Source organism: Scyliorhinus torazame, chromosome 14, assembly GCF_047496885.1.
Source record: "Scyliorhinus torazame isolate Kashiwa2021f chromosome 14, sScyTor2.1, whole genome shotgun sequence".
Lineage (NCBI taxonomy): Eukaryota > Metazoa > Chordata > Chondrichthyes > Carcharhiniformes > Scyliorhinidae > Scyliorhinus > Scyliorhinus torazame.
The window spans coordinates 200,723,433-200,794,129 of record NC_092720.1 but is presented as its reverse complement, the minus strand read 5'-3'; the positions used below and the strand labels follow the sequence as shown (position 1 = coordinate 200,794,129).

Here is a 70,697-nt window from a genome sequence, read left to right as displayed (position 1 = left end):
AGCCCAGATATACAAGGTACTGGATCACTGCTACTGACACAGGTAGATGGGGAAGAGGGACAGGGTGTAAGTAATAGAGAGAGAGAGTGTTTGTAGAATGTGGGGAGGGGAAGAGAGGGCAGGAGAGACAGGGGTAGGGAAGGGGAGAGGAATGTCGAAAGAGAGAGGGAGCGAGGAAAGGATTGATTGAGGAGGGGTATTAACCTGGAGGAGGATAATTGTAACAAACAGAATTAACCCACAGCTTCTACTTTGTTTATTGAGTGTAATCAATCCTGAGAATATCTCCTTCTCTACCTCACTAGTCTCACTCTATTTAAAACAGCAAACTCCTCCAGAATGTGACAATGATTGTTTCCTTTGACAAACCCCTTTGTGTCCTTTCTGTCTCAGAACAAGTTAGAAACATCATTGGAAACTCTGCAGAAGCAAATGGACCTCAGTCTCCACAGTACAAGGGAACGCGAGGATGGGATTTTACACATGAAGGTAGGAGAGTGTCCTTTAGGCTTTGTGTAAACTTCCCTGTGTTTGTTATTGAGAGTGAGTGAGCTTCTCACACAGTCAGAGAGAGAGTTTTTCTGAATAAAATGCTGCTGCTCCAAAGTAAACTGCGGGCTGGTCCCTGAACGGTAAGAAAGGGAGTGTCTGCAAACTGCAGATTATTATGACAATGTGAAAATGTCTTATTTTCTCTCTCAAATCAGTCACAACAATTCATTAAATAAATCTTGGCTGTAACTCACTCCCGTGTATCCATTATTCTATATATAAACCATCTGAACCCCTCGATTAGCTTCCAGTCTGTAACTCACTCCCAAGTATCCATTATTCTATATGTGAACCATCTGACCCCCTCGATTAGATTCCAGTCTGTAACTCACTCCCGGGTATCCATTATTCTATATATAAACCATCTGAACCCCTCGATTAGATTCCAGTCTGTAACTCACCCCCAGGTATCCATTATTCTATATATAAAGCATCTATACCCCTCAATTAGATTCCAGTCTGTAACTCACTCCTGGATATCCATTATTCTATATATAAACCATCTGAACCTTTCGATTAGATTCCAGTCTGTAACTCACTCTCAGGTATCCATTATTCTATATATAAACCATCTGAACCCCTTGATTAGATTCCAGTCTGTAACTCACTCCCAGGTATCGATTGTTTTATATATGAACTATCTGAAGCTCTCGATTAGATTCCAGTCTGTAAATCACTCCCAGGTATCCATTATTCTATATATAAACCATCTGAACCTCTCGATTAGATTCCAGTCTGTAACTCACTCCCAGGTATCCATTATTCTATATATGAACCATCTGTACCCCTCGATTAAATTCCAGTCTGTAATTCACACCTTGATGGTTCTTATTTAGGATTAACCATTGGAACCACTTTATAATGTTTGTTTGTAACTCACTCCCACATACTCAATATTCCATCAAATTATTGAGCCAGCAGTGAGCTGTTATTATTTGTTAGTCCTACTGGATGCAAACATTTTTCCTATATCCCAGTGGACAGAGACCAGGGACACTGGTATTATAAACGTTGTTTATTCCGTTCTGTATTCAATCTGTTCCAGGCTGAAGTTGACAGACTGAGAAATGAAATCAACAGTGAATTTGAAAAGATGCACAAGTTCCTGGTTGAGAAGGAGGAGCTGCTGAAAGCAGAGTTGGAGAGAAAAAGCAATAAAATAATAGAGGAAATAGAGAAGAATTTAACCAAAACCATGGATGAATTGTCTTCTCTTGAAGGAGCAATAAGAGATCTAAAATCGAGGCTGGAGATACAAGAGGCCCCAGAGTTCCTCAAGGTACAAAATCTCTTTGTCTTGTCCAGTGAAACATTCCAGAGACTGAGGGCGGGCACTCTGACCTTTAACCTCTGGGATTGGGCAAGGCCTCAGTCTGATTGGTTGGGTGATTGTTTCTTTCTGCTGTCAGTAAGGGTCCAATGGGAAATGAGGTGAGAGAATCTCAGTGTGATTCCGATACTCAGTGTAACCACGGCACTGATTGATGATTGGACTCAGAGAGAGCTGGGCTGGGAACTGGAGACGTTTACACTGCTGCACATGGAGTTCTACTGAGGACGGGGTTAAGATGCGTTGTTAAAGTGGAGTCGGTGGATCTTTATTGAGTTGTGGGTTTTGCTGTTCCTGATCCTGCGAACGCTGGATTCAAATGAAGCCTCAGCCAGCAATAGTGTTGGGATTAATATCGGGGATGGACAAGAGACACAAATTAGAGGATGTCTCGGAGGGTTGTGGAGCTGGAGGAGATTACAGAGATAGGGAGGAGTGAGGCCATGGAGGAATTTGAAAACAAGGATGAGAATTTTCAACATCAATACGTTGTTGAACCGTGAGCCAATGTAGTTCACCAACCACAGGGGTGATGGGGGCTACGGTTAGAGAGATAAGAGTGGGAACTGGTGCGGGCAGAACACCCAGCTGGACAACAGTGGAGAGGCGGTGGAGGAGGATGGTGTGATCGACCGTGTCAAAGGTTGCAGACTGATGGAGAATAATGAGGAGGCGAGAAGGGTGAAGATGTAGATTTAAAGGAGAGACAATCCCGCTAACATGGGGACCAGCAGGGGAGTTTGGGAGATCAGTAGTTTTGGGGAAGAGGATGGAGGGGACAGGAGGTGGGTCTGATGACCAAGATGAGCTCAGAGAGGGAATGAAAGGAAAAAGTAAAAGTTATTTTCTATCTGATTCCTTGTCTCGATTCTGTCCCTCTTCATAATTTCTACTCGGGATTTACATCAACAAGAACTCTTTAACCTGACTCGATCATATCTATTCTGTTTCTTTCCCCTCAGGATATTCAGGACCTGTTGATGAGGTGAGCAGGTTTAAAGAAACAGTTTTGTGATGCGATCACTCCTGTCTCTCTAACACACACTGATTTCCAGACCTGTTTTTACAGGAGTCAGATGGAGTTTTACAAGCCTGGAACTGACTCCACTCAGTTACCTGCGGATATCGCTGGTGAACCAGTCAAATACATCAAAGTGTGGAGGGAAATGAGAGCAGCGATTTCTCCAGGTATCATTCTCTGTATATTACCGTCTCCCTGCTGTTATCCACGTGATTAATGAGGTTTGACACGCTGATGAAATGATCATAAGATCAGAAGGAATAAGGACAGGAGTGGTCCAGCCCAATGATCCTGCTCTGATTTTTGATAAGATCATGTCTGATCGAATTGTGGCCTTTAGTCCACTTTCCTGCCTGTCCCAGATGACCCTTAACCCCCTTGTTGATCAACAATCTATCGAACTCGGTCATGAATCAATGACCCAGCCTCTGCTGGTCTCTGTGGTAGAGAATTCCAAAGACTAATAACCCTCTCCGAGAAGGAATTCCTCCTCATCCCTGTCTTAAGTAGAGGCCCCTTCATTTGATGCTGTGTCACCAACACCTCGCTTACCCCAGAGATCAAACATCCTCCCAGCATCTACCCTGACGAAGGAATCCCCTCAGAATGTTATGTTTCAATAAGATAACCTCTTATTCTTCTAAACTCCAGTGAGTACAGACCAACCTGCTCACCTTTCCTCATAAAATGATCCCTTCACCAGGAATCAGCCCAGTGAACCTTCTCTGAACTGTGTCCAATGAGAGTCTCTCCCTCCTGATGTAAAGAGATCAGAACTGAACACAGTACTCAAGCTGCAGTCTCACCAATCCCCTGTACAGTTGTAGCACGTCTTCCCTACTCTACACTCCATCCCTTTTCCAATAAAGGCCAACATTCCATTTGTTTTCCTCATTCCTTGCTGTACCTGGACACTAACCTTTAGTGATTCATGGTCAAGGTCCCCCAGATCCCTCTGTACTGCAGCATTCTGCCGTCTCTATTGAAATAATTTGCTGCTTTTTCTATTCTTCCTGCCAAGGTGGACAACCTCACATTTTCCCACTTTATACTCCGTCTGCTGAATCTTTGTCCACTCACTCACCGGTCTATATCCCTCCGCAGAACCTTTGTATCCTCCTCACAACTTCAAGACCTAACTTTGTGGCATCAGAAAATTTAGCTCCAGTACATTCGGTTTCTTCATCCAATCAGGAATATTGATCATAAATAGTTGTATCCCATCATTGATCAGTAATCTCGGTAATTTGCAAAGATTACAACCAATGCATCCACTTTCTCTCCAGCCCCTCCTTTAAAATCCTGGGATGCAGGACATCAGGTCCAGGGGACAAGTTGCCTTAAATCCCATTAGTTTTCCAGATACTTTTTCTCTGGTGATCATGATTGTTTTATGGTTATCCCTCCCTTTTCCCTCCTGCTTTTCCCCAACACTGGGTGACCCCAAGTGTTATTCTCTGTATATTGTTGGGTATTTTTCTTTCCCCAGGTTAACAGAAAACATTTATTTAACGATATTCTGTCATTTCTAAGGGATATTGCCAGACCTGCGCACAGAGCGCCGATTGGTCCCCACATGCCCCGTTGTCAAGACGGATACACTTCCCCTCACTCCATGTACCAGTTACCATGACCACATTCTGTCCCCTTCTGTGACCAAGGACAGGAACTCCCAACTTAGGCAGACTTCACCTTCTGTCTCTTCCTCAGGATTTTGTCTTGTAGCAAATGGAATTTGGATCAGAGAAGTGTGAGGTTAATGTATTGGGAGGGGGAAGATCTGGCAAGGGAATAGACAGTAAGTGGTAAGGTAGTAAGAGGTGTGGAGGAACCGGGGGAGCTTTGAGTTTATGTCCACAGGTTCAGGACAGGTGGATAAAGTTGTGAAGATAACACAACGGATATTTTCCTGGACTGAGCACGGAATAGAAACTAGGGGAAGAGATATAATGTATGAACTTTATTAAACACTAGTTAGTCTACAACTAGAGTACTTTGTATCTTTCTGGTCAGTGTGCTGGAGAAGTTACCGAGGAGATTTATGAGGGTGTTGGATGGGTCCACGTACCGTTTCTCCCCACCCTCCATGCCATCTCCCGCTCGTCCATCCCCTCAAACAATCTCTCGTTCCCCCCTCCCCCCCCCCCCCCCCCCCCCCCCCCCCCCAGGGTTGCTGCTGCTGCTGACCGACCTTCTTCTAACCCTCCGCGAGATATTCTAGGAACGGTTGCCACCGCCTGTAAAACCCCTGCGCAGACCCTCTCAAAGCAAACTTAATTCTCTCCAATTTTATGAACCCCGCCATGTCGTTAATCCAGGCCTCCAGGCTAGGGGGCTTCGCCTCCTTCCACAATAGCAAGACCCTTCGCCGGGCTACTAGGGACGCAAAGGCCAGAATTCCGGCCTCTTTCGCCTCCTGCACTCCCGGCTCATCCACTACTCCAAATATTGCTCGTCCCCAGCTTGGCTTGACCCGGACTTTCACCACCTGGCATATTACTCCCGCCACTCCTCTCCAGTACCCCTCCAATGCCGGGCATGACCAAAACATATGGACATGGTTCGCCGGGCTCCCTGAACATCTTTCACATCTATCCTCTCGTAATATTTATAAAGTAATCAGATCAACACTCCAGGTGCCCTAACCGACAGGGTTACGGAGCAGGAACTGGAAACCGGGATTGGGCTGGAGAATTCATTTGCAGCCGAATCAGGTTGGTCTGGAATGGTCTCTTTCTGTGAATCCCAGAATGTTTACAAAACAGGAGGAAACCAATCGGCCCATTGTGTTCCTGCTAGCTCGTTGCAAGATCAACTCCCCAGGGCCGTTCCTTCACCTTTTCTCTGTAACTCTGCAGATTATATGGATACATAGATACATAGAAGATAGGAGCAGGAGGAGGCCTTTGACCCTTCGAGCCTCCTCCGCCATTCATCACGATCATGGCTGATCATCCAACTCAATAGCCTAAACCTGCTTTCTCCCCATCGCCTTTGATCCCATTCTCCCCAAGTGCTATATCCAGCCGCCTCTTGAATATATTCAATGTTTTAGCTTCAATTACTCCCTGTGGTAATGAATTCCACAGGCTCACCACTCTCTGGGTGAAGAATTGTCTCCTTAACTCTGTCCGAAATGGTTTATCCTGAATCCTCAGACTGTGACCCTGGTTCTGGACACACCCATCATTGGTAACATCTTCCCTGCATCGACCCTGTCTCGTCCCGTTAAAATTTTATATGTCTCTATGAGGTACCCCCCTCATACGTCTGAACTCCAGCGAGGACAATTCCAACCTCGTCAATCTCTCCTCATATGACAGTCCCGCCATCCCTGGAATCAGTCTGGTAAACCTTCACTGCACTCCCTCGAGAGCAAGAACATCCTTCCTCAGAGAAGGAGACCAAGACTGCACACAACACCCAGGTGTGGCCTCACCAAGGCCCTGTACAATTGCAGCAACACATCCCTGCTTCGATATTCAAAACCTCTCGCAATGAAGGCCAACGTACGTTAAGCCTTCTTTATCGCCTGCTGCACCTCCAGCATGCTTACCTTCAACGACAGATTCAGGACAGGTAGATAAGGTGGTGAAGGCACTGGACATTTTCCTGTACTGACCAAGGAATAGAAAATAAGAGCAGAGAGGTAATGTAGGAACTTTGTTAAAGACTAGTTAGTCCATTGCTAGAGTACTTTGTATCTTTCTGGTTGGTGTGCTGGAGAGGATAGCGAGGAGATTAATGAGGGTGTTGGATGGATCAGAACCTTGAGTTCTGAGTTATGATTGGATGGATTGGGGTTGTTTTCATTGGGTCAGAGAAGGCTGAGAGGAGATTTTATTGAGGTGTATAAAATTAGGAGTGTCCGGATAGAGCGGAAAGGAAGCCCCGAGTTCCATTGCCTCGGGGTCCTTGATCAGGAAGAGTAGATACAGAGAAAGAGAGAGGAGGGTGAAAGAGATTATTTTTACTCAGAGTGTGGTTTGGATCTGGGACTCTCTGCCTGAAAGGTTGACAGAGGCAGAAACCCTGATAACATTTGTAAAGTAATCAGATCTACACTGAAAGTGCCGTAACCGACAGGGTTACGGAGCAGGAACATTGTAGTCTATGAACAGCAGTCTCATGTAGGTGTCCTTTTTGTCGAGATGTTCGAGAGTTGATTGTCGGGCCAGGGAGATAGCATCTGCTGTGGCTCGCTTGCCGAGGTAGGTGAACTGCAATGGATCGAGGCCATCTGGGAGGCTGGCAGTGATCCGTCTCATGACAAGCCTTCATGATAACAGACGTCAGGGCCACCGGTCGGTAGTCGTTGAGGCAGGCTACCTTGTTCTTCTTTGGTACTGGTATTATGGTGGTCTTCTTGAAGGAGTTGGGGACCCCAGAGCGGAGAAGTGAGGTGTTGAAGATATCTGCGAATGCACTCGCCAGCTGGTCTGCGCAGGCTCTGAGTGCCGCCCAGGGACTCCGTCGGGCCCGTCGCTTTCAGCAGGTTCACTTTCAAAAAGGCAGCTCTTACCTCCCAGGCTGTAATAGTGGGTAGGGGTGTCTCCAGGGCTGTTTGGGCGGGTGGCACTGATGTATTGGCTGACTGTTCAAAGCGGGCATAGAACTTGTTCAGTTCATTGGGGAGGGATGCTCCAGCCCCAGAGATTCAGCCTGGCCTTGCTTTGTAGCCTGTGGTCTCGTGTCAGCCCTGCCATAGACGCCGTGGGTTTGTGTCGTTGGCCTGGGACTCTAGTTTGATGCGATATTGTCTTTTTGCATCCCTGGCGGCTTTCCGTACGTCGTACCGGGATTTCTTATATAGGTCAGGGCCGTCAGACTCAAACGCCGGAGTGAGACAGTTAATGCTTCAATCCCATTCACACATTGAAAAACGTGTCAACACTGTCCACAAAATGTCACAACAGGCTGGACTCAAGGACGGTGACCGAGTTCTTACAACTTGTCTTAACCGAGGTCTTGTATTGGAGAGAGATCTTTATTCTCAGTGAATTGATGCTGATCTGTGCTGAGTGAATGGAGCTGAGGGAAGGGGGAGAAATTTCTTCACACACTCTGTCCCTGAGCTTCCACAGTTCCTGGGCTGAGGAAAGTGGTGATGTCCCATCACCGTCTGTACACGTCTCGTCATTCACTCCTGTTTTTCTCACAGTAACAGCTTCCCAATCATGTTCTCTTCCAGTTCCAGCAAGTCTCACCCTAGACCCGGAGACGGCTAACAACCAGCTCATCATTTCCCAGGATCTGACTAGTGTGAGGCACGGAAATGAGCAGCAAGCTCGACCTGATCATCCGAACAGATTTACTGACAACTTGTATGTGTTGAGCTCACAGAGTTTCACATCAGGGAGACACTACTGGGAGGTGGGTCTTGGAAACAAGCCTTACTGGATTGTGGGTGTCTGCAGAGAGTCTGTCAACAGGAAAGCAAACATCACACGTTCACCTGAGAATGGATTCTGGGTCATCGCCCGGTATCCTAACTGCAAATCATTGAAAATCCCAGATGTCATCTCCCAGCGGAAAGTGAAACCCCGGAAATTAGGAATTTACCTGGATTATGAGGGAGGACAGGTGTCATTTTACGATGCTGAGGACATGTCTCACCTGTACACCTTCACTGACACATTCACCGGGAAACTCTACCCCATTGTTAATCCTTGTAATCACCCTGACCCACTCACACTGCTCACTGGGTAACACAGTGGGACACGTTTTGGGACATCGGAGTTTTAGTGAGAAGCCTGATTCACTGTCTGAGCAACTCATGTTGTCCTGATTCTCTGCTGTGTGCTGTCAGGGGGTGAGTGTGTTTCCTGTATTGTTTATTCTGTAAATTTAACTCAGATTCTCCACCCATCCCACTGTCCCTCTCTCAATCTAATGGGACCCAGAAACACTGGGCTGGTATAGAATGAAGCATAAGAATGTTTCCTCACTTGAATAAATGTTTTATTTGAAGACGGGACTGACACCTGGTGTGATGATTACTGATTCAGTGAATGAGCAGAAAGAATGTTTTAAATTAATTTACCAGAATGTGGGTGTTGCTGCTGGGCCGGCATTTATTCCCCATCCCCAATTCCCCTTAAGATGGTTCACCAGTCTGGGAGAGCTGTGGGAAAGGGTAGCGCTCCCGAGGGGAGTGATTTTAGGTATCTACAAGTGAGTGACTTTGCACGGATGGTGTGTAAAGCGTTCCCCAGGCTGCCGAAGTATGTCCCATTGGAACGGCTGCTGCTTCCGGACATGGAGGAGGAGGGTAGGATTGGGGACATATACGGGTGGCTGGGGAAGCAGGGGGAATGCACATGGTGAGGACTCAAGGGAAATGGGAGGAGGAGTTGGGGGGCGAGATGAGGTGGAGAGTGAGGCGCTGGGCGGGGTGAATTTGACCTCTTGTGCGAGACTGAGTTTGATACAGTTAACGATGGGATCCAGTGAGTTACAGACTGGAATCTAATCGAGGGGTTCAGATGGTTTATATATACAATAATGGATACCTGGGAGGGAGTTACAGACTGGAATCTAATCGAGGGATTCAGATGGTTTATATATAGAATAATGGATACCTGGGAGTGAGTTACAGACTGGAATCTAATCGAGGGGTTCAGATGGTTTATATATAGAATAATGGATACCTGGGAGTGAGTTACAGACTGGAATCTAATCGAGGGGTTCAGATGGTTTATATATAGAATAATGGATACCTGGGAGTGAGTTACAGACTGGAATCTAATCGAGGGGTTCAGATGGTTTATATATAGAATAATGGATACCTGGGAGTGAGTTACAGACTGGAATCTAATCGAGGGGTTCAGATGGTTTATATATAGAATAATGGATACCCGGGAGTGAGTTACAGAGTGGAATCTAATCGAGGGGTTCAGATGGTTTATATATAGAATAATGGATACCCGGGAGTGAGTCACAGACTGGAATCTAATCGAGGGATTCAGATGGTTTATATATAGAATAATGGATACCCGGGAGTGAGTCACAGACTGGAATCTAATCGAGGGGTTCAGATGGTTTATATATAGAATAGTGGGCAGCACTGTAGCACAGTGGTTAGCACTGTTGCTACACAGCTCCAGGGTCCCAGGTGCGATTCCCTGCTTGGGGCACCGTCTGTGTGGAGTCCACACGTTCTCCCTGTGTCGGCGTGGGTTTCCTCCGGGTGCTCCGGTTTCCTCCTACAAGTCCCGAAAGATGTGCTGTTAGGTAATTTGGACATTCTGAATTCTCCCTCTGTGTACCTGAACAGGCGCCGGAATGTGGCGATAAGGGGCTTTTCACAGTAACTTCATTGCAGTGTTAATGTAAGCCGGCTTGTGACAATAATAAAGATTATTATTCTTATATTTATTATGGCCTCACTCAATGATCTCCAACTGAAAGGCAGCTGACTGTGCAAGTGGTCATTCACAGTACTGCCAGCAGATGGCGGCGCTGCTCCATGTCAAGCCCTTCCAGCCAACAGGGGGAAAGTGTGGGTCAGGATGAGAGAGATCAAGGGGGGATTTCAGGAAGCGCTTCTTCACACAAAGGTTATAAAACCAAGGTGAGTAAATGTGGTTCAGATACAGATCAGCTATGAGCTGACTGAATGGTGGAACAGGCTGGAGGGGCTCAATACCCAACATGTTCTGTAAAATTATCCACTTTGACATGAGGATCTCAGGATATCTTTAAAAGATGAGAGACTGATAAATATTGGGAGACAGAAGGATTTTTGTATCCATGAAGTAGGAAAAGTTTGTTTAATGTATTTTATTCCAAATAAATTAAATAATACAAAAACATCAGCAACCTGGGGAACATCCTCCCCAGCACACAATGTTACAATCTGTACAAATGTTTCCATTTTACACATTTCCGCCCGCGTGACGGACAATTCCTCAAACGTGGCCACCGACGATCCCCACCGTTTGGGGATCAGAATCCCCTCAGATATGGGAGTCACTGGGAAATCCAATCGGGAATTCAGGAGAAACATCTTTACCCAGAGAGTGATTACAATGAGGAGGTCACTTTGTTCACTGAGAACAGGGCAGGGGACGCGGTTCAAATAGAGGGAGTGTGTCCTTGCCCAGCAGCTCAGGGCTGGACTCACTCTGACTGGGTTTGGGGATGGAGACGAGGCCCTTGTTTCAGGTGAAGCAATATTTTAAATCCAGGCTCGATGTACTCACAGTGACTCCCAGTGGGATTCAATGGAAAGGGATATTGTCCAGAGTATTCAACAAGAGGCTGATTCACTGTCTCCCATTGAGTGCTGCCACCCCAGTCGAATACCGTTTTCATGAGCATCACTGTCTCAGTAAAATGTCTTGTGAGATGATCACTAACTGCGGGTGAAGCAATAGCAGAATCAGCTTCACGATTTGTTCAAACTAACAGAAGATTAACAAGCGGATGGAGCAGGAGGTGAACAGGAATTTAAAGATGTTATTGTGCAGTCGATGTCCCAGTTCCTGATGTGTAAATGTGATCTAGTGACTGACGGAGCCTGTCCCTTCATCACCCTCCAGTAAATGGAAGCTCTGCCCAGGTAGGGTGAATGTGTGTGTGAGTGTGTCTCTGAGTGTGTTTGTATATGTGTGTGCCTGTCTGTCTGTCTGTGTGTGTGTCAGGTACTGGGTCTGTGTGTGTGTTTGCATCTGTCTTTGTGTCTGTGTGCGTGCGTCTGTGTGTGTGAGGGTGTGTGTCAGGGTCTCTGACTGGGACTGCAGACCCCCCTCAGGACAGTTTCCAGCACAAACACTTTGATTCAGTCAGAGGCAACAACAAATTACATTTATATAGCGCCTTCAATGCAGTGAAACATCCAAAGGGACTCGACAGCAGCGTAAATCGGACAATATTGAGACTGAATCTGTTGTTCGAGACGCTTCTTCCCACAGGCAGAGAATGTGCAGCATCTGAGAAATGAGCAGCTCCAACACAGCGTTGTTCCTCTTCACTCCAGTTACACAAACTCGGCACCAACTTTCCATCTTCCTGTCCAGAAGCTGATCGGAGAGGTTCAGGCAGGATTGAGGGGGGAAAGATGGGCCCGGATTTGGGAGGGAGAAAGAGACTCTCCAGGAATTTGGGGAACAAGGGGGAGGTTGGAGATGGGGGTTTACATTTTCGAAAAGATGTTTTTTGTAAGAATGAGGGTCAGATGGGGACAGGTTGGAGAGAGGATAAGGAGGGGCTCAGGGGTGAGGGAGGGGCTCCAGACACAATAAAGGGGTAAGTTTGATTTAATTCTAAAGTTCTTGACACTGAGGGTGTCACTGATCACGCGAAGTGAAATCCAGGAAGTGCAGCCCTGAACAGGAATTGAAAGTGAAAGAGCTGGAACAGGGAAGGAGAGACTCTGAGCACTGGGATGGCATCTCCAGATCTCACACAGGAACTAACCTGTCCCATCTGTCTGGAGATATTCACCCAGCCGGTGTTTCTGGAATGTGGACATCATTTCTGCAGCTCCTGCATATCTCAGAGTTGGCAGAAGGTCCCGGGCGATGTTTCCTGCCCCCAGTGTCGACAGGTCTTCACCCAGAGGAACGTCAGGCCCGCTCTCACCCTGATTAACATCGTGGAGAGGTTCAGAGAGCTGAAGGTGAAGGTGACACAACCACAGGAGGAGTTTTACTGTCAGGAACACGAGGAGAAGCTGAAACTCTTCTGTGAAGATGAACACAAAGCGATCTGTCTGGTGTGTGGGATGTCCAAAGCTCATAAGACGCACAGTGTGATCCCAATAAAGGAGGCAGCCCAGATATACAAGGTACTGCATCACTGCTACTGACACAGGTAGATGGGGAAGAGGGACAGGGTGTAAGTAATAGAGAGAGAGAGTGTTTGTAGAATGTGGGGAGGGGAAGAGAGGGCAGGAGAGAAAGGGGTAGGGAAGGGGAGAGGAATGTAAAGAGGAGAGGGTTGGAACGAGGAAAGGATTGATTGAGGAGGGGAATTAACCTGGAGGAGGATAATTGCAATAAACAGAATTAACCCACAGCTTCTACTTTGTTTATTGAGTGTCAATCCTGAGAATATCTCCTTCTCTACCTCACTAGTCTCACTCTATTTAAAACAGCAAACTCCTCCAGAATGTGACAATGATTGTTTCCTTTGACAAACCCCTTTGTGTCCTTTCTGTCTCAGAACAAGTTAGAAACATCATTGGAAACTCTGCAGAAGCAAATGGACCTCAGTCTCCACAGTAAAAGAGAACGAGAGGATGGGATTTTACACATGAAGGTAGGAGACTGGCCTTTAGGCTTTGTGTAAACTTCCCTGCGTTTGTTATTGAGAGTGAGTGAACTTCTCACACAGTCAGAGAGAGAGTTTTACTGAATAAAATGCTGCTGCTCCAACGTACACTGCGAGCTGCTCCCCGAACTGCAATATAAGGGAGCGTCTGTAAACTGCAGATCATTATGACAATGTGAAAATGTCTTATTTTCTCTCTCAAATCAATCACATCAATTGATTAAATAAATCTTGTCTGTAACTCACTCCCAGGTATCCATTATTCTATATATAAACCATCTGAACTCCTCGATTAGATTCCAGTCTGTAACTCACTCCCAGGTATCCATTATTCCATAAATAAACCATCTGAACCCCTCAATTAGATTGCAATCTGTAACTCACTCCCAGGTATCCATTATTCCATATATAAACCATCTGAAACCCTCGATTAAATTCCAGTCTGTAACTCACTCCCAGGTATCCATTATTCTATATATAAACCATCTGAACCCCTCGATTAAATTCCAGTCTGTAACTCACTCCCAGGTATCCATTATTCTATATATAAACCATCTGAACCCCTCGATTAGATTCCAGTCTGTAATTATTTAGGATTAACCGTTGGAATCACTTTATAATGTTTGTTTGTGACTCACTCCCGCAGACCCAATATTCCATCAAATTATTGAGCCGGTAGTGAGCTGTTATTATTTGTTAGTTGTACTGGATGAAAATTGTTTTCCTATATCCCAGTGGACAGAGACCAGGGACACTGGGATTATAAACGTTGTTTATTCCGTTCTGTATTCAATCTGTTCCAGGCTGAAGTTGACAGACTGAGAAATGAAATCAACAGTGAATTTGAAAAGATGCACAAGTTCCTGTTTGAGAAGGAGGAGCTGCTGAAAGCAGAGTTGGAGAGAAAAAGCAATAAAGTGTTCGAGGAAATGGAGAGCAATTTAACCAAAACCATGGATGAATTGTCTTCTCTTGAAGGAGCAATAAGAGATCTAAAATCAAGGCTGGCGGTACAAGAGGCCCCAGAGTTCCTCAAGGTACAAAATCTCTTTGTCTTGTCCAGTGAAACATTCCAGAGACTGAGGGCGGGCACTCTGAACTTTAACCTCTCGGATTGGGCAAGGCCTCAGTCTGATTGGTTGGGTGATTGTTTCTTTCTGCTGTCAGTAAGGGTCCAATGGGAAATGAGGTGAGAGAATCTCAGTGTGATTCCGATACTCAGTGTAACCACGGCACTGATTGATGATTGGACTCAGAGAGAGCTGGGCTGGGTACTGGAGACGTTTACACTGCTGCACATGGAGTTCTACTGAGGACGGGGTTAAGATGCGTTGTTAAAGTGGAGTCGGTGGATCTTTATTGAGTTGTGGGTTTGCTGTTCCTGATCCTGCGAACGCTGGATTCAAATGAAGCCTCAGCCAGCAATCGTGTTGGGATTAATATCGGGGATGGACAAGAGACACAAATTAGAGGATGTCTCGGAGGGTTGTGGAGCTGGAGGAGATTACAGAGATAGGGAGGAGTGAGGCCATGGAGGAATTTGAAAACAAGGATGAGAATTTTCAACATCAATACGTTGTTGAACCGGGAGCCAATGTAGTTCACCAACCACAGGGGTGATGGGGGCTACGGTTAGAGAGATAAGAGTGGGAACTGGTGCGGGCAGAACACCCAGCTGGACAACAGTGGAGAGGCGGTGGAGGAGGATGGTGTGATCGACCGTGTCAAAGGTTGCAGACTGATCGAGAATAATGAGGAGGCGAGAGGGGTGAAAATGTAGATTTCTACTCGGGATTTACATCAACTAGAACTCTTTAATCTGACTCGATCATATCTATTCTGTTTCTTTCCCCTCAGGATATTCAGGACCTGTTGATGAGGTAAGCAGGTTTAAAGAAACAGTTTTGTGATGTGATCACTGCTGTCTCTCTAACACACACTGATTTCCAGACCTGTTTTTGCAGGAGTCAGATGGTGTTTCACAAGCCTGGAACTGTCTCCACTCAGTTACCTGCGGATATCGCTGGTGAACCAGTCAAATACATCAAAGTGTGGAGGGAAATGAGGGCAGTGATTTCTCCAGGTATCATTCTCTGTATATTACCGTCTCCCTGCTGTTATCCACGTGATTAATGAGGTTTGACACACTGATGAAATGATCATAAGATCAGAAGGAATAAGAACAGGAGTGGTCCAGCCCAGTGAACCTGCTCTGATTTTTGATAAGATCATGTCTGATCGAATTGTGGCCTTTACTCCACTTTCCTGCCTGTCCCAGATGACCCTTAACCCCCTTGTTGATCAACAATCTATCGAACTCGGTCATGAATCAATGGCCCAGCCTCTGCTGGTCTCTGTGGTAGAGAATTCCAAAGACTAATAACCCTCTCCGAGATGGAATTCCTCATCTAACACAGGAATAGTCCTGGAGGATTGCAAATGTGATGCCGTTGTTTCAGAAAGGGGCAAAGGTTAACCCAGGAAAGTACAGACCTGTCAGTTTGACATCAGCAGTGGGAAAACTGATAGAGGCGATAATATGAGATGAGAAAAATATGCACTTCGAGAAAAATTAATTAATATTAGCCAGTCCTCATGGCTTTGTCAAGGGCAGGCCATGTCTACCAAATGTAATTGAGTTATTTGACAAGGTGACACAGGTAGTGGATGAGGGTAGTGCTGTGGATGTTGTATATTTGTACTTTGAGAAAGCATTTGATACAGTGCCACATGGCAGGTTGGTTAGCAGATTAAAAATGTTTGGGATTGAAGGGTCCTGGGCTGCATGGATTGGAAATTGGTTAAAAGATAGGAGACAGAGGGTAGGTATAGATGGCCATTTCTCAGACTGGAGACGAGTTGCAAGTGGTGTTCCCCAGGGCTCAGTGTTGGGACACTTGCTTTTTACGATTGATATAAATGATTTAGAGTTGCGTGTTGAGGGTAAAATCTCTAAATTTGTAGATGACACTAAGCTCGGGAGAATACCGAATTGTGACGATGACGCTGGGCGACTTCAGAGGGACATTGACAAGTTGGCCAATGGGTAGATACCTGGCAGATGAATTTCAATGCAGTGAAATGTGAGGTAATGCATTTTAGTAGAAGAATCATGGGGAGACAATATAGGCTCAATGGTACAACTTTGAGGGGAGTACAGGAGCAGAGGGACCTCAGGATTCAAGTGCATAATTCTCTCTAAAGGGGGCCTGGCAAGTTGAAAGAGTTGTTAAGAAGGCTAAATGGATCCTTGGGTTTATAAATAGAGGCACAGAGTATAAAAGCAAAGATGTGATGCTACACCACTACAAATCATTGGTCGAGTATTGTGTTCAGTTCTGGGCACATTATTTAAGGAAAGATGTTAAAGCCCTTGAGAGAGTGCAAAGGAGATTTACTAGGATGATACCAGCAGTGAGGAATTTTAGATACAAGGAAATATTGGGGAAAATTGGGCTTGTTCTCCAGAGCAGAGAAGATTAAGAAGTGACCTTATTGAGGTGTTCAAAATTATCAACAGTTTTGACAAGGAGACTCTGTTTCCACTGGTTGGTAAGTCAGTGACTAGGAGTCACAATTTCAAGATGGCCAGCAAGAGAGCTAGGAGTGAGGTGAGGAGAAACTTCTTTACTCATGGGGCAGCACGGTAGCCTTGTGGATAGCACAATTGCTTCACAGCTCCAGGGTCCCAGGTTCGATTCTGGCTTGGGTCACTGTCTGTGCGGAGTCTGCACATCCTCCCCGTGTGTGCGTGGGTTTCCTCCGGGTGCTCCGGTTTCCTCCCACAGTCCAAAGATGTGCGGGTTAGGTGGATTGGCCATGATAAATTGCCCTTAGTGTCCAAAATTGCCCGTGGGGCTACTGGGTTATGGGGATAGGGTGGCGGTGTTGACCTTGGGTAGGGTGCTCTTTCCAAGAACCGGTGCAGACTCGATGGGCTGAATGGCCTCCTTCTGCTCTGTAAATTCCATGATAATGATGTACTCAGAGAGTTGTTGGGAATTGGAATGTGGTACATGGGAGAGTGGTGGAGGCGGATTCCACAGGAGGTTTCAAAAGAGAGCTGGATATATATTTGAATGTGCCGAATTTAGGGGACCACGGAGACAGGGCTGGAGAATGGGACGAGCTGGGCCGCTCTTTTGGGAGCTGGTACGGACATGATGGGCCAAATGGCATCCTTCTGTGCTGTAAATAGCAACATCTCTGTCTTAAATAGAGGCCCCTTCATTTGATGCTGTGTCGCCTACACCTCGCTTACCCCAGAGATCAAACATCCTCCCAGCATCTACCCTGACGAAGGAATCCCTCAGAATGTTATGTTTCAATAAGATAACCTTTTATTCTTCTAAACTCCAGTGAGTACAGACCAACCTGTTCAACCTTTCCACATAAGGAAATCCCTTCATCCCAGGAATCAGCCCAGTGAATCTTCTCTGAACTGTGTCCAATGAGAGTCTCTCCCTCCTGATGTAAGGAGATCAGATCTGAACACAGTACTCAAGCTGCAGTCTCACCAATCCCCTGTACAGTTGCAGCACGTCTTCCCTACTCTACACTTCATCCCTTTTCCAATAAAGGCCAACATTCCATTTGCCTTCCTCATTCCTTGCTGTACCTGGACACTAACTTTTAGTGATTGATGTACAAGGTCCCCCGATCCCTCTGTACTGCAGCATTCTGCCGTCTCTTTCTGTTGAAGGGACAGTTTAGCACAGGGCTAAATCGCTGGCTTTGAAAGCAGACCAAGGCAGGCCAGCAGCACGGTTCGGTTCCCGTAACAGCCTCCCCGAACAGGCGCAGGAATGTGGCGACTAGGGGCTTTTCACAGAAACTTCATTTGAAGCCTACTTGTGACAATAAGCGATTTTCATTTCATTTTCATTTCATCTTCATTTCAAATCATTTGCTGATTTTCTATTCTTTCTGCCAAGGTGGACCACCTCACATTTTCCCACATTATACTCCATCTGCTAAATCTTTGTCCACTCACTTAACCGGTCTATATCCCTCCGCAGATGCTTTGTATCCTCCTCACAACTTCCCAACCAAACTTTCTGTCATCAGTAAATTTGGCTCCAGATTTGGTCTCTTCATCCAATCACTAATATAGATCAGAAACAATTGTGTCCCCATCACTGATCCGTGTGTCACTCCACTAGTCACAGTTTGCCAACCTGAAAATGAACCATTTATATTGGCTATGCCAGGTAGTTTGCCAATCCTCTATCCAACACCATGAACTCTTATATTGTGCAGTAATATTTTACATGAGGACATGTCGTTTGGAAATCCAAATACACAACATCTACTGGTTCACCTTTATCTACCCTGCTGGTCCCATACTCAGAAAGCTCTGATAAATGTCTCAAAAACAATCTTCATTTAACAAAACCGTGTGGACTCCGCCTGATTGTATGAAGATTTTCTAAATGTCTTGTGACTCCCTCCTTCACAATGGCATCAAGAGTTTCCAAATAGCAGATTTTGCCCAAATCTTCCTGCTTTGTCTCCCTCCTTTTTTGAAACATTTCCAAACCGCTGGGACTTGTCCAGAATGGGGGGAATTTGGAAAGATTACAACCAATGCATCCACTTTCTCCAAAACCACTGCTTTAAAATCCTGGGTTGCAGGACATCAGGTCCAGGGGACAAGTTGCCTTTCATCCCAATAGTTTTCCAGATACTTTCTCTTTGGTGACCATGATTGATTTTAAGTTCCTCCCTCCCTTTTTCCCTCCTGCCTCTGTCCTGGGTCAGAAGCAGATGAGGGTCAACTTGTCTTAACCAAGGTCTTGTCCTGGAGAGAGATGTTTATTATCAGAGAATTGATGCTGATCTGTGCTGAGTGAATGGAGCTGAAGGAATGGGGAGAAATGTCTTCACACACTCTGGGCCCCCTCCCCCGCAGGCCGTCGCCCTTCAACGCTGCGTTCCGGCCGGCTGAGAGCCGATGTGGGCGGCGCCGGTGGGACTCGGCGTTTCCACGACGGCCGCTCGGCCCCTCCCGGCCCGAGAATCGGCGGGCCTGCCGCATAGGGCGGCTCGCGACCGATGCCGAGCCAACCACGCCAGCGCCGCTCAGCAGAGAATCGCGTGCCGGCGTCAGGGGGGCGTGGCGCGATTCGCACCGCTCCCGGGGATTCTCCGGCCAGGCCCCGGGCTGAGAGAATCCCGTCCTCTGTCCCTGAGCTTCCACAGTTCCTGGGCTGAGGAAAGTGGTGATGTCCCATCACCGTCTGTACACGTCTCGTCATTCACTCCTGTTTTTCTCACAGTAACAGCTTCCCAATCATGTTCTCTTCCAGTTCCAGCATCTCTCACCCTGGACCCGGAGACGGCAAACAACCGACTCATCATTTCCCAGGATCTGACTAGTGTGAGGTTCGGAAATGAGGAGCAAGATCTCCCTGATCATCTGGGAAGATTTAATAAACACTTGTATGTTTTGAGCTCCCAGAGTTTCACATCAGGGAGACACTACTGGGAGGTGGGTCTTGGAAACAAGCCTTACTGGGTTGTGGGTGTCTGCAGAGAGTCTGTCAACAGGAAAGGAGAGATCACAGAGTCACCTGAGAATGGATTCTGGGTCATCGCCCGGCTTCCTGACTGCAAATCATCGAAAATCCCGGATGTCATCACCCAGCGGAAAGTGAAACCCCGGAAGTTGGGAATTTACCTGGATTATGAGGGAGGACAGGTGTCATTTTACGATGCTGAGGACATGTCTCACCTGTACACCTTCACTGACACATTCACCGAGAAACTCTACCCCATCTTTAACCCTTGTAATCACCCTGACCCACTCACACTGCTCACTGGGTAACACAGTGGGACACGTTTTGGGAGGTCGGAGTTTTAGTGAGAAGCCTGATTCACTGTCTGAACAGCTCATGTTGTCCTGATTCTCTGCTGTGTGCTGTCAGGGGGTGAGTGTGTTTCTGTATTGTTTATTCTGTAAATTTAACTCAGATTCTCCACCCATCCCACTGTCCCTCTCTGAATATAATGGGACCCATAAACACTGGACTGGTATAGAATGAAGCAAAATCTCCTGAATTGTGGTAACTGTGCCCAGCTCTCGAACAATTCATTGTGAATCTTTATTTTGTTTCCTCCCTTGAATAAATATTTTATTTGAAGACGGGACAGACACCTGGTGTGATGATTATTGATCCAGTGAATGAGCAGAAAGAATGTTTTCTCTCCTGTCTGGGATGTGGATGTCGCTGGCTGAGCCCTCGTTACCCATCCCTAATTGCCCTTGAGAAGATGGTGTAGGTACACCCACAGTGCTGTTAGGGAGGGAGTTCCGGGATTCTGACCCAGTGACAGTGAAGGAACGGCCGATATGTTTCCCAGTCGGGATGGTGAGTGACTGGAAGGGAACCTCCAGGTGGTGGTATCAGGAATGAGAATATCAGAATAGGTTCCGGAGTAGGACATGTGATCATTCAGTAAGATCCTGTCTGATCATCAACACCGACTCCACTTTCCCATCCTATCCCTTCATTCTCTTTGCACTCAGGAATATGTCGATCTCTGTGTGGAATATACTCACTGACATCTCACCGAGAGAGAGAATCCCAAAGATTCACAACTCTCTCTGAGGGAAGGAATTTCTCCTCATCTCAGTCTTAAATGGACGACCCTTTATCCTGATTCTGTGACCCCCTCGTTCTGGACGAGTCTCAGCAACTACCCTGTCACGATCTCTGAGAATTGTACATGTTTCAATAAGAAACCTGTTATTCTTCTAAACTTCAAACAATATTGATCCATCCAACTCAATCCTTCCGCATATTGGAAAACCCTTTCATCCCAAGAATCAATTCCGTGAACCTTCATTGCTCCCTCTAAGGTAAGTACATGTTTCCTCAGGTACGGAGACTAAAACTGTCCACAGTCATCCAGCTGTGACCACACTCAATCCCTGTTACATTGCAGCAAGACTTATAGTCTTATACTTCAGCCCCGTTGTAATAAAGGCTAAGATACATTTACCTTCCTAATAGTTCACTGTATCTGCTTGTTAACTTTTATTGGGTGGTGAATGTGGAGAAAGTGAGGTGATAGTGGGAGGGAGAGAGACCGGAATGGGTTAGGATGGAGGAGGAGTCCTGTCGGGGGCCCAGCTTCAGGGCCATGGTAACGGTGGCACTACCGTTGTCACCGAGGAGATATCTGGAGAGCCCGGTTGTACAGTCCACGGTTAGGGTGTGGAACCAGCTGAGGAGACAGTTTCGGATGGCGGGGATGTCGGTGCTAACATTGTTGTGTGTGAACCACGGATTCAAACCGGGGGAGACGGATGGCATGTACACGAGGTGGAGAGAGGTGGGGTTGATGAGGGCCAAGGATTTATATTTGGAGGAGAGGTTTGCCAGTCTGGGAGAGCTGCGGGAGAGGGGAGAGCTCCCGAGGGGAGTGATTTTAGGTATCTACAAGTGAGTGACTTTGCACGGATGGTGTGTAAAGGGTTCCCCAGGCTGCCGAAGTATGTCCCATTGGAACGGCTGCTGCTTCCGGACATGGAGGAGGAGGGTAGGATTGGGGACCGATACGGGTGGCTGGGGAAGCAGGGGGAATGCACGTGATGAGGATTCTGGAGAAATGGGAGGAGGAGTTGGGGGAGAGATAAGGTGGAGAGTGAGGCGCTGGGTGGGGTGAATTTGACCTCTTGTGCCAGACTGAGTTTGATACAGTTAAAGGTGGGATGGGATACAGTGAGTTACAGACTGGAATCTAATCGAGGGGTAGAGATGGTTTATATATAGAATAATGGATACCTGGGCGTGAGTTACAGACTGTAATCTAATCGAGGGGTTCAGATGGTTTATATATAGAATAATGGATGCCTGGGAGTGAGTTGCAGACTGGAATCTAATCGAGGGGTTCAGATGGTTTATATATAGAATAATGGATACCTGGGAGTGAGTTACAGACTGGAATCTAATCGAGGGGTTCAGATGGTTTATATATAGAATAATGGATACCTGGGACTGAGTTACAGACTGGAATCTAATCGAGGGGTTCAGATGGTTTGGATATAGAATAATGGATACCTGGGAGTGAGTTACAGACTGGAATCTATTTGAGGGATTCAGATGGTTTATATAGCGAATAATGGATCCCTGGGAGTGAGTTACGGACTGGAATCTAATCGAGGGGTTCAGGTGATTTATATATAGAATAATGGATACCTGGGAGTGAGTTACAGATTGGAATCTAATCGAGGGGTTCAGATGGTTTATATATAGAATAATGGATACCCGGGAGTGAGTCACAGACTGGAATCAAATCGAGGGGTTCAGATGGTTTATATATAGAATAATGGATACCTGGGAGTGAGTTACAGACTGGAATCTAATCGAGGGGTTCAGATGGTTTGTATAGAGAATAGTGGGCAGCACTGTAGCACAGTGGTTAGCACTGTTGCTACACAGCTCCAGGGTCCCAGGAGCGATTCCCTACTTGGGCCACTGTCTGTGTGGATCCACAGGTTCTCCCTGTGTCTGTGTGGATTTCCTCCGGGTCCTCCGGTTTCCTCCTACAAGCCCCGAAAGATGTGCTCTTAGGTAATTTGTACATTCTGAATTCTCCCTCTGTGTACCCGAACAGGTGCCGGAATGTGGCGATAAGGGGCTTTTCACAGTAACTTAATTGCAGTGTTAATGTAAGCCGACTTGCGACAATAATAAAGATTATTATTGTTATATTTATGGCCTCACTCAATCCGGCCTCCAACTGAAAGGCAGCTGACAGTGCAAGTGGTCATTCACAGTACTGCCAGCAGATGGCGGCATTGCTCCATGTCAAGCCCTTCCAGCCAACCTGGGGAAAGTGTGGGTCAGGATGAGAGAGATCAAGGGGGGATTTCAGGAAGCGCTTCTTCTCACAAAGGTTACAAAACCAAGGTGAGTAAATGTTGGTCAGATACAGATCAGCTATGAGCTGACTGAATGGTGGAACAGGCTGGAGGGGCTCAATACCCAACATGTTCTGTAAAATTATCCACTTTGACATGAGGATCTCGGATATTTTCAAAAGATGAGAGACTGATAAATATTGGGAGACAGAAGGATTTTTGTACCCATGAAGTAGAAAAAGTTTTTTTAATGTATTTTATTCCAAATAAATTAAATAATACAAAAACATCAGCAACCTGGGGAACATTCTCCCCAGCACACAATGTTACAATCTGGACAAATGTTTCCATTTTACACATTTCCCCCGCGCGACGGACAATTCCTCAAACGTGGCCACCGACGATCCCCACCGTGTGGGGATCAGAATCCCCTCAGATATGGGAGTCACTGGGAAAACCAATCGGGAATTCAGGAGAAACATCTTTACCCAGAGAGTGATTAGAATGAGGAGGTCACTGCCGTTCACTGAGAACAGGGCAGGGGACGCGGTTCAAATAGAGGGAGTGTGTCCTTGCCCAGCAGCTCAGGGCTGGACTCACTCTGACTGGGTTTGGGGATGGAGACGAGGCCCTTGTTTCAGGTGAAGCAATATTTTAAATCCGGGCTCGATGTACTCACAGTGACTCCCATTGGGGGCCAATGGAAAGGGGTATTGTCCAGAGTGTTCAACAAGAGGCTGATTCACTGTCTCCCACTGAGTGCTGCCACCCCAGTCGAATACCCTTTTCATGAGCATCACTGTCTCAGTAAAATGTCTTGTGAGATGATCACAAACTGCGGGTGAGGCAATAGCAGAATCAGCTTCACGATTTGTTCAAACTAACAGAAGATTAACAAGCGGATGGAGCAGGAGGTGAACAGGAATTTAAAGATGTTATTGTGCAGTCGATGTCCCAGTTCCTGATGTGTAAATGTGATCCAGTGACTGACAGAGCCTGTCCCTTCATCACCCTCCAGTAAATGGAAGCTCTGCCCAGGTAGGGTGTGTGTGTCCGTGTCTGTCTGTGTGAGTGTCTGTGTCTGTCTGTGTGTGTGTGTCAGGGTCTGTTTGCTTGTGTATGTCTCTGTGTGTGTGGCTGTGTGTGTGTCCGTGTCTGTCTGTGTGAGGGTGTGTGTCAGGGTCTGACTGGGACTGAAGACCCCCCTCTGTACAGTTTGCAGCACAAACACTTTGATTCAGTCAGAGGCAACAACAAATTACATTTGTATAGCACCTTCAATGCAGTGAAACATCCAAAGGGACTCGACCGCAGCGTAAATCAGACAACAAGGGCGAAATTCTCCGTTTTCGGCGCAAAGTCCGCCGATCGGCGCAAAAAACGGCGCAGATCCGACTTGCGTCACGCCGGAAAAATGGTCGTAAAGTTTCCGGCCGGAAATAGGCGAGCAGCGTCGTGACGGAATCCGCGCTTGCGCACGTGGTTCACGCCGTGCAGCGTCATACACGCCGCACGGCGTGACGGCTCATAAGGACGCGCTGCTCCCCCCCACCCGACCGGAACACCCGACCGGAACACCCGACTGGATGGCTGGCCGCCGCTCAGCCCCGAGGTTCCAGTCACGGGATGTGGAGGCGCTCCTGGACGCGGTGGAGCAGAGAAGGGACGCCCTGTATCCCGGGCACGGCCGCAGAGTTGCCCCACGCCACAGCCGGCGTCTGTGGAGGGAAGTGGCAGAGGCCGTCACCGCTGCGGCCCTGACACCACGGACAGGCACCCAGTGCCACAAGAAGGTGAACGACCTCATCAGAGCAGCCAGGGTGAGCATCTCCCCCCTCCAATATCCATATCCCCCCTCCCCCATATTCTCCCTCCCCCATATCCCCCCTCCCCCATATCCCCCCTCCCCATATCCCCCCTCCCCCATATCCCCCCTCCCCCATATCCCCCCCTCCCCCATATCCCCCCTCCCCCATATCACCTGATCACTGCCTGCGTGTCTAACCATGCATGCCTCATTGTGTATCGCAGGAGCAAACGTCGAGGCACCCATCCCCGCAGATGCGTCCACCCGCAATTGTGCCGCAGGTGGATCGGCAATGGGGGGGGTGGTGTGCATGCGGGTGGGGTGGGTGGGGTTGGGAGGGTGGTGGATGGGTGGGGGGTGTGGGTGGTCGGCTGTTGCCATGGTGTGCGGTCTGTGGCCATACTACCCGATTCCCACGCCCATCTAGTCAGTAAAGCGGGCGGCTATCAGCCTGTCCCGTGCCCGCTGGGCCAGCCGGTAACGGTGGACAGCCACCCGCCTGTGTCTAGCCCGTCTGCCCTGACCATTGCCCCCATCCCCCCATCTGGGGAGGACTGCGCCTCTTCCTGCTGCTCCTCCACTCCGCCCTCCTCTGCCTGCGGCACATCGCCCCTCTGTTGGGCTATGTTGTGCAGGACGCAGCACACCACAATGATGCGGCCGACCCTATCTGACCGACACTGGAGGGCTCCCCCAGAGAGGTCCAGGCACCTAAAACGCATCTTCAGCACGCCAAAGCACCTCTCCATCACTCCCCTTGTCGCTACATGGGCATCATTGTAGCGGTTCTCCGCCTCATTGCGTGGCCTCCGTACAGGCGTCATCAGCCACGATCGCAATGGGTAGCCCCTGTCGCCCAGCAACCAGCCCCTCAGCCGGGGATGGCGTCCCTCGTACATGCCGGGGATGGATGACCGCGACAACACGTATGAGTCGTGTACACTGCCTGGGTAACGGGCGCAGACTTGCAGGATCATCATGCGGTGGTCGCAGACCACCTGTATGTTCATCGAATAGGTCCCCTTCCTATTGGTGAACACGGCCCTGTTATCTGCAGGTGGCCGCACGGCGACGTGCATCCCATCAATCGCGCCCTGGACCATGGGGAACCCGGCCACGGCAGAGAAGCCCACGGCCCGGGCATCTTGGCTGGCCCGGTCCACAGGGAAGCGGATGTAGTGGTGCGCCATGGCATATAGGGCATCTGTCACTGCCCGGATGCATCGGTGCAACGATGTCTGTGATATGCCGGACAGGTCCCCACTCGGTGCCTGGAATGACCCCGTTGCATAAAAGTTCAGGGCAACCGTAACCTTGACGGACACGGGGAGAGGGTGTCCCCCGCCAGGGCCACGCGGTGACAGGTGTGCCAGCAGGTGGCAGATGTGTGCCACGGTTTCCCGGCTCATCCGGAGTCTCCTCCTGTATTCCCGGTCCGTGAGGTCCTGGTATGAGTGCCGGGGCCGGTACACATGGGGCGCCCTCGGGTGCCTCCGTTGCCATGGGGCCGCGACGTCCTCCTCCCCCTCCTCGTCCTGTCGGTCAGGTGTCCCTCCAGCCTGGGCGGCTGCCGCCTGCCCCTCTGCGGCAGCCTGCGCCGCCTCTCTGGCACGCTCCTCCTCCTCCTCCTCCTCCTCCTCCTCCTCCTCCTCCTCCTCATCCAGGGCAACATGGACATGAGCTGCTGCCGCCACGGCGGCCAACATCGCTGGATGATCTGAAAACATGACGGCCTGGTGGGGGGGGGGGGGGGGGGGGACAACGACATGTCATCATTGCCCATATCCCCTCCTTCCCCCCAGCCAGGTGGCATGGACCGCATGGGTCCAACTGTTGGAGGCTGGCACCTGGCCAGGTGGACCAACTCACTTGCCCCCCCCCATCCCCCTCCCCGGCACGGACCCCCCCATCCTCATCCCCGGCACGGACCCCCCATCCCCCTCCCCGGCACGGACCCCCCCATCCTCCTCCCCGGCATGGACCCCCCATCCCCCTCCCCAGCACGGACCCCCCCATCCCCCTCCCGGGCACGGACCCCCCATCCCCCTCCCCAGCACCGACCCCCCATCCCCCTCCCTGGCACGGACCCCCCATCCCCCTCCCCAGCACCGACCCCCCATCCCCCTCCCTGGCACGGACCCCCCATCCCCCTCCCTGGCACGGACCTCCCATCCTCCTCCCCGGCACGAACCCCCCATCCCCCTCCCCGGCACGGACCCCCCATCCCCCTCCCCAGCACCGACCCCCCATCCCCCTCCCCGGCACGGACCCCCCATCCCCCTCCCCTGCACCGACCCCCCCATCCCCCTCCCCAGCACCGACCCCCCATCCCCCTCCCTGGCACGGACCTCCCATCCCTCTCCCCGGCACGGACACCCCATCCTCCTCCCCGGCACGGACCCCCCATCCCCCTCCCCGGCACGGACCCCCCATCCTCCTCCCCGGCACGGAGCCCCCATCCCCCTCCCCGACACGGACTCCCCATCCCCCTCCCTGGCACGGACCCCCCATCCCCCTCCCTGGCACGGACCCCCCATCCCCCTCCCCGGCACGGAACCCCCATCCTTCTCCCCGGCACGGACCCCCCATCCTCCTCCCCGGCACGGACCCCCCATCCCCCTCCCCGGCACGGACCCCGCCATCCCCCTCCCCGGCACGGACCCCCCATCCCCCTACCCGGCACGGACCCCCCATCCCCCTCCCCGGCACGGACACCCCATCCCCCTCCCTGGCACGGACACCCCATCCTCCTCCCCGGCACGGACCCCCCATCCCCCTCCACGGCACGGACCCCCCATCCCCCTCCCCGGCACGGACCCCCCATCCCCCTCCCTGGCACGGACACCCCATTCTCCTCCCCGGCACGGACCCCCCATCCTCCTCCCCGGCCCTCCCCGGCACTGACCCCCCCTCCCGGCACTCTCCTGGAGCCCAGCCCACTCTAACCACCCCCCTCCCCCACCCTCCGCACACACACACACACACAACCCGAGACACACCTCTCCTCACGCATTCAGACTGCGGCCACGCCATCGCCTGCCCAGAGCCACCGTCACTCACCTCCACGCTGGTCGGCGTGAACCTGGAGCACAGGTTTACGCCGATGAAAAGGAAGTTTGATTTACGTCGACGTGACCGGTCATCACGTCGACGGGACTTCGGCCCATCCGGAAGGGAGAATATCGGCAGGCCGAAAATCGGCTGCCTTGCGCAGACCCGTGACATTCTCCGCGGCAGCGGCGACATTAACGCCCCGCTGACTTTTCTCCCTTCGGAGACTTCGGCAACCGGCGGGGGCAGGATTCACGGCGGCCAACGGCCATTCTCCGACCCGCTGGGGGGTCGGAGAATGACGCCCCAACATTGAGACTGAATCTGTTGTTCGAGACGCTTCTCCCCACAGGCAGAGAATGTGCAGCATCTGAGAAATGAGCAGCTCCAACACAGCGTTGTTCCTCTTCACTCCAGTTACACAAACTCGGCACCAACTTTCCATCTTCCTGTCCAGAAGCTGATCGGAGAGGTTCAGGCAGGATTGAGGGGGGAAAGATGGGCCCGGATTTGGGAGAGAGAAAGAGACTCTCCAGGAATTTGGGGAACAAGGGGGAGGTTGGAGATGGGGGTGGACATTTTCAAAAAGATGTTTTTTGTAAGAATGAGGGTCAGCTGGACACAGGGTGGAGAGAGAATAAGGAGGGGCTCAGGGATGAGATGGATTTGGAAAGGACTTGGGGAGGGGAGGGTGGGGGGAGATAAAATAGATAAAGATGTGGGGGTGAAGGGGGGATGTTTGGTCAGTGGGTTGGGGGGGGGGGCAGGAGGTTAGTAACAGAAACAGCTGTAAGGATGGTCTGGATTTTAACTGAGAAAGTCACTTCTGACTTCCACAGACAGGGGGAGTTGAGGGAGGTGGGGAAAGGGGGGAGAGAGTTTTCAAGGAGTGAGTTTGTAGCGAGAGAGAAGAGAAATAATGTTATAAAGCTGACTTTATAAAAGTGAAAAAGGCTTCAGACACAATAAAGGGGTCAGTTTGATTTAATTCCAAAGTTCCTGACACTGAGATGTGTCACTGATCAGTTGAAGTGAAATCCAGGAAGTGCAGCCCTGAACAGGAATTGAAAGCGAAAGAGCTTGAACAGGGAAGGAGAGAGAGACTCTGAGCACTGGGATGGCGTCTCCAGATCTCACACAGGAACTAACCTGTCCCATCTGTCTGGAGATATTCACCCAGCCGGTGACTCTGGAATGTGGACATCATTTCTGCAGCTCCTGCATCTCTCAGAGTTGGCAGAAGGTCCCGGGCGATGTTTCCTGCCCCCAGTGTCGACAGGTCTTCACCCAGAGCAACGTCAGGCCTGCTCTGACCCTGATTAACATCGTGGAGAAGTTCAGAGAGCTGAAGGTGAAGGTGACACAGCCACAGGAGGAGTTTTACTGTCAGGAACACGAAGAGAAGCTGAAACTCTTCTGTGAAGATGAACACAAAGCGATCTGTGTGGTGTGTGGGATGTCCAGAGCTCATAAGACGCACAGTGTGATCCCAATAAAGGAGGCAGCCCAGATATACAAGGTACTGGATCACTGCTACTGACACAGGTAGATGGGGAAGAGGGACAGGGTGTAAGTAATAGAGAGAGAGAGTGTTTGTCGAATGTGGGAAGGGGAAGAGAGGGCAGGAGAGAAAGGGGTAGGGAAGGGGAGAGGAATGTAAATAGGAGAGTGTTGGAACGAGGAAAGGATTGATTGAGGAGGGGAATTAACCTGGAGGAGGATAATTGTAACAAACAGAATTAACCCACAGCTTCTACTTGTGAGTGTCAATCCTGAGAATATCTCCTTCTCTACCTCACTAGTCTCACTCTATTTAAAACAGAAAACTCCTCCAGAATGTGACAATGATTGTTTCCTTTGACAAACCCCTTTGTGTCCTTTCTGTCTCAGAACAAGTTAGAAACATCATTGGAAACTCTGCAGAAGCAAATGGACCTCAGTCTCCACAGTAAAAGAGAACGAGAGGATGGGATTTTACACATGAAGGTAGGAGACTGGCCTTTAGGCTTTGTGTAAACTTCCCTGTGTTTGTTATTGAGAGTGAGTGAGCTTCTCACACAGTCAGAGAGAGAGTTTTACTGAATAAAATGCTGCTGCTCCAAAGTACACTGCGAGCTGCTCCCCGAACTGCAAGATAAGGGAGCGTCTGCAAATTGCAGATTATTATGACAATGTGAAAATGTCTTATTTTCTCTCCTAATCAATCACATCAATTGATTAAATAAATCTTGTCTGTAACTCACTCCCAGGTATCCATTATACTATATATAAACCATCTGAACCCCTTGATTAGATTCCAGTCTGTAACTCACTCCCCGGCATCCATTATTCTATATATAAACCAACTGAACCCCTCGATTAGATTCCAGACTGTAACTCACTCCCCGGCATCCTTTATCAAGATATAAACCATCTGAACCCCTCGATTAGATTCCATTCCGTAAGTCACTCCCAGGTTTCCATTATTCTATATATCAACCATCTGAACCCCTCGATTAGATTCCAGTCTGTAACTCACTCCCAGGTATCCATTATTCTATATATCAACCATCTGAACCCCTCGATTAGATTCCAGTCTGTAACTCACTCCCAGGTATCCATTATTCTATATATAAACCATCTGAACCCCTCGATTAGATTCCAGTCTGTAACTCACTCCCAGGTATCCATTATTCTATGTATAAACCATCTGAACCCCTCGATTAGATTCCATTCCGTAAGTCACTCCCAGGTATCCATTATTCTATATAGCAACCATCTGAACCCCTCGATTAGATTCCAGTCTGTAATTCACTCCCAGGTATCCATTATTCTTTTCTAAACCATCTGAACCCCTCGATTAGATTCCAGTCTGTAACTCACACCCAGGTATCCATTATTCTATATATAAACCATCTGAACCCCTCGATTAGATTCCAGTCTGTAACTCACTCCCAGGTATCCATTATTCTATATATAAACCATCTGAACCCCTCGATTAGATTCCAGTCTATAACTCACTCCCAGGTATCCATTATTCTATATATAAACCATCTGAACCCCTCGATTAAATTCCAGTCTGTAATTCACACCTTGATGATTCTTATTTAGGATTAACCATTGGAATCACTTTATAATGTTTATTTGTAACTCACTCCCACAGACCCAATATTCCATCAAATTATTGAGCCGGTAGTGAGCTGTTATTATTTGTTAGTCATACTGGATGCAAATTGTTTTCCTCTATCCCAGTGGACAGAGACCGGGAAACTGGGATTATAAACGTTGCTTATTCTGTTCTGTATTCAATCTGTTCCAGGCTGAAGTTGACAGACTGAGAAATGAAATCAACAGTGAATTTGAAAAGATGCACAAGTTCCTGTTTGAGAAGGAGGAGCTGCTGAAAGCAGAGTTGGAGAGAAAAAGCAATAAAGTGTTCGAGGAAATGGAGCAGAATTTAAACAAAACCATGGCTGAAATGTCTTCTCTTGAAGGAGCAATAAGAGATCTAAAATCGAGGCTGGGGGTACAAGAGGCCCCAGAGTTCCTCAAGGTACAAAATCTCTTTGTCTTGTCCAGTGAAACATTCCAGAGACTGAGGGCGGGCACTCTGACCTTTAACCTCTGGGATTGGGTAAGGCCTCAGTCTGATTGGTTGGGTGATTGTTTCTTTCTGCTGTCAGTAAGGGTCCAATGGGGAATGAGGTGAGATAATCTCAGTGTGATTCCGATACTCAGTGTAACCACGGAACTGATTGATGATTGGACTCAGAGAGAGCTGGGCTGGGAACTGGAGACGTTTACACTGCTACCCATGGAGTTCTACTGAGGACGGGGTTAAGATGCATTGTTAAAGTGGAGTTGTTAGATCTTTATTGAGTTGTGGGTTTTGCTGTTCCTGATCCTGCGAACGCTGGATTCAAATGAAGCCTCAGCCAGCAATCGTGTTGGGATTAATATCGGGGATGGACAAGAGACACAAATTAGAGGATGTCTCGGAGGGTTGTGGAGCTGGAGGAGATTACAGAGATAGGGAGGAGTGAGGCCATGGAGGAATTTGAAAACAAGGATGAGAATTTTCAACATCAATACGTTGTTGAACCGGGAGCCAATGTAGTTCACCAACCACAGGGGTGATGGGGGCTACGGTTAGAGAGATAAGAGTGGGAACTGGTGCGGGCAGAACACCCAGCTGGACAACAGTGGAGAGGCGGTGGAGGAGGATGGTGTGATCGACCGTGTCAAAGGTTGCAGACTGATCGAGAATAATGAGGAGGCGAGAGGGGTGAAAATGTAGATTTCTACTCGGGATTTACATCAACTAGAACTCTTTAATCTGACTCGATCATATCTATTCTGTTTCTTTCCCCTCAGGATATTCAGGACCTGTTGATGAGGTAAGCAGGTTTAAAGAAACAGTTTTGTGATGTGATCACTGCTGTCTCTCTAACACACACTGATTTCCAGACCTGTTTTTGCAGGAGTCAGATGGTGTTTCACAAGCCTGGAACTGTCTCCACTCAGTTACCTGCGGATATCGCTGGTGAACCAGTCAAATACATCAAAGTGTGGAGGGAAATGAGGGCAGTGATTTCTCCAGGTATCATTCTCTGTATATTACCGTCTCCCTGCTGTTATCCACGTGATTAATGAGGTTTGACACACTGATGAAATGATCATAAGATCAGAAGGAATAAGAACAGGAGTGGTCCAGCCCAGTGAACCTGCTCTGATTTTTGATAAGATCATGTCTGATCCAATTGTGGCCTTTACTCCACTTTCCTGCCTGTCCCAGATGACCCTTAACCCCCTTGTTGATCAACAATCTATCGAACTCGGTCATGAATCAATGGCCCAGCCTCTGCTGGTCTCTGTGGTAGAGAATTCCAAAGACTAATAACCCTCTCCGAGATGGAATTCCTCATCTAACACAGGAATAGTCCTGGAGGATTGCAAATGTGATGCCGTTGTTTCAGAAAGGGGCAAAGGTTAACCCAGGAAAGTACAGACCTGTCAGTTTGACATCAGCAGTGGGAAAACTGATAGAGGCGATAATATGAGATGAGAAAAATATGCACTTCGAGAAAAATTAATTAATATTAGCCAGTCCTCATGGCTTTGTCAAGGGCAGGCCATGTCTACCAAATGTAATTGAGTTATTTGACAAGGTGACACAGGTAGTGGATGAGGGTAGTGCTGTGGATGTTGTATATTTGTACTTTGAGAAAGCATTTGATACAGTGCCACATGGCAGGTTGGTTAGCAGATTAAAAATGTTTGGGATTGAAGGGTCCTGGGCTGCATGGATTGGAAATTGGTTAAAAGATAGGAGACAGAGGGTAGGTATAGATGGCCATTTCTCAGACTGGAGACGAGTTGCAAGTGGTGTTCCCCAGGGCTCAGTGTTGGGACACTTGCTTTTTACGATTGATATAAATGATTTAGAGTTGCGTGTTGAGGGTAAAATCTCTAAATTTGTAGATGACACTAAGCTCGGGAGAATACCGAATTGTGACGATGACGCTGGGCGACTTCAGAGGGACATTGACAAGTTGGCCAATGGGTAGATACCTGGCAGATGAATTTCAATGCAGTGAAATGTGAGGTAATGCATTTTAGTAGAAGAATCATGGGGAGACAATATAGGCTCAATGGTACAACTTTGAGGGGAGTACAGGAGCAGAGGGACCTCAGGATTCAAGTGCATAATTCTCTCTAAAGGGGGCCTGGCAAGTTGAAAGAGTTGTTAAGAAGGCTAAATGGATCCTTGGGTTTATAAATAGAGGCACAGAGTATAAAAGCAAAGATGTGATGCTACACCACTACAAATCATTGGTCGAGTATTGTGTTCAGTTCTGGGCACATTATTTAAGGAAAGATGTTAAAGCCCTTGAGAGAGTGCAAAGGAGATTTACTAGGATGATACCAGCAGTGAGGAATTTTAGATACAAGGAAATATTGGGGAAAATTGGGCTTGTTCTCCAGAGCAGAGAAGATTAAGAAGTGACCTTATTGAGGTGTTCAAAATTATCAACAGTTTTGACAAGGAGACTCTGTTTCCACTGGTTGGTAAGTCAGTGACTAGGAGTCACAATTTCAAGATGGCCAGCAAGAGAGCTAGGAGTGAGGTGAGGAGAAACTTCTTTACTCATGGGGCAGCACGGTAGCCTTGTGGATAGCACAATTGCTTCACAGCTCCAGGGTCCCAGGTTCGATTCTGGCTTGGGTCACTGTCTGTGCGGAGTCTGCACATCCTCCCCGTGTGTGCGTGGGTTTCCTCCGGGTGCTCCGGTTTCCTCCCACAGTCCAAAGATGTGCGGGTTAGGTGGATTGGCCATGATAAATTGCCCTTAGTGTCCAAAATTGCCCGTGGGGCTACTGGGTTATGGGGATAGGGTGGCGGTGTTGACCTTGGGTAGGGTGCTCTTTCCAAGAACCGGTGCAGACTCGATGGGCTGAATGGCCTCCTTCTGCTCTGTAAATTCCATGATAATGATGTACTCAGAGAGTTGTTGGGAATTGGAATGTGGTACATGGGAGAGTGGTGGAGGCGGATTCCACAGGAGGTTTCAAAAGAGAGCTGGATATATATTTGAATGTGCCGAATTTAGGGGACCACGGAGACAGGGCTGGAGAATGGGACTAGCTGGGCCGCTCTTTTGGGAGCTGGTACGGACATGATGGGCCGAATGGCATCCTTCTGTGCTGTAAATAGCAACATCTCTGTCTTAAATAGAGGCCCCTTCATTTGATGCTGTGTCGCCTACACCTCGCTTACCCCAGAGATCAAACATCCTCCCAGCATCTACCCTGACGAAGGAATCCCTCAGAATGTTATGTTTCAATAAGATAACCTTTTATTCTTCTAAACTCCAGTGAGTACAGACCAACCTGTTCAACCTTTCCACATAAGGCAATCCCTTCATCCCAGGAATCAGCCCAGTGAATCTTCTCTGAACTGTGTCCAATGAGAGTCTCTCCCTCCTGATGTAAGGAGATCAGATCTGAACACAGTACTCAAGCTGCAGTCTCACCAATCCCCTGTAAAGTTGTAGCAAGTCTTCCCTACTCTACACTCCATCCCTTTTCCAATAAAGGCCAACATTCCATTCGCCTTCCTCATTCCTTGCTGTACCTGGACACTAACTTTTAGTGATTGATGTACAAGGTCCCCCAGATCCCGCTGTACTGCAGCATTCTGCCGTCTCTTTCTGTTGAAGGGACTGTTTAGCACAGGGCTAAATCGCTGGTTTTGAAAGCAGACCAAGGCAGGCCAGCAGCACGGTTCGGTTCCCGTAACAGCCTCCCCGAACAGGCGCAGGAATGTGGCGACTAGGGGCTTTTCACAGAAACTTCATTTGAAGCCTACTTGTGACAATAAGCGATTTTCATTTCATTTTCATTTCATCTTCATTTCAAATCATTTGCTGATTTTCTATTCTTTCTGCCAAGGTGGACCACCTCACATTTTCCTACATTATACTCCATCTGCTAAATCTTTGTCCACTCACTTAACCGGTCTATATCCCTCCGCAGATGCTTTGTATCCTCCTCACAACTTCCCAACCAAACTTTCTGTCATCAGTAAATTTGGCTCCAGATTTGGTCTCTTCATCCAATCACTAATATAGATCAGAAACAATTGTGTCCCCATCACTGATCCGTGTGTCACTCCACTAGTCACAGTTTGCCAACCTGAAAATGAACCATTTATATTGGCTATGCCAGGTAGTTTGCCAATCCTCTATCCAACACCATGAACTCTTATATTGTGCAGTAATATTTTACATGAGGACATGTCGTTTGGAAATCCAAATACACAACATCTACTGGTTCACCTTTATCTACCCTGCTGGTCCCATACTCAGAAAGCTCTGATAAATGTCTCAAAAACAATCTTCATTTAACAAAACCGTGTGGACTCCGCCTGATTGTATGAAGATTTTCTAAATGTCTTGTGACTCCCTCCTTCACAATGGCATCAAGAGTTTCCAAATAACAGATTTGGCCCAAATCTTCCTGCTTTGTCTCCCTCCTTTTTTGGAACATTTCCAAACCGCTGGGACTTGTCCAGAATGGGGGGAATTTGGAAAGATTACAACCAATGCATCCACTTTCTCCAAAACCACTGCTTTAAAATCCTGGGTTGCAGGACATCAGGTCCAGGGGACAAGTTGCCTTTCATCCCAATAGTTTTCCAGATACTTTCTCTTTGGTGACCATGATTGATTTTAAGTTCCTCCCTCCCTTTTTCCCTCCTGCCTCTGTCCTGGGTCAGAAGCAGATGAGGGTCAACTTGTCTTAACCAAGGTCTTGTCCTGGAGAGAGATGTTTATTATCAGAGAATTGATGCTGATCTGTGCTGAGTGAATGGAGCTGAAGGAATGGGGAGAAATGTCTTCACACACTCTGGGCCCCCTCCCCCGCAGGCCGTCGCCCTTCAACGCTGCGTTCCGGCCGGCTGAGAGCCGGTGTGGGCGGCGCCGGTGGGACTCGGCGTTCCCACGACGGCCGCTCGGCCCCTCCCGGCCCGAGAATCGGCGGGCCTGCCGCAGAGAGCGGCTCGCGACCGATGCCGAGCCAACCACGCCAGCGCCGCTCAGCAGAGAATCGCGTGCCGGCGTCAGGGGGGCGTGGCGCGATTCGCACCGCTCCCGGGGATTCTCCGGCCAGGCCCCGGGCTGAGAGAATCCCGTCCTCTGTCCCTGAGCTTCCACAGTTCCTGGGCTGAGGAAAGTGGTGATGTCCCATCACCGTCTGTACACGTCTCGTCATTCACTCCTGTTTTTCTCACAGTAACAGCTTCCCAATCATGTTCTCTTCCAGTTCCAGCATCTCTCACCCTGGACCCGGAGACGGCAAACAACCGACTCATCATTTCCCAGGATCTGACTAGTGTGAGGTTCGGAAATGAGGAGCAAGATCTCCCTGATCATCTGGGAAGATTTACTGAATACTTGTATGTTTTGAGCTCCCAGAGTTTCACATCAGGGAGACACTACTGGGAGGTGGGTCTTGGACACAAGCCTTACTGGATTGTGGGTGTCTGCAGAGTCTGTCAACAGGAAAGGAGAGATCACAGAGTCACCTGAGAATGGATTCTGGGTCATCGACCGGCTTCCTGACTGCAAATCATCGAAAATCCCGGATGTCATCACCCAGCGGAAAGTGAAACCCCGGAAGTTGGGAATTTACCTGGATTATGAGGGAGGACAGGTGTCATTTTACGATGCTGAGGACATGTCTCACCTGTACACCTTCACTGACACATTCACCGAGAAACTCTACCCCATCTTTAACCCTTGTAATCACCCTGACCCACTCACACTGCTCACTGGGTAACACAGTGGGACACGTTTTGGGAGGTCGGAGTTTTAGTGAGAAGCCTGATTCACTGTCTGAACAGCTCATGTTGTCCTGATTCTCTGCTGTGTGCTGTCAGGGGGTGAGTGTGTTTCTGTATTGTTTATTCTGTAAATTTAACTCAGATTCTCCACCCATTCCACTGTCCCTCTCTGAATCTAATGGGACCCATAAACACTGGGCTGGTATAGAATGAAGCAAAATCTCCTGAATTGTGGTAACTGTGCCCAGCTCTCGAACAATTCATTGTGAACCTTTATTTTGTTTCCTCCCTTGAATAAATATTTTATTTGAAGACGGGACTGACACCTGGTGTGATGATTATTGATCCAGTGAATGAGCAGAAAGAATGTTTTCTCTCCTGTCTGGGATGTGGATGTCGCTGGCTGAGCCCTCGTTGCCCATCCCTAATTGCTCTTGAGAAGGTGGTGTAGGTACACCCACAGTGCTGTTAGGGAGGGAGTTCCAGGATTCTGACCCAGTGACAGTGAAGGAACGGCCGATGTGTTTCCCAGTCGGGATGGTGAGTGACTGGAAGGGAACCTCCAGGTGGTAGTATCAGGAATGAGAATATCAGAATAGGTTCCGGAGTAGGACATGTGACCATTCAGTAAGATCCTGTCTGATCATCAACACCGACTCCACTTTCCCCTCCTATCCCTTCATTCCCTTTGTGCTCAGGAATATGTCGATCTCTGTGTGGAATATACTCACTGACAACTCACCGAGAGAGAGAATTCCAAAGATTCACAACTCTCTCTGAGGGAAGGAATTTCTCCTCATCTCAGTCTTAAATGGACGACCCCTTATCCTGACTCTGTGACCCCCTCGTTCTGGACGAGTCTCAGCAACTACCCTGTCATAATCTCTGAGAATTGTACATGTTTCAATAAGAAACCTGTTGTTCTTCTAAACTTCAAACAATATTGATCCATCCAACTCAATCCTTCCTCATATTGGAAAACCTTTCATCCCAAGAATCAATTCCGTGAACCTTCATTGCTCCCTCTAAGGCAAGTACATGTTTCCTCAGGTACGGAGACTAAAACTGTCCACAGTCATCCAGCTGTGACCACACTCAATCCCTGTTACATTGCAGCAACATTTATAGTCTTATACTTCAGCCCCGTTGTAATAAAGGCTAAGATACCATTTACCTTCCTAATAGTTCACTGTATCTGCTTGTTAACTTTTATTGGGTGGTGAATGTGGAGAAAGTGAGGTGATAGTGGGAGGGAGAGAGGCCAGAATGGGTTACGGTGGAGGAGGAGTCCTGTAGGGGGCCCAGATTCAGGGCCACGGTAACGGTGGCACTACCGTTGTCACCGAGGAGATATATGGAGAGCCCGGTTGTACAGTCCACGGTTAGGGTGTGGAACCAGCTGAGGAGACAGTTTCGGATGGAGGGGATGTCGGTGCTCACATTGTTGTGTGTGAACCACGGATTCAAACCGGGGGAGACGGATGGCATGTACAAGAGGTGGAGAGAGGTGGGGTTGATGAGGGCCAGGGATTTATATTTGGAGGAGAGGTTTGCCAGTCTGGAAGAGCTGTGGGAGAGTGGAGAGCTCCCGAGGGGGGAGTGATTTTTGGTATCTACAAGTGAGTGACTTTGCACGGAAGGTGTGTAAAGGGTTCCCCAGGCTGCCGAAGTATGTCCCATTGGAACGGCTGCTGCTTCCGGACATGGAGGAGGAGGGTAGGATTGGGGACCGATACGGGTGGCTGGGGAAGCAGGGGGAATGCACGTGATGAGGATTCAGGAGAAATGGGAGGAGGAGTTGGGGGAGAGATTAGGTGGAGAGTGAGGCGCTGGGTGGGGTGAATTTGACCTCTTGTGCGAGACTGAGTTTGATACAGGAAAAGGTGGGATGGGATACAGTGAGTTACAGACTGGAATCTAATCGAGGGGTTCAGATGGTTTATATATAGAATAATGATACCTGGGAGTGAGTTACAGACTGGAATCTAATCGAGGGGTTCAGATGGTTTATATATAGAATAATGGATACCTGGGAGTGAGTTACAGACTGGAATCTAATCGAGGGGTTCAGATGGTTTATATATAGAATAATGGATACCTGGGACTGAGTTACAGACTGGAATCTAATCGAGGGGTTCAGATGGTTTGGATATAGAATAATGGATACCTGGGAGTGAGTTACAGATTGGAATCTATTTGAGGGATTCAGATGGTTTATATAGCGAATAATGGATCCCTGGGAGTGAGTTACGGACTGGAATCTAATCGAGGGGTTCAGGTGATTTATATATAGAATAATGGATACCTGGGAGTGAGTTACAGATTGGAATCTAATCGAGGGGTTCAGATGGTTTATTTATAGAATAATGGATACCCGGGAGTGAGTCACAGACTGGAATCAAATCGAGGGGTTCAGATGGTTTATGTATAGAATAATGGATACCCGGGAGTGAGTCACAGACTGGAATCTAATCGAGGGGTTCAGGTGATTTATATATAGAATAATGGATACCTGGGAGTGAGTTACAGATTGGAATCTAATCGAGGGGTTCAGATGGTTTATTTATAGAATAATGGATACCAGGGAGTGAGTTACAGACTGGAATCTAATCGAGGGGTTCAGATGGTTTATATATAGAATAATGGATACCTGGGAGTGAGTTACAGACTGGAATCTAATCGAGGGGTTCAGATGGTTTATATATAGAATAATGGATACCTGGGAGTGAGTTACAGATTGGAATCTAATCGAGGGGTTCAGATGGTTTATTTATAGAATAATGGATACCTGGGAGTGAGTTACAGACTGGAATCTAATCGAGGGGTTCAGATGGTTTATATAAGAATAATGGATACCTGGGAGTGAGTTACAGACTGGAATCTAATCGAGGGGTTCAGATGGTTTATATATAGAATAATGGATACCTGGGAGTGAGTTACAGATTGGAATCTAATCGAGGGGTTCAGATGGTTTATTTATAGAATAATGGATACCTGGGAGTGAGTTACAGACTGGAATCTAATCGAGGGGTTCAGATGGTTTATATAAGAATAATGGATACCTGGGGGTGAGTTACAGACTGGAATCTAATCGAGGGGTTCAGATGGTTTATATATAGAATAATGGATACCCGGGAGTGACTTACAGACTGGAATCTAATCGAGGGGTTCAAATGGTTTGTATAGAGAATAGTGGATACCTGGGAGTGAGTTACAGACTGGAATCTAATCGAGGGGTTCAGATGGTTTGTATAGAGAATAGTGGATACCTGGGAGTGAGTTACAGACTGGAATCTAATCGAAGGGTTCAGATGGTTTATATATAGAATAATGGATACCTGGGAGTGAGTTACAGACTGGAATCTAATCGAGGGGTTCAGATGGTTCATATATAGAATAATGGATACCTGGGAGTGAGTTACAGACTGGAATCTAATCGAGGGGTTCAGATGGTTTATATATAGAATAGTGGATACCTGGGAGTGACTTACAGACTGGAATCTAATCGAGGGGTTCAGGTGGTTTATATATAGAATAATGGATACCTGGGTGTGAGTTACAGATTGGAATCTAATCGAGGGGTTCAGATGGTTTATATTTAGAATAATGGATACCTGGGAGTGAGTTACAGACTGGAATCTAATCGAGGGGTTCAGATGGTTTATATATAGAATAATGGATACCTGGGAGTGAGTTACAGACTGGAATCTAATCGAGGGATTCAGATGGTTTATATATAGAATAATGGATACCTGGGAGTGAGTTACAGACTGGAATCTAATCGAGGGGTTCAGATGGTTTATATTTAGAATAATGGATACCTGGGAGTGAGTTACAGACTGGAATCTAATCGAGGGGTTCAGATGGTTTATATATAGAATAATGGATACCTGGGAGTGAGTTACAGACTGGAATCTAATCGAGGGATTCAGATGGTTTATATATAGAATAATGGATACCTGGGAGTGAGTTACAGACTGGAATCTAATCGAGGGGTTCAGATGGTTTATATATAGAATAATGGATACCTGGGAGTGAGTTACAGACTGGAATCTAATCGAGGGATTCAGATGGTTTATATATAGAATAATGGATACCTGGGAGTGAGTTACAGACTGGAATCTAATCGAGGGGTTCAGATGGTTTATATATAGAATAATGGATCATGGTAGTGAGTTACAGACTGGAATCTAATCGAGGGATTCAGATGGTTTATATATAGAATAATGGATACCTGGGAGTGAGTTACAGACTGGAATCTAATCGAGGGGTTCAGATGGTTTATATAAAGAATAATGGATACCTGGGAGTGAGTTACAGACTGGAATCTAATCGAGGGGTTCAGATGGTTTATATATAGAATAATGGATACCTGGGAGTGAGTTACAGACTGGAATCTAATCGAGGGGTTCAGATGGTTTATATATAGAATAATGGATACCTGGGAGTGAGTTACAGACTAGAATCTAATCGAGGGGTTCAGATGGTTTATATATAGAATAGTGGGCAGCACTGTAGCACAGTGGTTAGCACTGTTGCTACACAGCTCCAGGGTGCCAGGTGCGATTCCCTGCTTGGGGCACTGTCTGGCACGTTCTCCCTGTGTCGGTGTGGGTTTCCTCCGGGTGCTCCGGTTTCCTCCTACAAGCCCCGAAAGATGTGCTCTTAGGTAATTTGTACATTCTGAATTCTCCCTCTGTGTACCCGAACAGGCGCCGGAATGTGGCGATAAGGGGCTTTTCACAGTAACTTCATTGCAGTGTTAATGTAAGCCGGCTTGTGACAATAATAAAGATTATTATTGTTATATTTATGGCCTCACTCAATCCGGTCTCCAACTGAAAGGCAGCTGACTGTGCAAGTGGTCATTCACAGTACTGCCAGCAGATGGCGGCATTGCTCCATGGAAAGCCCTTCCAGCCAACCTGGGGAAAGTGTGGGTCAGGATGAGCGAGATCAAGGGGGGATTTCAGGAAGCGCTTCTTCACACAAAGGTTACAAAACCAAGGTGAGTAAATGGTTCAGATACAGATCAGCTATGAGCTGACTGAATGGTGGAACAGGCTGGAGGGGCTCAATACCCAACATGTTCTGTAAAATTATCCACTTTGACATGAGGATCTCGGATATTTTCAAAAGATGAGAGACTGATAAATATTGGGAGACAGAAGGATTTGTGTATCCATGAAGTAGAAAAAGTTTTTTTAATGTATTTTATTCCAAATAAATTAAATAATACAAAAACATCAGCAACCTGGGGAACATCCTCCCCAGCACACAATGTTACAATCTGGACAAATGTTTCCATTTTACACATTTCCCCCCGCGCGACGGACAATTCCTCAAACGTGGCCACCGACGATCCCCACCGTTTGGGGATCAGAATCCCCTCAGATATGGGAGTCACTGGGAAATCCAATCGGGAATTCAGGAGAAACATCTTTACCCAGAGAGTGATTACAATGAGGAGGTCACTGCCGTTCACTGAGAACAGGGCAGGGGACGCGGTTCAAATAGAGGGAGTGTGTCCTTGCCCAGCAGCTCAGGGCTGGACTCACTCTGACTGGGTTTGGGGATGGAGACGAGGCCCTTGTTTCAGGTGAAGCAATATTTTAAATCCGGGCTCGATGTACTCACAGTGACTCCCAGTGGGATTCAATGGAAAGGGATATTGTCCAGAGTGTTCAACAAGAGGCTGATTCACTGTCTCCCATTGAGTGCTGCCACCCCAGTCGAATATCCTTTAATGAGCATCACTGTCTCAGTGACATGTCTTGTGAGATGATCACAAACTGCGGGTGAAGCAAGAGCAGAATCAGCTTCACAATTTGTTCAAACTAACAGAAGATTAACAAGCGGATGGAGCAGGAGGTGAACAGGAATTTAAAGATGTTATTGTGCAGTCGATGTCCCAGTTCCTGATGTGTAAATGTGATCTAGTGACTGACAGAGCCGGTCCCTTCATCACTCTCCAGTAAATGGAAGCTCTGCCTAGGTAGGGTGTGTGTGTGTGTGTGAGTATGTCTCTGTGGGTGTCTGTCTGTCTATCTGAGTGTGTGTGTCTCTCTGAGAGTGTGTGTATATGTGTGTGCCTGTCTGTGTGTGTCTATGTGTGTCTGGGTCTGTGTGTGTATTTGCGTGTGTGTCTGTGTGTGTGTCTGTCTGTCAGGGTCTCTGACTGGGACTGAAGACCCCCCTCAGGACAGTTTCCAGCACAAACACTTTGATTCAGTCAGAGGCAACAACAAATTACATTTATATAGCGCCTTCAATGCAGTAAAACATCCAAAGGGACTCGACAGCAGCGTGAATCAGACAACAACATTGAGACTGAATCTGTTGTTCGAGACGCTTCTCCCCACAGGCAGAGAATGTGCAGCATCTGAGAAATGAGCAGCTCCAACACAGCATTGTTCCTCTTCACTCCAGTTACACAAACTCTGCACCAACTTTCCATCTTCCTGTCCAGAAGCTGATCGGAGAGGTTCAGGCAGGATTGAGGGGGGAAAGATGGGCCCGGATTTGGGAGAGAGAAATAGACTCTTCATGAATCTGGAGAACAAGGGAGAGGTTGGAGGTGGGGGTGGACATTTTCAAAAAGATGTTTTTTGTAAGAATGAGGGTCAGATGGTGACAGGGTGGAGAGAGGATAAGGAGGGGCTCAGGGATGAGGGAGGGGCTCCAGACACAATAATGGGGTCAGTTTGATTTAATTCCAAAGTTCCTGACACTGAGTGTGTCACTGATCAGTTGAAGTGAAATCCAGGAAGTGCAGCCCTGAACAGGAATTGAAAGTGAAAGAGCTGGAACAGGGAAGGAGAGAGAGACTCTGAGCACTGGGATGGCGTCTCCAGATCTCACACAGGAACTAACCTGTCCCATCTGTCTGGAGATATTCACCCAGCCGGTGTCTCTGGAATGTGGACATCATTTCTGCAGCTCCTGCATCTCTCAGAGTTGGCAGAAGGTCCCGGGCGATGTTTCCTGCCCCCAGTGTCGACAGGTCTTCATCCAGAGCAACGTCAGGCCCGCTCTCACCCTGATTAACGTCGTGGAGAAGTTCAGAGAGCTGAAGGTGAAGGTGACACAGCCACAGGAGGTGTTTTACTGTCAGGAACACGAGGAGAAGCTGAAACTCTTCTGTGAAGATGAACACAAAACGATCTGTGTGGTGTGTGGGATGTCCAGAGCTCATAAGACGCACAGTGTGATCCCAATAAAGGAGGCAGCCCAGATATACAAGGTACTGGATCACTGCTACTGACACAGGTAGATGGGGAAGAGGGACAGTGTGTAAGTAATAGAGAGAGAGAGTGTTTGTAGAATGTGTGGAGGGGAAGAGAGGGCAGGAGAGAAAGGGGTAGGGAAGAGGAGAGGAATGTAAAGAGGAGAGTGTTGGAACGAGGAAAGGATTGATTGAGGAGGGGAATTAACCTGGAGGAGGATAATTGTAACAAACAGAATTAACCCACAGCTTCTACTTTGTTTGTTGAGTGTCAATCCTGAGAATATCTCCTTCTCTACCTCACTAGCCTCACTCTATTTAAAACAGCAAACTCCTCCAGAATGTGACAATGATTGTTTCCTTTGACAAACCCCTTTGTGTCCTTTCTGTCTCAGAACAAGTTAGAAACATCATTGGAAACTCTGCAGAAGCAAATGGACCTCAGTCTCCACAGTAAAAGGGAACGCGAGGATGGGATTTTACACATGAAGGTAGGAGAGTGTCCTTTAGGCTTTGTGTAAACTTCCCTGTGTTTGTTATTGAGAGTGAGTGAGCTCCTCACACAGTCAGAGAGAGAGTTTTACTGAATAAAATGCTGCTGCTCCAAAGCCACTGCGGGCTGGTCCCTGAACTGCAAGATAAGGGAGCGTCTGCAAATTGCAGATTATTATGACAATGTGAAAATCTCTTATTTTCTCTCTCAAATCAATCACAACAATTCATTAAATAAATCTTGGCTGTAACTCACTCCTGTGTATCCATTATTCTATATATAAAGCATCTGAACCCCTCTATTAGATTCTTGTCTGTAACTCACCCCCAGGTATCCATTATTCGATATATAAACCATCTGAACCCCTCGATTAGATTCCAGTCTGAACTCACTCCGAGGTATCCATTATTCTATATATAAACCATCTGAACCCCTCGATTCGATTCCAGTCAGTAACTCGCTCCCAGGTATCCATTATTCTATATATGAACCATCTCAACCCCTCGATTAGATTCCAGTCAGTAACTCGCTCCCAACTATCCATTATTCTATATATGAACCATCTGAACCCCTCGATTAGATTCCAGTCAGTAACTCACTCCCAGGTATCCATTATTCTATATAGAAACCATCTGAACCCCTCGATTAGATTCCAGTCAGTAACTCGCTCCCAACTATCCATTATTCTATATATGAACCATCTGAACCCCTCGATTAGTTTCCAGTCTGTAACTCACTCCCTGATATCCATTATTCTATATATAAACCATCTAAACCCCTCGATTCGATTCCAGTCTGTAACTCACTCCCAGGTATCCATTATTCTATATATGAACCATCTGAACCCCTCGATTAGATTCCAGTCTATAACTCACTCCCAGGTATCCATTATTCGATATATAAATCATCTGAACCCCTCGATTAGATTCCAGTCTGTAACTCACTCCCAGGTGTGCATTATTCCATATATAAACCATCTGAACACCTCGATTAAATTCCAGTCTGTAATTCACACCTTAATGACTCTTATTCAGGATTAACCGTTGGAATCACTTTATAATGTTTGTTTGTAACTCACTCCCACATACCCAATATTCCATCAAAGTATTGAGCCGGCAGTGAGCTGTTATTATTTGTTAGTCGTACTGGATGCAAATTGTTTTCCTCTATCCCAGTGGACAGAGACCGGGAAACTGGGATTGTAAACGTTGTTTATTCCGTTCTGTATTCAATCTGTTCCAGGCTGAAGTTGACAGACTGAGAAATGAAATCAACAGTGAATTTGAAAAGATGCACAAGTTCCTGGTTGAGAAGGAGGAGCTGCTGAAAGCAGAGTTGGAGAGAAAAAGCAATAAAATAATAGACGAAATGGAGCAGAACTTAACCAAAACCATGGCTGAAATGTCTTCTCTTGAAGGAGCAATAAGAGATCTAAAATCGAGGCTGGAGGTACAAGAGGCCCCAAAGTTCCTCAAGGTACAAAATCTCTTTGTCTTGTCCAGTGAAACATTCCAGAGACTGAGGGCGGGCACTCTGACCTTTAACCTCTGGGATTGGGCAAGGCCTCAGTCTGATTGGTTGGGTGATTGTTTCTTTCTGCTGTCAGTAAGGGTCCAATGGGAAATGAGGTGAGAGAATCTCAATGTGATTCCTATACTCAGTGTAACCACGGCACTGATTGATGATTGGACTCAAAGAGATCTGGGCTGGGAACTGGAGACGTTTACACTGCTGCCCATGGAGTTCTACTGAGGACGGGGTTAAGATGCGTTGTTAAAGTGGAGTCGGTAGATCTTTATTGAGTTGTGGGTTTTGCTGTTCCTGATCCTGCGAACGCTGGATTCAAATGAAGCCTCAGCCAGCAATAGTGTTGGGATTAATATCGGGGGTGGACAAGAGACACAAATTAGAGGATGTCTCGGAGGGTTGTGGAGCTGGAGGAGATTACAGAGATCGGGAGGAGTGAGGCCAGGGAGGAATTTGAAAACAAGGATGAGAATTTTCAATATCAATACATTGTTGAACCGGGAGCCAATGTAGTTCACCAACCACAGGGGTGATGGGGGCTACGATTAGAGAGATAAGAGTGGGAACTGGTGCGGGCAGAACACCCAGCTGGACAACAGTGAGAGGCGGTGGAGGAGGATGGTGTGATCGACCGTGTCAAAGGCTGCAGACTGATCGAGAATAATGAGGAGGCGAGAGGGGTGAAAATGTAGATTTCTACTCGGGATTTACATCAACAAGAACTCTTTAATCTGACTCGATCATATCTATTCTGTTTCTTTCCCCTCAGGATATTCAGGACCTGTTGATGAGGTAAGCAGGTTTAAAGAAACAGTTTTGTGATGTGATCACTGCTGTCTCTCTAACACACACTGATTTCCAGACCTGTTTTTACAGGAGTCAGATGGTGTTTCACAAGCCTGGAACTGTCTCCACTCAGTTACCTGTGGATATCGCTGATGAACCAGTCAAATACATCAAAGTGTGGAGGGAAATGAGAGCAGCGATTTCTCCAGGTATCATTCTCTGTATATTACCGTCTCCCTGCTGTTATCCACGTGATTAATGAGGTTTGACACACTGATGAAATGATCATAAGATCAGAAGGAATAAGAACAGGAGTGGTCCAGCCCAGTGAACCTGCTCTGATTTTTGATAAGATCATGTCTGATCGAATTGTGGCCTTTACTCCACTTTCCTGCCTGTCCCAGATGACCCTTAACCCCCTTGTTGATCAACAATCTATCGAACTCGGTCATGAATCAATGACCCAGCCTCTGCTGGTCTCTGTGGTAGAGAATTCAAAAGACTAATAACCCTCTCCTAGCTGGAATTCCTCATCTAACACAGGAATAGTCCTGGAGGATTGCGAATGTGATGCCGTTGTTTCAGAAAGGGGCAAAGGTTAACCCAGGAAAGTACAGACCTGTCAGTTTGACATCAGCAGTGGGAAAACTGATAGAGGCGATAATATGAGATGAGAAAAATATGCACTTCGAGAAAAATTAATTAATATTAGCCAGTCCTCATGGCTTTGTCAAGGGCAGGCCATGTCTGCCAAATGTAATTGAGTTATTTGACAAGGTGACACAGGTAGTGGATGAGGGTAGTGCTGTGGATGTTGTATATTTGTACTTTGAGAAAGCATTTGATACAGTGCCACATGGCAGGTTGGTTAGCAGATTAAAAATGTTTGGGATTGAAGGGTCCTGGGCTGCATGGATTGGAAATTGGCTAAAAGATAGGAGACAGAGGGTAGGTATAGATGGCCATTTCTCAGACTGGAGACAAGTTGCAAGTGGTGTTCCCCAGGGCTCAGTGTTGGGACACTTGCTTTTTACGATTGATATAAATGATTTAGAGTTGCGTGTTGAGGGTGAAATCTCAAAATTTGTAGATGACACTAAGCTCGGGAGAATACCGAATTGTGACGATGACGCTGGGCGACTTCAGAGGGACATTGACAAGTTGGCCAATGGGTAGATACCTGGCAGATGAATTTCAATGCAGGGAAATGTGAGGTAATGCATTTTAGTAGAAGAATCATGGGGAGACAATATAGGCTCAATGGTACAACTTTGAGGGGAGTACATGAGCAGAGGGACCTCAGGATTCAAGTGCATAATTCTCTGAAGGGGGCCTGGCAAGTTGAAAGAGTTGTTAAGAAGGCTAAATGGATCCTTGGGTTTATAAATAGAGGCACAGAGTATAAAAGCAAAGATGTGATGCTACACCACTACAAATCATTGGTCGAGTATTGTGTTCAGTTCTGGGCACATTATTTAAGGAAAGATGTTAAAGCCCTTGAGAGAGTGCAAAGGAGATTTACTAGGATGATACCAGCAGTGAGGAATTTTAGATACAAGGAAATATTGGGGAAAATTGGGCTTGTTCTCCAGAGCAGAGAATATGAAGGAGACTCTGTTTCCACTGGTTGGTAAGTCAGTGACTAGGACTCACAATTTCAAGATGGCCAGCAAGAGAGCTAGGAGTGAGGTGAGGAGAAACTTCTTTACTCAGAGAGTTGTTGGGAATTGGAATGTGGTACATGGGAGAGTGGTGGAGGCGGATTCCACAGGAGGTTTCAAAAGAGAGCTGGATATATATTTGAATGTGCCGAATTTAGGGGACCACGGAGACAGGGCTGGAGAATGGGACTAGCTGGGCCGCTCTTTTGGGAGCTGGTACGGACATGATGGGCCGAATGGCATCCTTCTGTGCTGTAAATAGCAACATCTCTGTCTTAAATAGAGGCCCCTTCATTTGATGCTGTGTCGCCTACACCTCGCTTACCCCAGAGATCAAACATCCTCCCAGCATCTACCCTGACGAAGGAATCCCTCAGAATGTTATGTTTCAATAAGATAACCTTTTATTCTTCTAAACTCCAGTGAGTACAGACCAACCTGCTCAACCTTTCCACATAAGGCAATCCCTTCATCCCAGGAATCAGCCCAGTGAATCTTCTCTGAACTGTGTCCAATGAGAGTCTCTCCCTCCTGATGTAAGGAGATCAGATCTGAACACAGTACAAGCTGCAGTCTCACCAATCCCCTGTACAGTTGCAGCACGTCTTCCCTACTCTACACTCCATCCCTTTTCCAATAAAGGCCAACATTCCATTCGCCTTCCTCATTCCTTGCTGTACCTGGACACTAACTTTTAGTGATTGATGTACAAGGTCCCCCAGATCCCTCTGTACTGCAGCATTCTGCCGTCTCTTTCTGTTGAAGGGACTGTTTAGCACAGGGCTAAATCGCTGGCTTTGAAAGCAGACCAAGGCAGGCCAGCAGCACTGTTCGCTTCCCGTAACAGCCTCCCCGAACAGGCGCAGGAATGTGGCGACTAGGGACTTTTCACAGAAACTTCATTTGAAGCCTACTTGTGACAATAAGCGATTTTCATTTCATTTTCATTTCATCTTCATTTCAAATCATTTGCTGATTTTCTATTCTTTCTGCCAAGGTGGACCACCTCACATTTTCCTACATTATACTCCATCTGCTAAATCTTTGTCCACTCACTTAACCGGTCTATATCCCTCCGCAGATGCTTTGTATCCTCCTCACAACTTCCCAACCAAACTTTCTGTCATCAGTAAATTTGGCTCCAGATTTGGTCTCTTCATCCAATCACTAATATAGATCAGAAACAATTGTGTCCCCATCACTGATCCGTGTGTCACTCCACTAGTCACAGTTTGCCAACCTGAAAATGAACCATTTATATTGGCTATGCCAGGTAGTTTGCCAATCCTCTATCCAACACCATGAACTCTTATATTGTGCAGTAATATTTTACATGAGGACATGTCGTTTGGAAATCCAAATACACAACATCTACTGGTTCACCTTTATCTACCCTGCTGGTCCCATACTCAGAAAGCTCTGATAAATGTCTCAAAAACAATCTTCATTTAACAAATCCGTGTGGACTCCGCCTGATTGTATGAAGATTTTCTAAATGTCTTGTGACTCCCTCCTTCACAATGGCATCAAGAGTTTCCAAATAACAGATTTGGCCCAAATCTTCCTGCTTTGTCTCCCTCCTTTTTTGAAACATTTCCAAACCGCTGGGACTTGTCCAGAATGGGGGGAATTTGGAAAGATTACAACCAATGCATCCACTTTCTCCAAAACCACTGCTTTAAAATCCTGGGTTGCAGGACATCAGGTCCAGGGGACAAGTTGCCTTTCATCCCAATAGTTTTCCAGATACTTTCTCTTTGGTGACCATGATTGATTTTAAGTTCCTCCCTCCCTTTTTCCCTCCTGCCTCTGTCCTGGGTCAGAAGCAGATGAGGGTCAACTTGTCTTAACCAAGGTCTTGTCCTGGAGAGAGATGTTTATTCTCAGTGAATTGATGCTGATCTGTGCTGAGTGAATGGAGCTGAAGGAATGGGGAGAAATGTCTTCACACACTCTGGGCCCCCTCCCCCGCAGGCCGTCGCCCTTCAACGCTGCGTTTCGGCCGGCTGAGAGCCGGTGTGGGCGGCGCCGGTGGGACTCGGCGTTTCCACGACGGCCGCTCGGCCCCTCCCGGCCCGAGAATCGGCGGGTCTGCCGCATAGAGCGGCTCGCGACCGATGCCGAGCCAACCACGCCAGCGCCGCTCAGCAGAGAATCGCGTGCCGGCGTCAGGGGGGCGTGGCGCGATTCGCACCGCTCCCGGGGATTCTCCGGCCTGGCCCCGGGCTGAGAGAATCCCGTCCTCTGTCCCTGAGCTTCCACAGTTCCTGGGCTGAGGAAAGTGGTGATGTCCCATCACCGTCTGTACACGTCTCGTCATTCACTCCTGTTTTTCTCACAGTAACAGCTTCCCAATCATGTTCTCTTCCAGTTCCAGCATCTCTCACCCTGGACCCGGAGACGGCACACAACTATCTCATCATTTCCCAGGATCTGACTAGTGTGAAGTTCGGAAATGAGAAGCAAGCTCGACCTGATCATCTGGGAAGATTTAATAAACACTTGTATGTTTTGAGCTCCCAGAGTTTCACATCAGGGAGACACTACTGGGAGGTGGGTCTTGGAAACAAGCCTTACTGGATTGTGGGTGTCTGCAGAGAGTCTGTCAACAGGAAAGCAAACATCACACGTTCACCTGAGAATGGATTCTGGGTCATCGCCCGGTATCCTAACTGCAAATCATTGAAAATCCCGGATGTCATCTCCCAGCTGAAAGTGAAACCCCGGAAGTTGGGAATTTACCTGGATTATGAGGGAGGACAGGTGTCATTTTACGATGCTGAGGACATGTCTCACCTGTACACCTTCACTGACACATTCACCGAGAAACTCTACCCCATCTTTAATCCTTGTAATGATAAGTCTGGTGATAACCTTGATTCACTCACACTGCTCACTGGGTAACACAGTGGGACACGTTTTGGGAGGTCGGAGTTTTAGTGAGAAGCCTGATTCACTGTCTGAACAGCTCATGTTGTCCTGATTCTCTGCTGTGTGCTGTCAGGGGGTGAGTGTGTTTCTGTATTGTTTATTCTGTAAATTTAACTCAGATTCTCCACCCATCCCACTGTCCCTCTCTGAATATAATGGGACCCATAAACACTGGGCTGGTATAGAATGAAGCAAAATCTCCTGAATTGTGGTAACTGTGCCCAGCTCTCGAACAATTCATTGTGAATCTTTATTTTGTTTCCTCCCTTGAATAAATATTTTATTTGAAGACGGGACTGACACCTGGTGTGATGATTACTGATTCAGTGAATGAGCAGAAAGAATGTTTTCTCTCCTGTCTGGGATGTGGATGTCGCTGGCTGAGCCCTCGTTGCCCATCCCTAATTGCCCTTGAGAAGGTGGTGTAGGTACACCCACTGTGCTGTTAGGGAGGGAGTTCCAGGATTTTGACCCAGTGACAGTGAAGGAACGGCCGATATGTTTCCCAGTCGGGATGGTGAGTGACTGGAAGGGAACCTCCAGGTGGTGGTATCAGGAATGAGAATATCAGAATAGGTTCCGGAGTAGGACATGTGACCATTCAGTAAGATCCTGTCTGATCATCAACACCGACTCCACTTTCCCCTCCTATCCCTTCATTCTCTTTGCACTCAGGAATATACCGATCTCTGTGTGGAATATACTCACTGACATCTCACCGCGAGAGAGAATCCCAAAGATTCACAACTCTCTCTGAGGGAAGGAATTTCTCCTCATCTCAGTCTTAAATGGACGACCCTTTATCCTGATTCTGTGACCCCCTCGTTCTAGACCAGTGTCAGCATCTACCCTGTCAGGATCTCGGAGAATTGTATATGTTTCAATAAGATCACCTATTATTCTTTTAAACCTCAAAGAATATAGATCGATCCAACTCAATCCTTCCTCATATCAGAAAACCCTTTCATCCCAAGTATCAATTCCGAGAACCTTCATTGCTCCCTCTAAGGTAAGTACATGTTTCCTCAGGTACGGAGACTAAAACTGTCCACAGTCCTCCAGCTGTGACCACACTCAATCCCTGTTACTTTGCAGCAAGACTTATAGTCTTATACTTCAGCCCCGTTGTAATAAAGGCTAAGATACCATTTACCTTCCTAATAGTTCACTCTAATCTCCGGGTAAGCGTTCTCCAAGGCGGCCTTCAGGACGCACGGCAACGCAGAATCACTGAGCAGAAGCTTATAGCCAAGTTCCGCACACATGAGTGCGGCCTCAACCGGGACCTGGGATTCATGTCGCATTACATTCATCCCCCACCATCTGGCCTGCGAAATCCTACCAACAGTTCTGGCTTGACACAATTCACACCTCTTTAACCTGGGGTTATCCCATCTCTGGATCTGTAAAGATTTAATCACCTGCTAATGCTTGCATTCCAAGCATTGTCTGGCATCTTTGAATCTGTCTATATATATGTTTCTGGAACATACTTCTTCATTCATCTGAGGAAGGAGCAGCGCTCCGAAAATTAGTGACATCGAAACAAACCTGTTGGACTTTAACCTGGTGTTGTAAAAATTCTTACTGCACTATTATTGGGTGGTGAATGTGGAGAAAGTGAGGTGATAGTGGGAGGGAGAGAGGCCAGAATGGGTTAGGGTGGAGGAGGAGTCCTGTAGGGGGCCCAGATTCAGGGCCACGGTAACGGTGGCACTACCGTTGTCACCGAGGAGATATATGGAGAGCCCGGTTGTACAGTCCACGGTTAGGGTGTGGAACCAGCTGAGGAGACAGTTTCGGATGGCGGGGATGTCGGTGCTAACATTGTTGTGTGTGAACCACGGATTCAAACCGGGGGAGACGGATGGCATGTACAGGAGGTGGAGAGAGGTGGGGTTGGTGAGGGCCAGGGATTTATATTTGGAGGAGAGGTTTGCCAGTTTGGGAGAGCTGCGGGAGAGGGGAGAGCTCCCGAGGGGAGTGATTTTAGGTATCTACAAGTGAGTGACTTTGCACGGATGGTGTGTAAAGAGTTCCCCAGGCTGCCGAAGTATGACCTATTGGAACGGCTGCTGCTTCCGGACAAGGAGGAGGAGGGTAGGATTGGGGACATATACGGGTGGCTGGGGGAGCAGGGGGAATGCACGTGATGAGGATTCAGGAGAAATGGGAGGAGGAGTTGGGGGAGAGATAAGGTGGAGAGTGAGGCGCTGGGCGGGGTGAATTTGACCTCTTGTGCGAGACTGAATTTGATACAGTTAAAGGTGGGATGGGATACAGTGAGTTACAGACTGGAATCTAATCGAGGGGTTCAGATGGTTTATATATAGAATAATGGATACCTGGGAGTGAGTTACAGACTGGAATCTAATCGAGGGGTTCAGATGGTTTATATATAGAATAATGGATACCTGGGAGTGAGTTACAGACTGGAATCTAATCGAGGGGTTCAGATGGTTTATATATAGAATAATGGATACCTGGGAGTGAGTTACAGACTGGAATCTAATCGAGGGGTTCAGATGGTTTATATAGAGAATAATGGATACCTGGGGGTGAGTCACAGACTGGAATCTAATCGAGGGGTTCAGATGGTTTGTATAGAGAATAGTGGGCAGCACTGTAGCACAGTGGTTAGCACTGTTGCTACACAGCTCCAGGGTCCCAGGTGCGATTCCCTGCTTGGGGCACTGTCTGGCACGTTCTCCCTGTGTCGGTGTGGGTTTCCTCCGGGTGCTCCGGTTTCCTCCCACAAGTCCCGAAAGATGTGCTGTTAGTTAATTTGGATATTCTGAATTCTCCCTCTGTGTACCCGAACAGGCGCCGGCATGTGGCGACTAGGGGCTTTTCACAGTAACTTCATTGCACTGTTAATGTAAGCCGACTTGCGACAACAATAAAGATTATTATTATTATATTTATGGCCTCACTCAAATCCGGCCTCCAACTGAAAGGCAGCTGACAGTGCAAGTGGTCATTCACAGTACTGCCAGCAGATGGCGGCGCTGCTCCATGTCAAGCGCTTCCAGCCAACCTGGGGAAAGTGTGGGTCAGGATGAGAGACTGATAAATATTGGGAGACAGAAGGATTTTTGTATCCATGAAGTAGGAAAAGTTTTTTTAATGTATTTTATTCCAAATAAATTAAATAATACAAAAACATCAGCAACCTGGGGAACATCCTCCCCAGCACACAATGTTACAATCTGGACAAATGTTTCCATTTTACACATTCCCGCCCGCGCGACGGACTATTCCTCAAACGTGGCCACCGACGATCCCCACCGTGTGGGGATCAGAATCCCCTCAGATATGGGAGTCACTGGGAAATCCAATCGGGAATTCAGGAGAAACATCTTTACCCAGAGAGTGATTACAATGAGGAGGTCACTGCCGTTCACTGAGAACAGGGCAGGGGACGCGGTTCAAATAGAGGGAGTGTGTCCTTGCCCACCAGCTCAGGGCTGGACTCACTCTGGCTGGGTTTGGGGATGGAGACGAGGCCCTTGTTTCAGGTGAAGCAATATTTTAAATCCGGGCTCGATGTACTCACAGTGACTCCCAGTGGGATTCAATGGAAAGGGATATTGTCCAGAGTGTTCAACAAGAGGCTGATTCACTGTCTCCCATTGAGTGCTGCCACCCCAGTCGAATATCCTTTAATGAGCATCACTGTCTCAGTAACATGTCTTGTGAGATGATCACAAACTGTGGGTGAGGCAATCGCAGAATCAGCTTCACGATTTGTTCAAACTAACAGAAGATTAACAAGCGGATGGAGCAGGAGGTGAACAGGAATTTAAAGATGTTATTGTGCAGTCGATGTCCCAGTTCCAGATGTGTAAATGTGATCTAGTGACTGACGGAGCCTGTCCCTTCATCACCCTCCAGTAAATGGAAGCTCTGCCTAGGTAGGGTGTGTCTGTGTGTGTGTGTATGTCTCTGTGGGTATCTATGTGTGTCTGTCTGTGTGTGTGTGTGTCTCTGAGTGTGCCTGTCTGTCTCTGTCTGTTGTGTGTGTGTCTGTGTGTGTGAGGGTGTGTGTCAGGGTCTGACTGGGACTGAAGATCCCCCTCTGTACAGTTTGCAGCACGAACACTTTGATTCAGTCAGAGGCAACAACAAATTACATTTATATAGCACCTTCAATGCAGTGAAACATCCAAAGGGACTCGACAGCAGCGTAAATCAGACAACAACATTGAGACTGAATCTGTTGTTCGAGACGCTTCTCCCCACAGGCAGAGAATGTGCAGCATCTGAGAAATGAGCAGCTCCAACACAGCGTTGTTCCTCTTCACTCCAGTTACACAAACTCGGCACCAACTTTCCATCTTCCTGTCCAGAAGCTGATCGGAGAGGTTCAGGCAGGATTGAGGGGGGAAAGATGGGCCCGGATTTGGGAGGGAGAGAGACTCTCCAGGAATTTGGGGAACAAGGGGGAGGTTGGAGATGGGGGTGGACATTTTCGAAAAGATGTTTTTTGTAAGAATGAGGGTGAGATGGGGACAGGGTGGAGAGAGGATAAGGAGGGGCTCAGGGGTGAAGGAGGGGCTCCAGACACAATAATGGGGTCAGTTTGATTTAATTCCAAAGTTCCTGACACTGAGCGTGTCACTGATCACGTGAAGTGAAATCCAGGAAGTGCAGCCCTGAACAGTAATTGAAAGTGAAAGAGCTGGAACAGGGAAGGAGAGAGAGACTCTGAGCACTGGGATGGCATCTCCAGATCTCACACAGGAACTAACCTGTCCCATCTGTCTGGAGATATTCACCCAGCCGGTGACTCTGGAATGTGGACATCATTTCTGCAGCTCCTGCATCTCTCAGAGTTGGCAGAAGGTCCCGGGCGATGTTTCCTGCCCCCAGTGTCGACAGGTCTTCACCCAGAGGAACATCAGGCCTGCTCTGACCCTGAGTAACGTCGTGGAGAGGTTCAGAGAGCAGAAGGTGAAGGTGACACAGCCACAGGAGGAGTTTTACTGTCAGGAACACGAAGAGAAGCTGAAACTCTTCTGTGAAGATGAACACAAAGCGATCTGTCTGGTGTGTGGGATGTCCAGAGCTCATAAGACGCACAGTGTGATCCCAATAAAGGAGGCAGCCCAGATATACAAGGTACTGGATCACTGCTACTGACACAGGTAGATGGGGAAGAGGGACAGGGTGTAAGTAATAGAGAGAGAGAGTGTTTGTCGAATGTGGGAAGGGGAAGAGAGGGCAGGAGAGAAAGGGGTAGGGAAGGGGAGAAGAATGTAAGAGAGGGTTGGAACGAGGAAAGGATTGATTGAGGAGGGGAATTAACCTGGAGGAGGATAATTGTAACAAACAGAATTAACCCACAGCTTCTACTTTGTTTATTGAGTGTCAATCCTGAGAATATCTCCTTCTCTACCTCACTAGTCTCACTCTATTTAAAACAGCAAACTCCTCCAGAATGTGACAATGATTGTTTCCTTTGACAAACCCCTTTGTGTCCTTTCTGTCTCAGAACAAGTTAGAAACATCATTGGAAACTCTGCAGAAGCAAATGGACCTCAGTCTCCACAGTAAAAGAGAACGAGAGGATGGGATTTTACACATGAAGGTAGGAGACTGGCCTTTAGGCTTTGTGTAAACTTCCCTGTGTTTGTTATTGAGAGTGAGTGAGCTTCTCACACAGTCAGAGAGAGAGTTTTACTGAATAAAATGCTGCTGCTCCAAAGTACACTGTGGGCTGCTCCCCGAACTGCAAGATAAGGGAGCGTCTGCAAATTGCAGATTATTATGACAGTGTGAAAATGTCTTATTTTCTCTCTCAAACCAATCCCATCAATTGATTAAATAAATCTTGTCTGTAACTCACTCCCGTGTATCCATTATTCTATATATAAACCATCTGAACCCCTCGATTAGATTCCAGTGTGTAACTCACTCCCAGGTATCCATTATTCTATATATAAACCATCTGAACCACTCGATTAGATTCCAGTCTGTAACTCACCCCCAGGTATCCATTATTCTATATATAAACCATCTGAACCCCTCGATTAGATTCTAGTCTAAAACTCACCCCCAGGTATCCATTATTCTATATATAAACCATCTGCATTCCGCGATTAGATTCCACTCGGTGATTCAGTCCATGATGTCTGTTATTTAATGATAAACTATTGGAATCACTGAATCATGTTTGTAAATCACTCCCACACAGCCAAAGTTCCATCAAACTGTTCAGCAGGCAGTGAGCTGTTATTATTTGTTATCCTTGCTGGATATCAATTTTTATCCCAGGGTCACTGGGATTATAAACGTTTTTTATTCCGTTCTGTATTCAATCTGTTCCAGGCTGAAGTTGACAGACTGAGAAATGAAATCAACAGTGAATTTGAAAAGATGCACAAGTTCCTGGTTGAGAAGGAGGAGCTGCTGAAAGCAGAGTTGGAGAGAAAAAGCAATAAAATAATAGAGGAAATGGAGCAGAACTTAACCAAAACCATGGCTGAAATGTCTTCACTTGAAGGAGCAATAAGAGATCTAAAATCGAGGCTGGAGGTACAAGAGGCCCCAGAGTTCCTCAAGGTACAAAATCTCTTTGTCTTGTCCAGTGAAACATTCCAGAGACTGAGGGCGGGCACTCTGACCTTTAACCTCTGGGATTTGGCAAGGCCTCAGTCTGATAGGTTGGGTGATTGTTTCTTTCTGCTGTCAGTAAGGGTCCAATGGGGAATGAGGTGAGATAATCTCAGTGTGATTCCGATACTCAGTGTAACCACGGCACTGATTGATGATTGGACTCAGAGAGAGCTGGGCTGGGAACTGGAGACGTTTACACTGCTGCCCATGGAGTTCTACTGAGGACGGGGTTAAGATGCGTTGTTAATGTGGAGTCGGTAGATCTTTATTGAGCTATGGGTTTGCTGTTCCTGATCCTGCGAACGCTGGATTCAAATGAAGCCTCAGCCAGCAATAGTGTTGGGATTAATATCGGGGATGGACAAGAGACACAAATTAGAGGATGTCTCGGAGGGTTGAGGAGCTGGAGGAGATTACAGAGATCGGGAGGAGTGAGGCCAGGGAGGAATTTGAAAACAAGGATGAGAATTTTCAACGTCAATACGTTGTTGAACCGGGAGCCAATGTAGTTCACCAACCACAGGGGTGATGGGGGCTACGGTTAGAGAGATAAGAGTGGGAACTGGTGCGGGCAGAACACCCAGCTGGACAACAGTGAGAGGCGGTGGAGGAGGATGGTGTGATCGACTGTGTCAAAAGTTGCAGACTGATCGAGAATAATGAGGAGGCGAGAGGGGTGAAGATGTAGATTTAAAGGAGAGACAATCCCGCTAACATGGGGACCAGGAGGGGAGTTTGGGAGATCAGTAGTTTTGGGGAAGAGGATGGAGGGGACAGGAGGTGGGTCTGATGACCAGGATGAGCTCAGAGAGGGAATGAAAGGAAAAAGTAAAAGTTATTTTCTATCTGATTCCTTGTCTCGATTCTGTCCCTCTTCATAATTTCTACTCGGGATTTACATCAACAAGAACTTTTTAATCTGACTCGATCATATCTATTCTGTTTCTTTCCCCTCAGGATATTCTGGACCTGTTGATGAGGTAAGCAGGTTTAAAGAAACAGTTTTGTGATGTGATCACTCCTGTCTCTCTAACACACACTGATTTCCAGACCTGTTTTTACAGGAGTCAGATGGAGTTTCACAAGCCTGGAACTGTCTCCACTCAGTTACCTGCAGATATCGCTGGTGAACCAGTCAAATACATCAAAGTGTGGAGGGAAATGAGAGCAGCGATTTCTCCAGGTATCATTCTCTGTATATTACCGTCTCCCTGCTGTTATCCACGTGATTAATGAGGTTTGACGCACTGATGAAATGATCATCAGAAATAAGAGTCGGACTCGCCCATTGAGCCTGCTCTGCCATTCAACAAGATAATAGTTAATCCTATTGTGGCCTCAACCCGGTGCTTCTGCCCATCCCCGATAACCCTTAACTCACCTGTCCATCAACATCTGTCTGACTCAGCCTTGAACATATTCAATGACCCATGTCCCTAACTCTCTGTGGGAGAGAATTCCAGAGACCGATGACCCTCGGAGAAGAAATTCCTCCTCGTCTCCATCTTAAATGAGAGGTCGCTTATTTTTAAACGGTGACACCTCGTTGTAGATTCCTATTGATTAAACATCCTCTCAGCATCGGTCCTGTCAATCCTGCTCTGAGTCCTGGATGCTTCACGAAGATCACCTTTCATTCTTCTAAACTCCAATGAGTATCGTTCCAACCGGTTCAACCTTTCCCCATAAAACAACCCCTTCATCCCGGAATGAGCCCAGTGAAGCTTCTCGGAATTGTTTCCAATGCAATTATATCCCTTAGGTAAGTGGACCAAAACTGTAGACAATACTCCAGATGTAATTATTTATGTTTCATTCTTTTTATTGTAACGAGTATGGATCCCCTGAGCACACAGTTGAGTCTTTCCAACAGCCCACCTTGCCATTTGGTTGCCCCTGTAGCTGCCTCCACGTTGTTGCTCGGGGTGACTGGCTGGACTCACTATGCACACGGCCTCCTACAGCGGAAATGCCGTGGCTCAGGGCAGATTCCCCCGAGCTGGTTTTGCAAAGTAACCAAACTATCCACCCCGCCCACCCAACTTGGGAATGAAATTCCGTGTCTCTGTGTCCTCCTCACAACATACTTTGCTACGTCTATCTGTCACCATCAAATTTACTTACAATACACATGGTCCCTTCATACAAGGCAGGCCATGGTAAGAGAGGAGGAAACCCTGTCACTGGAAGGCTTCAACATGGACAAGTTATTGGATTATCATAGGATTTACAGTGCAGAAGGAGGCCATTCAGCCCATCTGCACCGGCTCTTGGAAAGTGCACCCTACCCAAGGTCAACACCTCCACCCTATCCCCATAACCCAGTAATCCCATCTAACACTAAGGGCAATTTTGGACACTAAGGGCAATTTTAGCATGGCCAAACCACCTAACCTGCACATCTTTGGACTGTGGGAGGAAACCGGAGCACCCGGAGGAAACCCACGCACACACGGGGAGGATGTGCAGACTCCGCACAGACAGTGACCCAAGCCGGAATCGAACCTGGGACCCTGGAGCTGTGAAGCAATTGTGCTATCCACAATGCTACCGTGCTGCCCATGAACTGTCACAAACGTTGACAAGGCGTTGACAGTGGAAATTGCAGTGTCACTGACCATAATGCTCCATCTTCTCTCGACTCAGGCGAGGTGCCAGAGGACTGGACAATTTCAGGCCTTACTACCTGTTTCATAGATGATTGTAAGGGGAAGTCATGTTTAAATAACTTTCTGGGGTTTTTTAAACTGATAACACAAAGTGTCAATGAGGATAATGGTGCATGTGGATTTTCAGAAGAGATTCGATACAGTGCCACAGAACAGACTTGTGAAAAAAGTCATAGCTTACGGACTAAAAGGGACAACAGCAACATGGAACAAAATTGGCATTTGAATAAGAGGAAGCATAGAGAGTTCATGGATATTTTTTGGGCTGGAGGAATGTTCGGAGATGTGTTACCCAGATGTCTTTATTAGGACTTCTTCCCTCCCTGATTTATAATAATGATCTAGATCTTGGTGTGCAGGGGGAAATTTCAACGTTTGAAGATTATATAAAACTTGGAAGTCTTGTCAACTGTGAGGAGGATAGTGTTGAACTTCAGAGGGATATAGACAAGTTGGTGTAAGAGGCAGATAGGTGGCAGATGAAGTTCAATGCGGAGAAGGGAGAGGTGGTGTATTTAGTTAGAAACAACATGAAGAGACAATATAAAATAAGTGACACAACTTTAATGAGTGAGCAGGAGCAGAGGGACCTGATGTGTATGTGTATAAGTTATTAAAAGTAGCAGGACAGGTGGAGAGAACAGTTAATAAAGTATAAAGTATTCTGGTCTTTACTAATAGAGGCAAAGTGTACAAGTTATTCATGCCGAACGTGTACATGTCACTAGTTAGTCCTGGAGCTGTGAAGCAGTTGTGCTATCCACAATGCTACCGTGCTGCCCCAGGTGTCAGAGATAGGGTGCGGACAGTAAGAATTTTAAGTTCGAGGTGTTGCTGGGTTCAAAGCTGATGAGGGTCAGTGAGCACTGGGGGTGCTGAAATTATCAACGTTGGTGTCAGATTCCAGTAGATTGAGTTCAGGGCGATGACCGACTTCCTACAACTCGTCTTAACCGAGGTCTTGTACTGGAGAGAGATCTTTATTCCCAGTGAATTGATGCTGATCTGAGCCGAGTGAATGGAGCTGAGGGAATGGGGAGACATTTCTTCAGATCTCCTGGGCTGGATTCTCCGTTCCTGCATCTTAAGTTCTGACACCAATGATCCACGGTCTTTGACGACGGAAACATCGGTTGCGCACACGCACCGATTCCGTTACCGGTGAGGGGCTAGCACCGGCATTGCGTGAAACATCCGCGGAACACACGGAAAATGGTGGGAGAATCGGCGGGTCCGCGCTGGACACGCGCAGGGCTGACAAGCTGCAGCTGTGCGGACGCCTACACCCCCCACACGCACACGCACCGATCGCACAGAAACGATGACACCGGTTGTCCTGGACCATGAGCCCGTCCACCCCGACCCCACAGCCCCTTTCATGTCCCCCCCCAGCCCTGGCAGAAGCCCCCCTCCCCCCAGCCCTGGCAGAAGCCCCCCCCGGCCAGCGGCCCGGCTCTCGGCGCAGTATGGTGGCGCTGGACACTGTCCGCATGCCCACTCTTTCTCCGCAGCCGCCACGCCAGGCTCGCGAACCCTGAGACCACGCGTGGCCGCATCGTCGGGAACTCGGCCCATCGGAGGCAGAACATCGCAGGTGGGCCCGATAATTATATTCAAACTTCGTGGCGAATGCGCGGGCGCGGGTCTCGGTGACGCTGATTTGGAGGGGGCGGAGCACCGTGACCCACGGCAAACCAGCGCGTGCCGTGGTTTCGGCACGGGGAAACAGAGATTCCGGCCCCCTGTCTCTCAGCTTCCACAGTTCCTGGGCTGAGGAAAGTGGTGATGTTCCATCACCGTCTGTACACGTCTCGGCATTCACTCCTGTTTTTCTCACAGTAACAGCTTCCCAATCATGTTCTCTTCCAGTTCCAGCATCTCTCACCCTGGACCCAGAGACGGCAAACAACCAGCTCATCATTTCCCAGGATCTGACTAGTGTGAGGTTCGGAAATGAGGAGCTAGATCTCCCTGATCATCCGGGAAGATTTAATAAACACTTGTATGTTTTGAGCTCCCAGAGTTTCACATCAGGGAGACACTACTGGGAGGTGGGTCTTGGAAACAAGCCTTACTGGGTTGTGGGTGTCTGCAGAGAGTCTGTCAACAGGAAAGCAAACATCACACATTCACCTGAGAATGGATTCTGGGTCATTGCCCGGTCTCCTCACTGCAAATCATTGAAAATCCCAGATGTCATCACCCAGCGGAAAGTGAAGCCCCGGAAGTTGGGAATTTACCTGGATTATGAGGGAGGACAGGTGTCATTTTACGATGCTGAGGACATGTCTCACCTGTACACCTTCACTGACACATTCACCGAGAAACTCTACCCCATCGTTAATCCTTGTAATAATAAGTCTGGTGATAACCCTGACCCACTCACACTGCTCACTGGCTAACACAGTGGGACACGTTTTGGGAGGTCGGAGTTTTAGTGAGAAGCCTGATTCACTGTCTGAACAGCTCATGTTGTCCTGATTCTCTGCTGTGTGCTGTCAGGGGGTGAGTGTGTTTCTGTATTGTTTATTCTGTAAATTTAACTCAGATTCTCCACCCATCCCACTGTCCCTCTCTGAATATAATGGGACCCAGAAACACTGGGCTGGTATAGAATGAAGCAAAATCTCCTGAATTGTGGTAACTGTGCCCAGCTCTCGAACAATTCATTGTGAATCTTTATTTTATTTCCTCCCTTGAATAAATGTTTCATTTGAAGACGGGACTGACACCTGGTGTGATGATTATCGATTCAGTGAATGAGCAGAAAGAATGTTTTCTCTCTTGTCTGGGATGTGGATGTCGCTGGCTGAGCCCTCGTTACCCATCCCTAATTGCCCTTGAGAAGATGGTGTAGGTACACCCACAGTGCTGTTAGGGAGGGAGTTCCAGGATTCTGACCCAGTCACAGTGAAGGAACGGCCGATATGTTTCCCAGTCGGGATGGTGAGTGACTGGAAGGGAACCTCCAGGTGGTGGCATCAGGAATGAGAATATCAGAATAGGTTCCGGAGTAGGACATGTGACCATTCAGTAAGATCCTGTCTGAACATCGACACCGACTCCATATTCCCATCCTATCCCTTCATTCTCTTTGTACTCAGGAATATATCGATCTCTGTGTGGAATATACTCACTGACATCTCACCGAGAGAGAGAATCCCAAAGATTCACAACTCTCTCTGAGGGAAGGAATTTCTCCTCATCTCAGTCTTAAATGGACAACCCCTTATCCTGATTCTGTGACCCCCTCGTTCTGGACGAGTCTCAGCAACTACCCTGTCACGATCTCTGAGAATTGTACATGTTTCAATAAGAAACCTGTTATTCTTCTAAACTTCAAACAATATTGATCCATCCAACTCAATCCTTCCGCATATTGGAAAACCCTTTCATCCCAAGAATCAATTCCGTGAACCTTCATTGCTCCCTCTAAGGAAAGTACATGTTTCCTCAGGTACGGAGACTAAAACTGTCCACAGTCATCCAGCTGTGACCACACTCAATCCCTGTTACATTGCAGCAAGACTTATAGTCTTATACTTCAGCCCCGTTGTAATAAAGGCTAAGATACCATTTACCTTCCTAATAGTTCACTGTATCTGCTTGTTAACTTTTATTGGGTGGTGAATGTGGAGAAAGTGAGGTGATAGTGGGAGGGAGAGAGACCGGAATGGGTTAGGATGGAGGAGGAGTCCTGTAGGGGGCCCAGCTTCAGGGCCATGGTAACGGTGGCACTACCGTTGTCACCGAGGAGATATATGGAGAGCCCGGTTGTACAGTGCACGGTTAGGGTGTGGAACCAGCTGAGGAGACAGTTTCGGATGGAGGGGATGTCGGTGCTAACATTGTTGTGTGTGAACCACGGATTCAAACCGGGGGAGACGGATGGCATGTACAGGAGGTGGAGAGAGGTGGGGTTGATGAGGGCCAGGGATTTATATTTGGAGGAGAGGTTTGCCAGTCTGGAAGAGCTGCGGGAGATGGGAGAGCTCCCGAGGGGAGTGATTTTAGGTATCTACAAGTGAGTGACTTCGCACAGAAGGTGTGTAAAGGGTTCCCCAGGCTGCCGAAGTATGTCCCATTGGAACGGCTGCTGCTTCCGGACATGGAGGAGGAGGGTAGGATTGGGGACATATACGGGTGGCTGGGGGAGCAGGGGGAATGCACGTGATGAGGATTCAGGAGAAATGGGAGGAGGAGTTGGGGAAGAGATTAGGTGGAGAGTGAGGTGCTGGGTGGGGTGAATTTGACCTCTTGTGCGAGACTGAGTTTGATACAGTTAAAGGTGGGATGGGATACAGTGAGTTACAGACTGGAATCTAATCGAGGGGTTCAGATGGTTTATATATAGAATAATGGATACCTGGGAGTGAGTTACAGACTGTAATCTAATCGAGGGGTTCAGATGGTTTATATATAGAATAATGGATGCCTGGGGGTGAGTTACAGACTGGAATCTAATCGAGGGGTTCAGATGGTTTAGAGATAGAATAATGGATACCTGGGAGTGAGTTACAGACTGGAATCTAATCGAGGGGTTCAGATGGTTTATATATAGAATAATGGATACCTGGGACTGAGTTACAGACTGGAATCTAATCGAGGGGTTCAGATGGTTTGGATATAGAATAATGGATACCTGGGAGTGAGTTACAGACTGGAATCTAATTGAGGGGTTCAGATGGTTTATATATAGAATAATAGATACCTGGGAGTGAGTTACACACTGGAATCTAATCGAGGGGTTTAGGTGGTTTATATATCGAATAATGGATATCTGGAAGTGAGTTACAGACTGGAATCTAATCGAGGGGTTCAGGTGATTTATATATAGAATAATGGATACCTGGCAGTGACTTACAGACTGGAATCTAATCGAGGGGTTCAGATGGTTTATAAAAAGAATAATGGATACCTGGGAGTGAGTTACAGACTGGAATCTAATCGAGGGGTTCAGATGGTTTATATATAGAATAATGGATACCTGGGAGTGAGTTACAGACTGGAATCTAATCGAGGGATTCAGATGGTTTATATATCGAATAATGGATACCTGGGAGTGAGTTACAGACTGGAATCTAATCGAGGGGTTCAGATGGTTTATATATAGAATAATGGATACCTGGGAGTGAGTTACAGACTGGAATCTAATTGAGGGATTCAGATGGTTTATATATAGAATAATGGATACTTGGGAGTGAGTTACAGACTGGAATCTAATCGAGGGGTTCAGATGGTTTATATATAGAATAGTGGATACCTGGGAGTGAGTTACAGACTGGAATCTAATCGAGGGGTTCAGATGGTTTATATATAGAATAATGGATACCTGGGAGTGAGTCAGACTGGAATCTAATCGAGGGGTTCAGATGGTTTATATATAGAATAATGGATACCCGGGAGTGAGTTACAGACTGGAATCTAATCGAGGGGTTCAGATGGTTTATATATAGAATAATGGATACCCGGGAGTGAGTCACAGACTGGAATCTAATCGAGGGGTTCAGATGGTTCATATAGAGAATAGTGGGCAGCACTGTAGCACAGTGGTTAGCACTGTTTCTACACAGCTCCAGGGTCCCAGGTGCGATTCCCTGCTTGGGGCACTGTCTGTGTGGATCCACAGGTTCTCCCTGTGTCGGTGGTGGGTTTCCTCCGGCTGCTCCGGTTTCCTCCCACAAGTCCCGAAAGATGTGCTGTTAGTTAATTTGGATATTCTGAATTCTCCCTCTGTGTACCCGAACAGGCGCCGGAATGTGGCGATAAGGGGCTTTTCACAGTAACTTCATTGCAGTGTTAATGTAAGCCGACTTGTGACAATAATAAAGATTATTATTCTTATATTTATGGCCTCACTCAATGATCTCCAACTGAAAGGCAGCTGACTGTGCAAGTGGTCATTCACAGTACTGCCAGCAGATGGCGGCGATGCTCCATGTAAAGCCCTTCCAGCCAACCTGGGGAAAGTGTGGGTCAGGATGAGAGAGATCAAGGGGGGATTTCAGGAAGCGCTTCTTCACACAAAGATTATAAAACCAAGGTGAGTAAATGTGGTTCAGATACAGATCAGCTATGAGCTGACTGAATGGTGGAACAGGCTGGAGGGGCTCAATACCCAACATGTTCTGTAGAATTATCCACTTTGACATGAGGATCTCAGGATATCTTTAAAAGATGAGAGACTGATAAATATTGGGAGACAGAAGGATTTGTGTATCCATGAAGTAGGAAAAGTTTGTTTAATGTATTTTATTCCAAATAAATTAAATAATACAAAAACATCAGCAACCTGGGGAACATCCTCCCCAGCACACAATGTTACAATCTGTACAAATGTTTCCATTTTACACATTTCCCCCCGCGCGACGGACAATTCCTCAAACGTGGCCACCGACGGTCCCCACCGTGTGGGGATCAGAATCCCCTCAGATATGGGAGTCACTGGGAAATCCAATCGGGAATTCAGGAGAAACATCTTTACCCAGAGAGTGATTAGAATGAGGAGGTCACTGCCGTTCACTGAGAACAGGGCAGGGGACGCGGTTCAAATAGAGGGAGTGTGTCCTTGCCCAGCAGTTCAGGGCTGGACTCACTCTGACTGGGTTTGGGGATGGAGACGTGGCCCTTGTTTCAGGTGAAGCAATATTTTAAATCCGGGCTCGATGTACTCACAGTGACTCCCAGTGGGATTCAATGGAAAGGGATATTGTCCAGAGTGTTCAACAAGAGGCTGATTCACTGTCTCCCATTGAGTGCTGCCACCCCAGTCGAATATCCTTTAATGAGCATCACTGTCTCAGTGACATGTCTTGTGAGATGATCACTAACTGCGGGTGAAGCAAGAGCAGAATCAGCTTCACGATTTGTTCAAACTAACAGAAGATTAACAAGCGGATGGAGTTGGAGGTGAACAGGAATTTAAAGATGTTATTGTGCAGTCGATGTCCCAGTTCCTGATGTGTAAATGTGATCTAGTGACTGACGGAGCCTGTCCCTTCATCACTCTGCAGTAAATGGAAGCTCTGCCGAGGTAGGGTGTGTCTGTGTGTGTGAGTGTGTCTCTGTGGGTGTCTGTCTGTCTATCTGAGTGTGTGTGTCTCTCTGAGAGTGTGTGTATATGTGTGTGCCTGTCTGTGTGTGTCTGGGTCTGTGTGTGTATTTGCGTGTGTGTCTGTCTGTCAGGGTCTCTGACTGGGACTGAAGACCCCCCTCAGGACAGTTTCCAGCACAAACACTTTGATTCAGTCAGAGGCAACAACAAATTACATTTATATAGCGCCTTCAATGCAGTAAAACATCCAAAGGGACTCGACAACAGCGTGAATCAGACAATATTGAGACTGAATCTGTTGTTCGAGACGCTTCTCCCCACAGGCAGAGAATGTGCAGCATCTGAGAAATGAGCAGCTCCAACACAGCATTGTTCCTCTTCACTCCAGTTACACAAACTCTGCACCAACTTTCCATCTTCCTGTCCAGAAGCTGATCGGAGAGGTTCAGGCAGGATTGAGGGGGGAAAGATGGGCCCGGATTTGGGAGAGAGAAAGAGACTCTCCAGGAATTTGGGGAACAAGGGGGAGGTTGCAGATGGGGGTGGACATTTTCAAAAAGATGTTTTTTGTAAGAATGAGGGTCAGGTGGGGACAGGTTGGAGAGAGAATAAGGAGGGGCTCAGGGGTGAGGGAGGGGCTCCAGACACAATAATGGGGTCAGTTTGATTTCATTCCAAAGTTCCTGACACTGAGGGTGTCACTGATCACGTGAAGTGAAATCCAGGAAGTGCAGCCCTGAACAGGAATTGAAAGTGACAGAGCTGGAACAGGGAAGGAGAGAGAGACTCTGAGCACTGGGATGGCGTCTCCAGATCTCACACAGGAACTAACCTGTCCCATCTGTCTGGAGATATTCACCCAGCCGGTGACTCTGGAATGTGGACATCATTTCTGCAGCTCCTGCATCTCTCAGAGTTGGCAGAAGGTCCCGGGCGATGTTTCCTGCCCCCAGTGTCGACAGGTCTTCACCCAGAGGAACGTCAGGCCCGCTCGGACCCTGATTAACATCGTGGAGAGGTTCAGAGAGCTGAAGGTGAAGGTGACACTGCCACAGGAGGAGTTTTACTGTCAGGAACACGAGGAGAAGCTGAAACTCTTCTGTGAAGATGAACACAAAGCGATCTGTGTGGTGTGTGGGATGTCCAGAGCTCATAAGACGCACAGTGTGATCCCAATAAAGGAGGCAGCCCAGATATACAAGGTACTGGATCACTGCTACTGACACAGGTAGATGGGGAAGAGGGACAGGGTGTAAGTAATAGAGAGAGAGAGTGTTTGTAGAATGTGGGGAGAGGAAGAGAGGGCAGGAGAGAAAGGGGTAGGGAAGGGGAGAGGAATGTAAAGAGGAGAGTGTTGGAACGAGGAAAGGATTGATTGAGGAGGGGAATTAACCTGGAGGAGGATAATTGTAACAAACAGAATTAACCCACAGCTTCTACTTTGTTTATTGAGTGTCAATCCTGAGAATATCTCCTTCTCTACCTCACTAGTCTCACTCTATTTAATACAGCAAACTCCTCCAGAATGTGACAATGATTGTTTCCTTTGACAAACCCCTTTGTGTCCTTTCTGTCTCAGAACAAGTTAGAAACATCATTGGAAACTCTGCAGAAGCAAATGGACCTCAGTCTCCACAGTAAAAGAGAACGAGAGGATGGGATTTTACACATGAAGGTAGGAGACTGGCCTTTAGGCTTTGTGTAAACTTCCCTGTGTTTGTTATTGAGAGTGAGTGAGGTTCTCACACAGTCAGAGAGAGAGTTTTACTGAATAAAATGCTGCTGCTCCAAAGTAAACTGCGGGCTGCTCCCCGAACTGCAATATAAGGGAGTGTCTGCAAATTGCAGATTATTATGACAATGTGAAAATGTCTTATTTTCTCTCCTAATCAATCACATCAATTGATTAAATAAATCTTGTCTGTAACTCACTCCCAGGTATCCATTATTCTATATATAAACCATCTGAACCCCTTGATTAGATTCCAGTCTGTAACTCACTCCCCGGCATCCATTATTCTATATATAAACCAACTGAACCCCTCGATTAGATTCCAGACTGTAACTCACTCCCAGGTATCCATTATTCTATAAATAAACCATCTGAACCCCTTGATTAGATTCCAGTCTGTAACTCACTCCCCGGCATCCATTATTCTATATATAAACCAACTGAACCCCTCGATTAGATTCCAGACTGTAACTCACTCCCAGGTATCCATTATTCTATAAATAAACCATCTGAACCCCTCGATTAGATTCCAGACTGTAACTCACTCCCCGGCATCCTTTATCAAGATATAAACCATCTGAACCCCTCGATTAGATTCCATTCCGTAAGTCACTCCCAGGTTTCCATTATTCTATATATAAACCATCTGAACCCCTCGATTAGATTCCAGTCTGTAACTCACTCCCAGGTATCCATTATTCTATATATAAACCATCTGAACTCCTCGATTAGATTCCAGTCTGTAACTCACTCCCAGGTATCCATTATTCTA

At 47.4% G+C, this 70,697-nt stretch overlaps 5 protein-coding genes across 5 annotated transcripts in view; all 5 read left to right on the top strand.

Moving 5' to 3' along the window:
- LOC140389135 (zinc-binding protein A33-like) overlaps positions 1–8,873 on the top strand; it is a 9,282-nt gene extending 409 nt beyond the window's left edge. The window contains exons 1-5 of the mRNA XM_072473291.1: positions 1–16; positions 394–489; positions 1,598–1,631; positions 2,876–3,070; positions 8,095–8,873. The exon at positions 1–16 is cut by the window's left edge and continues 409 nt beyond it. Of these exons, the coding sequence (XP_072329392.1) occupies positions 1–16; positions 394–489; positions 1,598–1,631; positions 2,876–3,070; positions 8,095–8,612 (859 nt within the window). The 3' untranslated portion in view covers positions 8,613–8,873. The remainder of the gene's footprint in view (positions 17–393; positions 490–1,597; positions 1,632–2,875; positions 3,071–8,094) is intronic.
- Positions 8,874–12,291: 3,418 nt separating this feature from the next.
- On the top strand, positions 12,292–20,320 carry LOC140390346 (zinc-binding protein A33-like). Its single transcript, XM_072475418.1, has 6 exons — positions 12,292–12,693; positions 13,071–13,166; positions 13,982–14,215; positions 15,036–15,058; positions 15,143–15,261; positions 19,487–20,320. The coding sequence occupies exons 1-6, from the start codon at positions 12,292–12,294 to the stop codon at positions 20,002–20,004; spliced, it is 1,392 nt and encodes a 463-aa protein (XP_072331519.1). The 3' UTR covers positions 20,005–20,320.
- Positions 20,321–29,021: 8,701 nt separating this feature from the next.
- Positions 29,022–37,225, top strand: LOC140389134 (zinc-binding protein A33-like). The gene is made up of 6 exons (XM_072473290.1): positions 29,022–29,423; positions 29,795–29,890; positions 31,203–31,436; positions 32,258–32,280; positions 32,365–32,483; positions 36,936–37,225. The coding sequence occupies exons 1-6, from the start codon at positions 29,022–29,024 to the stop codon at positions 37,223–37,225; spliced, it is 1,164 nt and encodes a 387-aa protein (XP_072329391.1).
- A 6,845-nt stretch (positions 37,226–44,070) lies between these two features.
- Positions 44,071–52,141, top strand: LOC140389133 (zinc-binding protein A33-like). The gene is made up of 6 exons (XM_072473289.1): positions 44,071–44,472; positions 44,850–44,945; positions 46,190–46,423; positions 47,244–47,266; positions 47,351–47,469; positions 51,155–52,141. The coding sequence occupies exons 1-6, from the start codon at positions 44,071–44,073 to the stop codon at positions 51,823–51,825; spliced, it is 1,545 nt and encodes a 514-aa protein (XP_072329390.1). The 3' UTR covers positions 51,826–52,141.
- A 4,430-nt stretch (positions 52,142–56,571) lies between these two features.
- Positions 56,572–63,857, top strand: LOC140389132 (zinc-binding protein A33-like). Its single transcript, XM_072473288.1, has 5 exons — positions 56,572–56,973; positions 57,347–57,442; positions 59,428–59,450; positions 59,535–59,653; positions 62,751–63,857. Exons 1-5 carry the CDS (start codon positions 56,572–56,574, stop codon positions 63,539–63,541), a joined length of 1,431 nt encoding a protein of 476 aa, XP_072329389.1. The 3' UTR covers positions 63,542–63,857.
- The last annotated feature ends 6,840 nt before the right edge of the window (positions 63,858–70,697 follow it).

Coding starts and splice junctions, on each gene's coding strand:
- LOC140390346 (XM_072475418.1), top strand. CDS start 12,292: ATGGCATCTCCAGATCTCACACAGGAACTAACCTGTCCCATCTGTCTG. Junction 12,694..13,070: donor AGGCAGCCCAGATATACAAG/GTACTGCATCAC, acceptor TTTCTGTCTCAG/AACAAGTTAGAAACATCATT. Junction 13,167..13,981: donor ATGGGATTTTACACATGAAG/GTAGGAGACTGG, acceptor AATCTGTTCCAG/GCTGAAGTTGACAGACTGAG.
- LOC140389134 (XM_072473290.1), top strand. CDS start 29,022: ATGGCGTCTCCAGATCTCACACAGGAACTAACCTGTCCCATCTGTCTG. Junction 29,891..31,202: donor ATGGGATTTTACACATGAAG/GTAGGAGACTGG, acceptor AATCTGTTCCAG/GCTGAAGTTGACAGACTGAG. Junction 31,437..32,257: donor AGGCCCCAGAGTTCCTCAAG/GTACAAAATCTC, acceptor CTTTCCCCTCAG/GATATTCAGGACCTGTTGAT.
- LOC140389133 (XM_072473289.1), top strand. CDS start 44,071: ATGGCGTCTCCAGATCTCACACAGGAACTAACCTGTCCCATCTGTCTG. Junction 44,473..44,849: donor AGGCAGCCCAGATATACAAG/GTACTGGATCAC, acceptor TTTCTGTCTCAG/AACAAGTTAGAAACATCATT. Junction 46,424..47,243: donor AGGCCCCAAAGTTCCTCAAG/GTACAAAATCTC, acceptor CTTTCCCCTCAG/GATATTCAGGACCTGTTGAT.
- LOC140389132 (XM_072473288.1), top strand. CDS start 56,572: ATGGCATCTCCAGATCTCACACAGGAACTAACCTGTCCCATCTGTCTG. Junction 57,443..59,427: donor ATGGGATTTTACACATGAAG/GTAGGAGACTGG, acceptor CTTTCCCCTCAG/GATATTCTGGACCTGTTGAT. Junction 59,451..59,534: donor ATTCTGGACCTGTTGATGAG/GTAAGCAGGTTT, acceptor CTGTTTTTACAG/GAGTCAGATGGAGTTTCACA.